This window comes from Gavia stellata, chromosome 7, assembly GCF_030936135.1.
Source record: "Gavia stellata isolate bGavSte3 chromosome 7, bGavSte3.hap2, whole genome shotgun sequence".
Lineage (NCBI taxonomy): Eukaryota > Metazoa > Chordata > Aves > Gaviiformes > Gaviidae > Gavia > Gavia stellata.
Genome location: NC_082600.1, coordinates 25,557,821 through 25,611,846, shown reverse-complemented (window position 1 = coordinate 25,611,846; position 54,026 = coordinate 25,557,821). Strand labels below are relative to the sequence as shown.

The 54,026-nt window shown below is 42.2% G+C and overlaps 3 protein-coding genes across 3 annotated transcripts; 1 reads left to right on the top strand and 2 right to left on the bottom strand.

The window, feature by feature from the left end:
• Positions 1-7,777: 7,777 nt before the first annotated feature.
• ALKBH1 (alkB homolog 1, histone H2A dioxygenase) lies at positions 7,778-24,245 on the bottom strand. The gene is made up of 6 exons (XM_059819750.1): positions 24,120-24,245; positions 20,538-20,646; positions 15,774-15,936; positions 10,973-11,063; positions 9,642-9,835; positions 7,778-9,105 (listed from the first exon to the last, which is right to left on the bottom strand). The coding sequence occupies exons 1-6, from the start codon at positions 24,243-24,245 to the stop codon at positions 8,682-8,684; spliced, it is 1,107 nt and encodes a 368-aa protein (XP_059675733.1). The 3' UTR covers positions 7,778-8,681.
• A 90-nt stretch (positions 24,246-24,335) lies between these two features.
• Positions 24,336-28,242, top strand: SLIRP (SRA stem-loop interacting RNA binding protein). The gene is made up of 4 exons (XM_059819338.1): positions 24,336-24,430; positions 24,601-24,659; positions 26,227-26,334; positions 28,118-28,242. The coding sequence occupies exons 1-4, from the start codon at positions 24,337-24,339 to the stop codon at positions 28,175-28,177; spliced, it is 321 nt and encodes a 106-aa protein (XP_059675321.1). The 5' UTR covers position 24,336; the 3' UTR covers positions 28,178-28,242.
• Positions 28,243-28,277: 35 nt separating this feature from the next.
• On the bottom strand, positions 28,278-46,932 carry SNW1 (SNW domain containing 1). The gene is made up of 14 exons (XM_059819337.1): positions 46,875-46,932; positions 45,888-46,041; positions 43,224-43,385; positions 36,840-36,935; positions 36,641-36,747; positions 35,693-35,797; positions 35,533-35,602; positions 34,810-34,875; positions 33,405-33,521; positions 32,925-33,066; positions 31,129-31,225; positions 30,203-30,320; positions 29,006-29,169; positions 28,278-28,928 (listed from the first exon to the last, which is right to left on the bottom strand). The coding sequence occupies exons 1-14, from the start codon at positions 46,886-46,888 to the stop codon at positions 28,724-28,726; spliced, it is 1,617 nt and encodes a 538-aa protein (XP_059675320.1). The 5' UTR covers positions 46,889-46,932; the 3' UTR covers positions 28,278-28,723.
• Between the last annotated feature and the right edge of the window lie 7,094 nt (positions 46,933-54,026).

Sequence of the window (54,026 nt, the reverse complement as noted above, 5' to 3'; positions counted from 1 at the left end):
ATAGATTTGAGCATATTCCAGGAAATAGTTAAATTTTTCATAGTGAAAACCGATAATAGATCAGTCTGTGTGCTATGAACATCTCATCACAAAAATACATCACGGGAGGCTTCTGCTATCTATTCTTGGCTGAGCACTGACCTTGGCTATTAGATCTCAATTAAGCAGGTATATGACAAATGTTTCTCTCTCCCACTTTTCTGCTGCAGAAAATAATATTCAATGAATCAAACACTGAGTACCTGCATAGTTACTCTCCAGATGGGACCCATGGTTTTTCAGTAGGTTCCATGTCACCTGAAAAAACAGCATTTCTTGTGTGAATTCCAGGGAAAGGAAGTATTAAAGATCTGTTAAGCCAGGGATTGCAGCCTTCAGCATTGAGCAGCCTCTGCTGTTCCAAAACAGTGTGCAGTGATGCCTGTAGCTACAGGGTGAGTAGGCCACAGGGATCAGAAAGAGCATGCCATATCTTCACTTCTTTATGCTTGCTCACCTGGGATCCTTCTTTCCTTTAATTTTTCCCTTATCATTTTGTCCTAGGAGACGGGAAGAAGTGCTAGTAGATTAGACAAGGGTAGTAATAAGACTATGCAAGACTTGCCTTGCTGCATGAGATCCCTGTGCAAGCCAGGAGATGTCTGCAGACTGGTTCCACTTTCAGCCCAGGTAAATGCTGAAGCATCAGAACAGTGTGCCAAACTCAGATCTCTCCTGGAGCGTAATCACAGCACTAGGCCAGGAAGGGCTTGGAGGAGATCATATCCCTACACTCACGTGTGACATCCAGGAGCAGCTGTCAATGGCAGGAGCAGCCGCAGAAACAGTTGTTGGAGAGGTGTGCTCCTGCTGTTGACAAGTGAAGATAGGGCATTAGGAGGGGATGAAGAGTTCTCTCTGCCAGCTAATTACATGTGTTGCCTGCAGTTGGGATTTAGGCAGGGAACAGGTGACACAGCAGCATCTGAGCTACAAAGATGGAGGAGGTGGCAGGGAAAGCACAGATTTTTGTTGCACTTGTTATGGCACTGCTTGGAGGCAAGAGGAAGATTGAGGGGAAAAAATGGATTGTGGACAAGGACACACTATCTCCTACAAACTGCCAGTCCTATGGGGAGCAAAAGACATGCCACTTTATCTCCAGCATTGTGATGAGGACTTGATGGAGCAATGTCAGTATGAAGAATAGAAGACAGGTCTTCTCCTTGGTGGAACAAACCCCTTGCTTTAAAATGACCTGTGGCATGTTTTCAGCTGTCTGGGCTGAAAAGGGGCTTATTTGTGTGCAGCATTCAGCTGGGTTTAGAATGGCTGCAGATTATTTGCAGTAGTACAGCTAAAATCTTCCTGACCCCCTGTCATAGACACCTGACAATCAGCACTTTTGCAGAGTCAGGTTTCATCATAGCAATGAGAACAAGCTGACAAACTCAAACCAGTCATTATGAGATTGGTGCTGTTCTCTAACAGTCTTTCCAGGTGCTGGCTATATTGACAAAAGGTCAGACTAACATCTGACTTTAATCTTAGAGAAATGCTGTCTGAAAAGCCAAGGGGGAAAAGGCCAGCGTATATGAAAGTGTCCTGACTGGAGTGGCAGAAAGCTGTACCTAAGTTTGATCTCAACCCCTGGGACAAGGTAAGACAACCCCAGATCAATCCTCTCTGTTCTAGAAAAGATGGGACATGCTATGCAACAGCTGGGAGAGAGGAGGGTGTTAGATCTTGGTGCTTGTCTCATATTCAGTGTATGTTTGTTCCCTTTTCTCTGCCTGCCTTGGCTGTGAGCAGTGACATTTTTTCTTTGTCCTTGGAAGAAATTATTTCCAAACATTTTTTTGTTACCACTACTGCTAAGAATTTCTCGATGTTCCACTCAGGTTTACTTTTGTTCAGCTCCATCTCATGATTCCCAGCTCCACAATCTCAAGATTTATCTAAGGAGCCAACCCCTTATGAACCAGTGAGTCGTTCCAAAATTTAAATTCAGTCTGAAAACAAAGCTAACTCTGAAGCTTCAGCAACATCCAACACCTCTGCCTGGACTGATTGGTTTTAAGCAAGAACAGTGCTTTGAAAGATGAGTCTCCTTTCCAGGCTGTGTGCTCTTCTTTGGCTCCTCCATCATTTCAAAATCAATAGCTGTCTCTGATTGCTCCCCTCCCCTTCAGACCCTGCTCTTTGCTACCTCATTTTGGGTTTAATTTCCACAGCAAAATTGCAATCATTTTTCCCCCATCCTAATTAAGAAACCTATCCATTAAGGAGAAACAAAACAAAACCAAAACCTTCTTATCTAAGCCCTTAGTGCAGAACAGAGACAGAAATGATTGGTGAGATGATCACCTCTAGAAAGCCAAGGCTTTATTGATTCTTCTGGCCTTCCTCAGTAAATACAGAATGCGTTTTAAATTCACCTAGAAGGAAGCTAAAAGCTAATACAAAGTGCTGACTTCCCAACATCAGAGAAGATAGAGGCAGTATGTCTTCTAGGCTGATTCACTTTTTAATCTCTATACATAGTTTCAACAAGAATATTTGCAGAATGTTTTGTTGTACCTCATAGAATCGTTTAGGTTGGAAAAGACTTTTAAGATCACCGAGTCCAACTATAAACCTAACACAGCCAAGTCCACCACTAAATCATGTCCCTAAGTGCCACATCTACACTTAAGTGTGAGTGCCACCTCACCTTACTCGTATTTCAGTTTCCCCACGTTTTGGTATAAATTGGCCTTGCTCCTGACCTTGCAGGGGGTAATGGTCCTGACCTACCTTTTAGATGAGCTTTGAGATCATGAAACAGATTAGAAAAGCTGTGTTGTGGGCAAGTGACCTCCTTCAGCCCAGCCAGCAGCACTGAGCACTTGAGTTAAGGAAATAAGCATTGAGTGATGGTGAAGGAGGGCACAACCTCAGTGTTAAGATGTGTGATTACAGACACAAAAAGGGAAAGGTTACACAGAGGAACTCAGGGGAGAGTCCACTATGCATGGGGGTTTTGGTGAAGAGGACATTCAACAGCAGCATAGGAAAAGGTCAGAGGTAGAATAGTCCTTACTGACTTGGGAAAAAACAGATGGGAAGTGCCTCCACAAGGTTAAAACTTTCACTGTCCAGAGGAATAAACATCTCCTCTGTTCTGCAGAGAGGGAAAACTACTGCAGGCTTTTCCAGACTTTGTCCCCTCCTTCCTTCTCCCCTGGTGTAGTAGAAGTGATAGATACCTTCTGTGATGCCTATCTGAATACAAGGCCTAGCCGCAACTAAAAATCAGATCTGGCTCCCTGCTGTACTCCAGACGCTTATTTACCAACTTGGAGAGATAAGCATTTAGCTGATTAACCTGTTCAGAGTCTCTGTGCATAGTCAGCTCCTCTTAAGAGGGGTCATACACTTAGAATAGCAGGAACTGGATGGGGATGATGCTCACTGGGCTAAAATTACTCTGATATTCCAGATTGTTCCTGTCTTGACCGGGACCGCAAGAGCAAAACCCCTCAAAGCAGGACCTGCTATAAAAGTCCCAACAAGTCTGCATTAGGAGCATAAAAGCAGGCTTTTGAGCCTGGCTTCCTAAGGCTTATGTTCTCATGGTTTGTGCATGTGTTAAACTCTTGTGTGTCCTCACGTTCCTGTCCAGTAACTTTGAACCCTGTTGGTCTGTTTCAATTAGATTTGATAGATGGCATAAATTTCACAGCTAATTAAGTTCCTGCAGGTTTAGTAGGTAGCCAGTTAGAGGAGAGGGACCCTATAAATACCCTGATTCAGAAAAAAGGTGCACCGTGCATGTATTAAACAAACACTGGAGAGATCACATGGGAAAAATCACTTATGAATGCTCAGCTGGAAGAAAAGCTTCAGTGACAGCTCACAATTTTTCAGGAACATAAACCCATAGGGAACCATGGTACACTCATTCTGCACTTCACAAAACTACTGCTTTTGTTTTATTGTGATGTAGATGGGAGGAAAAAATTATTTCATTTAGGAAACATTGTAAAAAAACCCCCACAGCCAAAGATCTAGTGGATTTAGGTGGATCTGGTGGATCTAGCAGATTTAGGAACTAGGATTCAGTAGTCCACTTGTTATTGGCATCCTGTTTGTAACAGAAACCAGCACTAGCAGAGAGAGTGTATCACCTGAAATAGGAAAAGGTGCTGAACAGGACTACTGAGGAAAGTCAGGGGCCCAGGGCACATGATCTATGGGGAAATGTTGTGGGTCCTGGATCCTTTTATGTGGCACAGAGAAGGCTAAGGGGGGGTGGGTGTCTAACTTTAGACTTCAGTTATTTGAAGGAGAGTTACAAAGACAGTGGAACCAAACTCTTGGTAGTAATAGATGGTAAGAAAAGGCAGAGGGAATAGTTACAAGTTGTATTTTGGGAAACTCAGGCAGGACATAAGGAGAAATTTCTTCATAAGGTGAGTAGGGCAGCACTGGCACAGATTACTGAAAGAAATGGTAGAGTCTCCATCATGAAAGTTTTCTGAGTCAGTCTCACGTGGGTAGCCCATTGGCAACAGCACTATTCCTAGGAGGAGGTTGGACTAGACACCTCCAGAGGTCCCTTCAGCCACCATTTCTATGGTCCTTTGACTACCAGAAGATGATGCAAGGAAACAGCTTGTATGAGCTAAGCTGTAACTTGCACAGTGCCAACTTTTATCTTACCTCAACTTTACCAGACCATGTGTGAACATATTCTTAGTCAGTGTTCAATTCTTTGTATAGAAAAATGATTTTATTAAGGTATTTGTGATTATGATTTGCTAAATATAAATAGCGAAACTTATTTTGTACTGTGCTAAACTTGTGTCAGCCATGTCTTGTGCCTCTTGTACCATATCTATAGCGTTATGCTACAGATTGTTTTCAACCATCTTTGGTTATTAGATTTTACAGCAGGCTGTGGGTGACTGTCAGTGGTTTTCTCTCGAAGTCTCTTCTTGCATAGAGATTATCCAAAAAAAGGCCTTTTATATATGGATCTTTTGAGGCCTCCAGCAACTTATTTTTCTGGATCATTAAATTCTGCAGTCCATGTACTTCTGTTAGCTTTTTGAGGTAATGTGTCCAGACCCAGGCAAGTTTTATGATTTCATCAGAACTAAAGTATGCTCAGAGCACACTGGATTATAGCTCAATTAATTTTGCATCCCAATTAAGTGGAAGACAATCTTGTCACTGACAAGTCTCTTCTCCGTGTTAAATCTATCCTGCTTCAGGTGTGATGCAGAGAATGAGAATGACTTACACGAATAGATGAAGACAGATCCAAGCTCTTGTCTGTGCTCTGGCTTCAACCTGGACCTGTAGCCGTTCCAGTGAGATACTGTGCTCTATCTAGGTATTCCCTACCTACTAGCTTCTCCCTACCTACTAGCTCAGCAGAGCACATAACATAAATAAAGGAGCTTAGGTGCACCTTTCTACTATCTGTAGAAATATCTGATGTGGAACAGTGAGGAAAAATGTCAAGTTCTCAAAGAAAGGAAAAATACCTAACATCAGAATCATTCCGGCAGCAGGCATAGCTCTAGGGACTGCTTTGTCCGTAAGTTACTGCCTGGTTGGCATGCAGAGGGCATGCAGTAAATCTGTCTTGGGCACTAGCCAGCAGTCTGGTTTGTAACACTGAACTTTAGCACAGTACTCTCAAGAGAACTGAAAATTACAGTTTGTACAGGCAGTTTCCTCTTCTGCTTCCAATATTCATCCCACTGTGCTTTGATTCTGATTTAACTGGAGATTTTATTTTCCCTTTACTCTTGATTATAAAAAAATCAGTAATTGTTTGAACTCTGTTGGACAGTTAACTTTACCTATAAATCACATAATGAACAGAGTACATGTGGTAAACAACATGCTTCATTTCCAGGTGGCCTTGAATTAAACACATGATTATCTTCCTGTAATCAATTCCTTACATTAATTTTCTTGCAGAATTCGTCAGGATGACCTCTTCTTTCCCTCTCCTCAGCTGTGCATGGCAGGACATCCTAGAAGACTGTTGCTTATGCCACTGATGCAATTTTGTGCTTGTAGCCCTTGGACAGCACTTCTCCTTCAGAAGAATTAAAAGCTAGAGATTATCTCAGTGTGCACCTATATGAACACAAGCAAATATCTGTGGTACCTATAGATACAAAAATTTGATCAGTGCTATGAAAAATGCTGTTGTGTCATCACAAACCTAAACAAAGGAGGCACAATGTCACAGCCTGAGAGCTGTGCAGAGTAGGTCAATGGTTCCCAATCATTCTGTCCTAAAAGGAAAATCAGCAGAATGTATCACTGGATGCAGCCCTATTCCCTGCCCTCTTCCCAGGGCTGGTGCTGCCTCTTTGAAATCGTGTTCTAGAAGCCCAGTTTGCAAAGCCCACTGAAGTCCTGTGGTTTGCTCATTCGTACTCCGCTCTTCTGTGGTCACAGAACCAATGCTCCTGCTAGGCTGACCATTCAGGAGTTTCTCCCTTATAGTTGTTTCTCTTTGTACACGGATGACTTTTTTTTTTTTCTGGATCATTTACCATATGCCCATTTCTGGGTCATAGACTTTTCATTTTCTGGGTGTCTGATACAGAATTAAATCAGGGCTGTCTCTCACTCACAATGGCATTAGATAACAAGCTTGACTGCAAGTCAGTAACTCAGCAAATTCTCAACTCAGTCACATCTAAACATAACGCTTCAATGGACTGGATACTTCCCATGACCAATTGCTATCAGTGGTTTGCAGCATTTACTAAAATTTCAAACTGCAGAGGATAAACAGTACAGGTTCTTGTCCTTGAATCACAGGAACAATTGAATCCTGGAGTAAATGATTGCTTGTCATTTGTTACGTATTTGTAGGAAACTGAAAACATAATGAGAACCATGGACTTAAACCTCAGCCTGCGACATGAAGAAACCAGCCCCACTTCATGACCATCTAGTTCCATGACTCTGTCTTCTCTCATCTTCAGTGCTGAGCGAGTTGGCAGATTTTTGTTTTCCTCTCAAGAGTGAAGAACTGCCTTCTCACTGTCAGGAAAACAAGTATTCGTCTCCCTTTCCCCACCTACAGGTGCTACTAAAGGACCTTTGCTGTTTTCTGAGACTTACTCAGCCAACTTTCCTTTCTGGTCATGTTGTAGCCTCTCTGCATAATACTACTCTCCCAGGGCTCAGCTGTAAATACACCAGGCCTAGGATACACAATAGACACATTTCTGGCATAGAATAAGATGTTAAAACCCACATCTGATTATTTTAGACATTAAATTACTGGAGCTCTTTGCAGCATTGTATAAGGAATTAATTGCACACAAACACACATCCACCTGCTATGAAACAAGCAGACTAGACATGCTTTCCCCATGAGGAAAAGCTGCCACATACATATTAAACTGGACTTTGATACTGCAGGCAACACCTCTCTGAAACTGCCCAACAAACCCTGAACTGCCCATAAGCAAAGTAGCTCTGCAGACATATGCAGGGGTCCTCCACCGGAGATGGCAGAGGCAGCAGATCCAAAAGAAGCCTGGAGGGAACAGCACAAGGGATGTGGCAGCATTAACAATACACTGAAATAACTAACAGGGAGAAAAAGAAAAGAAGAAAAAAAGCCAGCCCAAAACTGATAGAGATCTTTAATTTAAAAACCGAGTAAGTTTATTTATTGGGAATACCCCAGGGATAGTGCATTCCACTCCAACAATTAAAATTGCATTAAAAAGCAGATAGGAAGGTTTGAGTCTTAAAGAGAACTGGCACAAAAGCTAGTGCTTTTCTTTGTTTCAATATATTTATCTTTGGGTGACAGAGATAGTCACTGATTAATTTTTTAGGTACTTAATTTAAAATGTCATTGCTTCTACTTGCAAGTCATTGTGTTTCTTAAAGATGCTGGCTTGGGACTGGAGGACCATAATCTGCAGGCACTTAAGAGGGGGCGGTTTTGAAAGAATGGGAATGTAGGGCTCAGTCACATACTTACTGTTGGGAGGAGACCCAGCTGGGAGCTACTAGATATTCAAAGTAGATATTGCGCCAATTGTTTCACTCTAAAATCTGAAGTATGCAAAAAAAGTACAGTTCTGCTCGTAAGAGCAGTTTCTGCTGCAGCTGAGGGGGTGCAAGCAGGCAAAAGGAGAGCACAGGACTACAGCAAGCTTACAGCAGTTGTTGCTTGAGGGAGCTGCTAGTTTCTGATCACTGAACCAATTTTTGCTGTAGAGGTAATTGTCTTAGAAATGGGGCAGGTAGGTCTCACACCCATAGCAGTCTATTCTCACTCATACTTGCTACTGCACTTCAGCTGAGCTTTACAAGCCCAATAGGATTCTTTAACACATAGTAATTACATATCTTTATGAGCATCACTGAACCAAGCTTAAAATTCTCTGACATACAGGTATTTTAAAGGGAACTAAATACCATAAACGTCTGCAACAGAACGGCAATAGAGTTCATGTCCTGAGTCCCAGTCCTGAACCTACCCTTCTTTTCCTTTTAACTTCTTTTTCTCCCCCAACCTATTTCTTACAGCAAGAAGGACTACATTTATTCTGCAGAAGTTTATTAATCCCAACACAGACAAGTGACTTCTAGTATGATTACATTAGTTCCCAATTCCATATGGAGGTTGCCTGTGCAGTCCATGTCGGCATGATCTCCTGGTCTCAGCTGTCTGTATTTGGTTTATGTCTCTTAGCTCTGCTGTTCTCCTGATGGTGACTGTCTTCAGAGGGTGCTTGGCCCTTTCCGTTTGTCCCAGATTCCTCTGGAAATTTCTGACCCTCAGCCAACACCTGCCGAATAGTCATATTAATGCGGGAAGACTTCAAGTACTTGGCACAGACCTGCCAATCCTCATCAGAGCTGTGCTCAACGACTGAGCCAACAGGAAGGTCTGAAGAAAGTGCTTGGTCCAGGCACGAAGGCAAAGCTGTCCCTTCAGGGTTGGGGAGGACCCGGGGGACAGCATGGTACAGCAGACGGCTGAAGCCAGACATCACCATTATATCTCCACTGTGCATGAACATTGCTGTTGGAGCCTCCTCCCGCTTCAGGCCCCCAAGCAAAAATATCGAGGATTGCCCAAAACTAGAGATGGTATGAGGATGGAGAGAGAAAAGAAAACCAATTCAGGTAGAGAACAATTATATGTACAGTAAAAAAATATTAGCAGCTAAATCCCTTTATAAAAAGAAAAAACCCAAACAAGAAAACCAGATGGACTCCTAGTAACAACTTTACAATGAGAACATGGAAAACAGACTAAGAGGCCTGGTTCAAGGCAGGCATAGTGTGAGCAGTTACCCTGCCAGGTTTGAAGCTCTGCTGAGGTATTTCATCCTTGCCTGCTAATTACCCGATTGCCACTCTGCTGCTTTAGAACAGAACTGTGCTCTCTGCAAAGAGCTCTTCCACTCCAGGTGCCACATCCATGCTATTCAAGCAGTCTTCAAAGAAAAACCTATGCCCTTGAGCTACATCTTCCTACTATTCAAATCTTCAGAGAGTGAAGACTGTATACCCGCTTCGCAAACTACATCATACCGACTTCCTATAACTATATGCAACCATAGAAAAAAAACGACCAATCCTTTCACAACACTCAAGGGCTTTCCTTGACTCACCTGAATGATAAAAGGGGCCGAGAGTGGTCTAGTTCAGACTCATCCACATGAATTCCCAGTGAAGAGTCAAAATGATAGTAGTTCAAGATCCCTGCTTGGGCTTGGAAACCCCGGAACCCGCAGGCTGCAGCCACTTGTTCTGACAGGAATGCAAGGTCTGAGGGGAAAGGAGTGTGGTGGTTTGCTGAGTACTTCTGGAGGAAGGAGAGCAGAAAAAAACCAAACCACACCCAGAACATCAGAGCAGTAAATACAATTGGGAAGAAACATTGAGAACTCAGAAGTTTGGCTGACAGTCATGGAGAAGGCCATCATATTTGCCTGGAAAATGACTACAACATAGGCAGAACCGCAGCAAGTTTACCTCTTATCATTTAATTCTGGGCCTATGCTGAGACTGCCAGACAGTCAATTAATCGTGCAGTTAATCATTATATCTGGATGGCAAAGTTGAAGTCAGTAAGATTAGTCCCTTATGTTAGTACCAACATCCTGAGGATCTACTTGATCACTACCTAAAGCTGCCAGTGGAAAGACAGTTCTGTATCTCATGAACAGAGCTCTGAAACAAGCATCCTTGTTCCCTCTTTGAAGAGTAAGACAAACAGGAATCCATTGCAAACCTACTTTTTCTCTCTCCCATGAGTGATTCTCAGAGGACTGGAAAGGAATAATCAAGTTTTTATTAAAGCCACCCAATAATAGTCTGACCTGGTAAATATAAGGCTACAAGCAGATTTGATTAATACCTGCAATATACTGATAAAACTGCATATTCACTCTGCCATCCTTTCTCAGCCTCCATCTGACTCAGTCTTACAAAAGAGTTTATTTTGGTCAGGAGCCCCAAAATAGCCGTTAGCTGGTGAGACTGTACTATGCCGGTTCAGACTCCTAAGTTCAAAGTCACATCAGCAGCAGCCCCTTCCTGCTCTCGCTCACCCCTCCATAGAGGAGTAGTTTCTCAGAAGCAGCTGTCTTCAAGCACTCAAGGTCATTCTTACCTTAAGTAGTTAACAATGCTTTTGTGACCATCCCTTTTGGTAGGGTAAAATGCTCACTTACCCTGAAATAGTGTCACAGGTCTAGAGCTGAGTATATGCTACCATGCTACCTTTCAAAGGAAAGAGAGCAGCAATGGACTTTTGCTATTAAATCCTTCACAGTAAACTAATGCAGATTAAGATGTTCTTACAAGCATGGTTTGTTACAGCGTTTTCTCAAGACTGTCTTGTAGGATCATAAACATTTTATTCCACGATACCTTCCTCTGTCTGCCATTCTGAGTGCTTACAGATAAGAAAAAATGGAGAAGAATTTAATTTCAGTACCTTAGTATCCCAATTATAATGGTAACCAAGGGTCACCCAGCGCAGCTTCTCCAATAAGCTTCTGGGCTCCTGTTTACTGGAACCTCTCCTTCTGCGAAGATAAAATGGAAAGAAATAGGATATGTATTAATTTCTGAGGGGTTTTCTGGTAGTGCAGCATACAGTCATGAGATTCACTCATCCATATGACAGCCTATTAAAACCATCAATGCTAAACTTTTATTTTCAGTGCCATTATTTTTTTCCTCCAAAGACCTTGAAAATTCAGTTCTTGCAATTTGTGCAAGTTATAGGGCCTGCTGCCAACTGCCATCAGTTTGAAAGCTTGTATTTTCAACATGGTACGTAACAGGTTGTTAAATGGAGACAACACAATGAACTGGTGCAGATTTAGAAGTCAAAATTAAGTACGTACTATTTGAGCACCTGAAAGTGGAAGAACAGAATCTGTGAAGATCTAAAAGCTGCCAACACAAGGAAAAAAATATTCTAGGCACTTAATGGAAAATGACAAGAAAGATAAATGCTTCGCCTGGCAGTGAAGCATATCAAACTGCATAATACTACAAAGGACCGTTAGTTCTACTACTTGCTACTTTTACAGTAAGTTCTTAGGACAGACTGACTCAATGTTCAGTAAGAAGCAAGACTGCTCTAGCTATGACCATACATGTCATGTAATGTCAAGAAGTCTAGATTGCAGGTGTCCTATCCAGACTGCTATGCAGGACAAAAAATTGTTCTTCTCAAGTGACAACCCTAACGCAGAGGGACTCAGTGGTCTGAAGCCACATGCCAATTTACCATTCTTACTTGAAGGTGGTGAAAGCAGGAAGACACCTCAGGGATGGGCTTTTACTATGGCGTACGGAAAAGTCCTTAAAAAGTTACCGAGTATTACTATAGTAAATCAGTTACAGGGTATTACTATAGTAAATCAGTGTATTGGGTTTGCGTGGCAAGGTTTTGGTAGCAGGGGGGCTACAGGGGTGGCTTCTGTGAGAAGCTGCTAGAAGCTTCCCCTACATCCGATAGAGCCAATGCCAGCTGGCTGCAAGATGTTCCTGCCACTGGCCAAGGCCGAGCCAATCAGTGACAGTGGTAGCGCCTCTGGGATAACAAATTTAAGAAGGGGGTAAAAAAACCACCCTGCACAATTGCAGCCAGAGAGAGGAGTGAGAATATGTGAGAGAAACAACTCTGCAGACACCAAGGTCAGTGAAGAAGGAGGGGGAGGAGATGCTCCAGGCACCGGAGCAGAGATTCTCCTGCAGCCCATGGTGAAGACCATGGTGAGGCAGGCTGTCCCCCTGCAGCCCATGGAGGTTAACAGTGGAACAGATACCCACCTGCAGCCCTTGAAGGACTCTATGCCAGAGCAGATGGGTGCCCAAAGGAGGCTGTGACCCCGTGGGAAGCCTGTGCTGAAGCAGCCTCCTGGCAGGACCTGTGGCCCCATGAATAGAAGAGCCCACGCTGGAGCAGGTTTGCTGGCAGGACTTGTGACCCCGTGGGGGACCCATGCTGGAGCAGCCTGTTCCTGAAGGACTGCACCCCATGGAAGGGACCCATGCTGGAGCAGTTCGTGAAGAACTGCAGCCTGTGGGAAGGACTCATGTTGGAGAAGTTCATGGAGGACTGTCTCCTGTGGAAGGGACCCCACGCTGGAGCAGGGGAAGAGTGTGAGGAGGAAGGAGTGGCAGAAATGTGTGACGAACTGACCGCAACCTGCATTCCCTGTCCCCCTGCACTGCCTGGGGGGAGGAGGCAGAGAAAATCAAGAGTGAAGTTGAGCCCGGAAAGAAGGGAGGGGTGGGGGGGGGAAGGTGTTTTAAGATTTGGTTTTATTTCTCATTATCCTATTCTGATTTGATTGGTGATAAATTAAACTAATTTCCCCAAGTCGAGTCTGTTTTGTCCGTGACAGTAATTGATGAGTGATCTCCCTGTCCTTATCTCGAGCCATGAGCCTTTCGTTATATTTTCTCTCCCCTGTCCAGCTGAGAAGGGGAGCGATAGAGCAGCTTTGGTGGGCACCTGGCATCCAGCCAGGGTCAACCCACCACAATCAGATAGAAACATGCTAGTGACATATACAAAAAGGAAGGTACATCTCTATCTTCTAGTCCACTTTTTCCAGCAATTTCAGCTTTTTTCCTCACGCTAAGTCATGTGTTACAGTAAAGAAAGAAAAGAAAAGGGAAATGTACTCAGAACATCATGATAAAACAGTAGCACCAGATGGTTGGCTCTCATTTATAGCCTCATTAGTTCAGTAAGACATGCTCTCTTTTACAAACAGGATTCAGATTTGCGCTGCCATGGTCAAGTCTCAGCCAAGCATCTGCATTTAATGTGCATTTCTACCTGGATACACAGCTTGTTTCTGCCCTTCACCTATACTGTACTGACAGCTCTTAAGCTAAACCAGGAACAGGAGTAAAAGGCCAGTTTCTTTATACTTAGTAATTTTTTCATAGCTCTCTGATTATTGAAAGAAAGTAATCTTTCCAGTTTCCATCTTTGTCACAGGGTAATAACAACTGCAATTACCATAATGCAGCAACACAGTAACTGTCAAATACATACTGCTTGGGACAATTTAGGTGTGTTAGGTAGCAATGTGTTAGGTAACACCGCATGTAGAAAAGGGAGAGCCCACAACTCATTTCCTCTACGTCTTTCAATCGACAAACTTAATGTTCATTAATTAAACATTTTTAGCACGTGCCTTTTGAAAGTGCCCTTCTTTCGCTACAGTGCTAGAGTGTTTGCACAACAGCAGGAACTCTAACATGTTCAGTAGGTCCTTATTCCCAGCACTTAGTATTTTGCATGTGATTTCACAGGTGACTGCTAAGGAGAGGAAATTCTGAGTGTTATGTATCTGGAAACAATGAGTTCCTAGAGCTGTAGCAGCAGGTGCTCCTACAAGAAAGCACAGAGAAAATCTGGTATAACTATGTTAGAAAGAGAACAAGACTGAACAGCAGGGGGGCTTGGGTCTCAAGCTCCCTTTTTTCTTTACTCACTGGTAAATGACTGCATCTATAAAATCCCCCTAGCCTTCTCCTTATACACAGGGATCCCTGGTAGAGATACTCTACACCCTTTTATGCTTTTAATTGTCTTCAGCACTAAAGAAAATACCCAAAAAGCACTCTGCAAAGAGAGCATAGCATACATTTCTAGGAACTGTATGGACTCTTCCTACCTTATGATTCCTGTATTCTGAAAAGAGATAAGCCATGACCCAAACACATTCATGCATCTTCCTGATAGCTTTAAAAAGCATTAAAGTTGTGTGCAATCTTAGAAGCAGACCTCTTTTTAGTTAAGCACTCTGTTTCTCCCCTCCTTGAAAGGCCCTCACTCCAGATACTAGACAAGTTGACCAGTTTGATCCGCTGTCCCCTAGGTAAAAGCACAAATACAGCAGCTTGCTCACTTGAAGACTCAGGCAAGTGCTTAATAAAACTGCCAGTGTTTCTGCCAGCTATCACTCTTCCAAACACTGTTTTCAACTGGACTGGATTCAGCTGCAAATTAACCTCTGTTCTGATCATTCTCTGTGCATGCAGGAGGTGCTGCTGGGAAAGGCCTGTCAAGCTGGAACGGTACCCCACTTTTTTCAGCTGTAGGGCACAATGCACAATACTTTCAAAGAACAATTTTTCATCCTTGATGGAACACAAAAAAGGTGAATGAATTTCTGTAACTAATTCTGACTGAGCCTAGAAAACACAAGTGGGGGCATAACTTCTCCCCTAGGTGCAAATATTTAGAAGTCCAAATTTTGCTTTTGCCATTCCGTACCTTGTAGATGTTAAAGAGTATTTTTGAAGAAAAATCTCAGCACGTCAATTTTCCTACGAGACTGAGGTGGAAGGTGAGAGTTGTAGGGATTTCTGGTCGTTCCATCACATGAAACACTTGTAATGAAAAATGAGCAGTGAAATCAACAAGGTAATGATAAATACCCAAATAACTAAAAGATTGTGTACTGTAAACAGCATCTGTCTTGTATGTATTTTTAGAGGTGACTCTAATAAAAAAAAAAAAAAGGTCTTTAAAACTTGGGCTTTAAAACTTTCTACTTGACTTCAAAACTTGGAGAAATTCTCCATTAACTTCCAAATCATGTAGAGGAAAGGCAGCTGTGTCAGCCACGGAACTCTGAACCTGTGGGAATCTTTCAGAGTAAACAGAATTGCCATTAAAATGATACATTTAATCACCATCTCAGATCAAATGAAAAAAAAAAAACAAACCTCAAACCAAAACAAAGAAATACTTTGGAAAATAAAAACACAGAAACTAGCTGACTTGAGATGTTAAAAAAAGTGCAGGTAACAGCCTTTCAATTACAGTATAGTAGGTCTGACAGCTGACTGGGAAGAAGAGCTAGCAAGTTTTGGGTGTTTGGAAAGGATCCCTTTTGCCTCAGGAAGACTGAGGCCTAAAGGGACCTTATGGTTCCACTTGTAGGTGAGCTTAGCCAGCTTCCAAGCACCATGATATCAGTCAGGGCCACTATTTTACATTTGACTGATGGCTTTGGAATAATTTGCTACTGGAAAATCCCATTCTGAGCGTGAAAGCAGAGAATTAACAGAAGAAGTTTCACCAAGCCACGAAAAATCCATCTTTAACTTGGCATGTCTTGACACTATCTGTATACTGCCAGCATGTACACAATCTTTTTCAGCTTCCCTTCCCTGCTCATTTTTCTTAGACCTTCTCAGAGGTGAGACCTTCTGGCTCCACTAGTTTTGACCATCAAAGGTTATCGTGGGCTTACCTCAGCTGCTCCTTGCTCTGTCCCCACAGGTCAATGGTCTTCTCAGGAGCCATATGCAGGTCCAGGTTGCAGACATTAGGTTTCTGGGGGTATAGCTTGAGACACTGTTTCACCCAGTGACGCTGGCAGCCCGGAAGGAAAGGGTTTGGTATGAAAATAAACCCTGACCACAGAGAAAAAGGGAGGGTGTGGGAAGAAAGTATGATTATTCATTTCCCTGTTTTTTCTAAAACCAGAGCAAAGGAGAAGGGTCGGAGGTACTGAAAAAACACCTCAGACATACAACCACTGACTTTGCATGTAAGCTGATCAAATCTATTAACAGGTCTGAATAGTTAAGTTAAAACCTATTGATTTTTTCAGTACAAACAAATGGTGGCCATAAGGTAGAATGCAGGGAGGGCAGCCAACACTGGTCCAAAATGACAATAAAGGACGTATCTGTGTGAGCCATATTGATTACAGGTAGATAAAGGAGTAAGAACTTGGAAAGCCAATTGCTTTGGAGTAAATTTGATTCTGAAATGATTCAGCAAGATTTTCCTCTTGAACCCTGCAAAGTTAAAAGTAATTCTGGCCTAGTTTTTCTAGACTTCAAACTAACCCTGTCACTGCCTCCGAACTCATACTGTCTTCTTACTGCTACTTCAGTGTCATGAACTGCAGAGAGAAGTCCACGGGCTGAGCAAGTCTCTAGTAATGTAAACTGTCCTCTCCTTTGCTTCACGCTTATTTCCAGGAAAGCCTGGTTGTATCCATCTTTGTATTTTGGTATGGTAATACTCATCAAAGGGGATGAAAGTCAAATTGCATCCCAAACAGCTTGTTGCTGACTGCAAATACTTTGCAGTCATTGTTGATTAACAAAACAAAATAAACATGTAGCTAGTCTGCACATTCATTTAGCCAGGCACCTCAGGCAGAGTTCAAGCAGCAGCCCAAATAAGAGGGTTAGCAGAGATGTAATGGATTGATTTGGTCTATATCTTAACAGACAAGAGTCCTTGATATAAGATCTGCCATCACCAGGAGCGCTAACAGGATTCTTCACTGGAATTTTCTCCCCAGCACCCCAGGGGTGTTTCCTTCCAGGCCAGGGTCGACAGTACTGATGAATGAGTGTCTGACGGGAAGATGCTATTAATCTGTATTGTACCTCCTCTGAGAATCAAGGCACTCTCTCAAAGACTGTCAATTCAGTAAGACTCACCAACGCAAAATTCACATACAAAGAGAGATAAGGGTGTAGGAGGAAGAAAGGAAAAGGAGGTTTCAAGGTTTTGCCCTACTGTGTCTTTTTGAACCTCTCAGTCATATCAAGTTAAACAGAGACAAAAATAGATGAAAAAGGAAGAAGCAAGGCTAGGAGTCTCAGTAGGATACAAACTTGCCTTGTGGCCTTATGAAAGTGGTAATAAAAGCACAGAAAAAGCTTCCTGCCAGCGTATCTCACAAGATTAAATTAACTGGTTAGAAAAAGAGCCTTCAGTGTATTAATAATATACTGTCATTCATTTCACTCCATTCCCTGCACCTTCTGACTACAGCAGCCTTCTGATAGGCCTGGTTACAAGAAGTTTCTTTGCCAGAAGCATTAAATTTACTTTCTGTTGGCCTCTGCATAGAACAGAATAATAATATTGCCCTTCCTGTCTACAGCTTTTGATGTGGGGTTCTCAAAGCACTTTACTACATTCATGAAACTACGCTCTACTATGCATGTATTATCTCCAGGTATTAATGAAGGAATTGAAGCCTGGAGGGCTAGTTACACACAGAGCTGAGAACAAGAATCCAAATTTTATGACTCTTACAGCAGAAGCTTAGAACATGCTCATGTCTCTCCAAACCTTTCATTGCTTACTCCTAAAAAAACACATTAGTCTAGGTTTACAAAAGTGAGAACAACTAAAAAGTCGGTTACTACTATGCTTCTGATGTCAAGAAAGGCAGAAAAGCCTGAATTTCTAACAGTTGCAGAGTTTACTATAAAATTCTACACTAATGTTCAAGACTAATAGTTCCTGGGAGGGCCAATAATGCTAGAAATCAGTGACTTACCACGCATGGGAGGGAGAAGAGTAAGAAACATCTTTCTGATCTGACTAAAGAACACCACAAACAAGTTTTGAAGGCAACACAATTGAACCTCTTGGCCTCGAAAGAGTTGGTCTGAGCGGAATGGGCAAAAGATGAATTCTTTGGGGATCTGTACTCTCAAGGAATCTGTCTTGAGGAAGCAGATGCAATTCTCCTACTGCAGCAAAATCTTGCGGCACACTAGGAATTAATTTACATCTAGTGAAAGTGGTTTCCAGCCTCAGCCAAAGAAAGGATAAGGCACTCAGATGTCTAGCAACAAGAACAACCCCTCATACAGCCAATTTGTGTCAGTTACAAAGACCCAAAGACAACATCACCCACATCTCTCAGAACTCAGGACACCGCAACAGAAATTCACCCAGCTTCCTTAGTCTTATATTTCATTGCTTACTGTGGGGACAGAACCAAATTACTTCCCTTCCATTCGCCCATAGACAAAGTAAAGAAATTCTGACTTATTTTAGAGGGCTATTGGGGCAGTTGGTTAAATACCTTATAGTGCTTTAGGATGTCTAGATAAAGGTAGCTAGAAAAGCATAAAATATTATTCTGGTCCACACGTGACTTGATTCTAAACAGGACTGAGAATTTGTTAATGTATTTGAATTTCATTTTAGTGAAAGGTTTTCTTTGTCAAAGAAGAAGAAAAATGCAGTTAAGTGGAACACCTGTGATCCCTTCCCCCTCTGTAGTTGCTAGGGAAGATGTTTAGACAGACCTAAAATGACAAGTGAGACCAAGCAAGGGCAGCTATAATATGACAGGTAAGTGGAACAAAAAAATTATAGAGGCAAGAATAGGTAGAAGCCTTTCTCCTGAAGTTATTCAATTCCTTGAGTATTAACAATGCCAGATGGCTAGCGTGGCTGTCTCAGTTTCAGAAATGGTAGGCTGGCATCATAGCAACCCACACAGACACTGACTGCAGTCCTAATGAACCAAAAGGAACATGAGAAAAAACAACATCAAACAAACAAAAATCCCAGAAATAAGGAGGATCTGGTGAACTACAAGCTCATCAGCCTTACCAAAACCCCCGTTAAGATTATGGAACAAACTTTCATGACAGTCATTTCCAGACACAAGGTGGTAGGGAACAGCCAGCATGGATTTACCGAAGGCAAATTATGTCTAACCAGCCTTATGGCCTGCTCCAGTGAGATGCCCAAACAAGGGGAGAGCAGGGGATGTTGTTTACCTTGGCTTTAGCAAGGCTTTCCAGTCGGTCTCCTGCAGCACCACGGGAGCCAAACTGGGGGCTCATGGATTTTATGGGTAAACTAAAAGGGTGAGCAAAAGCTGGCTGGGCCACCAGGCTTAAAGAACAGTGATTTGATGGTTCAAAGTCTTAACCAGTGGCTGTTATGAGCTGTGTTCCTCAGGTTGATACTGGGGCCAAGACTAATAACTGTATCTACATCAATAACCTGGACGATGGGATGTTCATCCTCATCACACTTACAGATAACACTAAATTGGGGCCACAGTGGATATGCTGGAGGCTACTGCTGACACTGAAAGGGACCTTGACAAACCGAAAGAACGCATCAACAAGAACCTCAGGAAGTTCAACAGTGATAATCCTGCACCTGGGGTAGAGTAATCCCATGTATAAGTAGTAATCTCATGTATTAGTAGTAATCCCATGTATTAGCAGAATAATCCCATGCAACAGTATGACCTGAGGACCAGGGAACAGCTCTAAATCAAAGGACCAGGGGGTCTTAGAGGACAAATTGAGCACGTCAGTAGTGTACCCTTGCAGCAAAAAACACTGATTACACGTTGCTCTATATTGGTAAGAGCAACCCAAAGGGGCATTATAGAGAAGGTGGAGCCAGATTCTTCTCAGAGGTGCATAGCAAGATTATGAGAGGCAACAGTCATAAATTATAGCATGCAAATTTTAATTAGACATAAGGGAAAAAAATCACAACAGGAGTGGCCAAACACTGGAATGAGTGCTCAGAGAGGATGTGTAATCTTTATCCCTGGAGATTTCCAAAATTCACCCATACAAAGCTCTGAGTGACCTGATCTAACTTTCAACTTGACCCTGCTTTAAGCAGGGAGTTGGACTAGACCTCTGGAGGTCCCTTCCAACCTAACACCTTTCTGTGATTCTACCAGGTGACCTGCAAACCTAAGATCCATTTCAGTTTTTGAAATAACCTAATGAAATTACTCTGTACCTTGAATAGGAAAAGAGGTTCTTATTCACTTATTGTACTCAGTGATCTACACCAGCAAGTAGATGCCACACTTCAACCCTGAAATGCCTGTATTCCAGTCACTTATCCCATTTTCATAATATACACTGAGGAAAAATAGATGCTACAGAAATATAAAATCTCTATCAAAGGCAACAGGAATCCATTCTCACGAGGGATGTTCTGGTTGATCAGAAACTGTGAAACAACTGGCCCTTCTGTTCTCACCTTCATATTTATTGCCCCATCCCACCCTTTAGCTGACTCATTTGTCCTCCTGCACTTAAAATAACATTAAATTACACTTAGGTGAACCAAAATAGCTTTTTCAGGCAGGACAAGGAGGATAAGATGGAAGATGCCTGAATGCAAAGCAATTGTGTTTAATTTTTTTAATTTAAAATTTAAATTTAAATTGTGTTTAATTTTTCTTGAAATCAGAAGTACCTACCCGGATACCCATTGAGGCCATAGGCTTTCCACTGGCTAACTGGCTGTAATCCTGCTCTGTACGCATCTTGATCACTGACTGAAGAAATACTGAGCTGTGATCTGAACACCTGGCAAAATAAAACAGATCTGATTAAAAAAAAAAAGAAATATAAAACTTACCCAAAAATAGCACCTATAAGAAAGAGTGCTACCATATTCCAAGGTAAGTCTCATGAAAATGCCAACTGTACCACATAACTATTGTCTAAGCAACTGTGACCAGAACAGGGCATGCTCTTAACAGAGCTAGTGTGTACTCAACGCAAGAATCAAAAGGTACCAACAGTTTTTACAGTACTTAGGGATCAGGAGAAATGTCCTCCATTCATAAAAAACCCCAAAACTTCATACCAATGAGAAAAAATTCAGCGCTATTTGACCATTTCCACAGTACAGCCTTATCATTATAAAACATTCTGGTAATTATCAAGCTCCATTAGAGAGCAATATTTAGTACCCATAACACTTTATACCTTCAAAGAATGTTCCAAATACAAGTGCACATGATCCCATAGGGTAGATGACTATTCTCATCTGTAATTTACAGAAGTAGTACAGTGATGAAGTGGCCAAAGTTGTCTGATATGAAGGACTGCAGAAACCCTGTAAATTCTGAATACCACATTGCCTCTTCTGTTTCCAACACTAGGGTCAACAGCTTATGGTTTAGCAAGATGTGTTTGCTTGATGTACTCTATTGGGTCGCAATAACACATGCATTTAGGCTGCAATAAGCCAACACTTGCCAAAAAAACCAAACTCATCCACTGTGTTCCTACTCCCTTCTTCCCTTAGGACTGGGAACTGTCTTAGGGAGGGCAGGGTAGAGGCAGATTGGTTTTCTTCCAGCTTAGTTCCCCAGTCCAGCTCTCCATGTGGCTGTGCAAAAGCAGGCTTGTACAAGGAAAGAGCTGGTCAGGCATAGTGGGCATAAGCAGGCAGAGACAGGCAAGACTTTGTTTATTATAATTTAAAGTGCATATGAAATTAAGGCCTTTGCACACAGACTCTGCAGTGGTGCATGTGTAAATCAGTCTCTCTGCAGGCTGACAGCTCTGGTTAACGTCTTCTGAGTGACAGGTCTAGATTATGTACATAGAATTTGTAAGAAGACTCTAAACCAGTGCTGGGCAGCAGCTTCTGGCAATGTGCTCAGTTTTACCAATTTCTCAGCTCTCTGCCAAAAGCAGCTTTGTGACTGCCAGCCTTGAAGAGCTTAGTTCAGAGTCCTGTCTGCAGAACGTTCCCAGGAAGGTTCTTCCTTTGACTAAGACTCTGCCACCTCTCTGCCTTCTCAAACTGCTTACAGACCGGCTGCTGCCAGGGGCTTCTGGTGAACAGGAGCTGTTTCTATGCTGAAGAACTACATGTGCTGAATCAGTTAAATAAGCCTAGTAGCAGGGCAGCTGGGGTATGTCACACTTCACTGAAGAGCTCAATCACTTGAAGCAGTTTTCTGAGATACAATAGTATCTGGGGCAATCTGCCTGGTCTGTAGCTCTTCTTAAAGAGAAAAGCCAGATGTTTTTAACCTGGGGGAAAGAGGAATAAAGGATGCTTTCACTACTAAGCTATCAAATGATCTTGGAAGGTAACAGGCACAATAAGTATGATATGGAGAGAGCACAGATACTTGTGACGCTTTCAAGTACTTTGAATTTCCCCAAAGGGCTGTAACGCTGGAATACTTACTTGATAAAGGATTGCTGCAAGCTCAAGAAAGGCTGAAATGTTAACTCCCTGTTTAATGCTAATGCCTTTAACAATTTCATATGGGTCAGGTTTTGTGTCCCATTAACAATATCAAAATTATAGTCTGAAAAGATAAAAAAATATAAATTCTAATAGAACAGTAAAAAGAAAAGGCTAAGCATTGGAACTATGAATAATTAGGCAAAGTTTCATTCTAACTATATGTGTTGGTTTTGGCTGGGATAGAGTTAATTTTCTTCATAGCAGCTAGTATGGGGCTATGTTTGGGATTTGTGCTGGAAACAGTGTTGATAAAGCAGGGATGTTTTAGTTACTGCTGAGCAGTGCTGACACAGAGTGAAGGCCTCTTCTGCTCCTCACACCACACCACCAGCGAGTGGGCTGGGGGTGCGCAAGAAGTTGGGAGGGGACACAGCTGGGGCAGCTGACCCCAACCGACCAAAGGGATATTCCATACCATATGATGTCACGCTCAGCATATAAAGCTGGGAAAAGAAGGAAAGGGGGGACATTCGGAATAATAGCATTTGTCTTCCCAAGTAACCGTTATGTGTGATGGAGCCCTGCTTTCCTGGAGATGGCTGAACACCTGCCTGCCCATGAGAAGTAGTGAATGAATTCCTTGTTTTGCTTTGCTTGCCTGCATGGCTTTTGCTTTACCTATTAAACTGTCTTTATCTCAACCCACGAATTTTCTCACTTTTACTCTTCTGATTCTCTCCCCCATCCCACCTGGGAGGAGTGAGCGAGCAGCTGTGTGGTGCTTAGTTGCCAGCTGGGACTAAACCACACCACTATATTCCCTACTCCCTTTTTCACATAGGCTTATGTGTAGACAATCCCTGGTTAACAATACTTCAGCAGATATCCGTTATCCTTTTGAGAGATGACAAAACAGAAGGCGAGTTTGAAGGATCACTTCTCCATCACTTAAGACATGGTAAACTACTAACCATGATAGCTACTGCTTTCAGATGTGCTCCTGACTGCATGTCCCTAATCCCCTGCAACGGCTGGACTTGCCCTGATGGCTAAGCCAAATGTTTATTATACAGGAGTAAGAAAGGAGAAGAAACTTTACCAAGGGGAAGACAGCAAGAACCCTGGGCACACACTGTGCAGCAGGGGGAAGCCAATCCCAGCTCCCTCTCCAGCTCACCCAGGTATTTCAGGGCCAAGACAAGGACCAGGGGGCCCAGGAAATAGCGTCAGCTCCAATAGTGAGACTTGCTTTTTTCCATCCACATGTGCCTTTGCTCCCCTAAAGTAACACGTGGTTCCACTAGAGGCGTTGGAGATCCCTTACTGCAGCGCAGAGAGCTCATGAAATATTATGGGAGTAAATAAACATAAGCAAAAGTGGTAAATCCGTGAACAGGCGGCGTGCTGGCCAGGGATGGCTGGTACGACACGCTGTGCCCTCGGGCTGGGCCCTGTAACCCAGCGGGCAACCGGCCCAAGGGGCCCCTGGGCGAGCCTGCCTCGGGGACTGGCGGGCAGAGGGGCCCTGGGCCCTCAGAGCTGCACGCCCTTCCCTAGCTGCTCGTCTCTAGTCATGCAACTAGTTTTTAAACGTTATAGCAACCCGTAAGAGGCTCAGCGCTGGAGGGTAGCGTCTTCTAGCCAGTAACGGGACGGCATTAGAGACCTGGTGTCGAGCACGAAGGGAAGCAGCAGGTGAAGGGTAGCAGCAGGTGGAGAGCAGCAACACCGCCACAGCCCCGCGCCGGAACACCGCGACACCGCTCAGAAGGCGGGACGAGCTCGGAGCGCGCCGCGCCGCGCGGCCCCTTGCCGCAGGGCAAGGGCAGGAGGAGCCCAGCATTACCTGCCCCCCCGGCACGGTGAAGTCCACCACGCCCCGCAAATCCGACGCGTCACGTTGCCGGTAGAAGCGAAAAAGCCGGCGGAAGGCGTCCTCCCCTCCCTCCCGGGTCAGGGCCGCTGCCGCCATTTTGGCCAGGCCGCGGGGGGCGGCGGGTGGCGCTGCGCACTGCCGGGGCGGGGCGGGGCCGGCCGCCCCCCTTCCCGCCGCAGCTCCCAAGATGGCGGCGGCCAGCGCGGTGCGGGCCGCGGGGCGCCGGTCCAGGAGGCTCTTCGATATCTTCGTGGCTGAGGTTCCCTGGACGGTGTCGAGCAGTGAGTCTGCGCCACCCCCCTCATCCCCCACCGGTGCTGGGGCTGGCGCGGGCCGGGCGGCGCGGAAGAGGCGGCCCTGCCGCGTGTGCTGCCTCAGGGGCTGGGCCAGGGCGGTTGCGGCTGCGCGGGGATGCCGGGCCCGTGTAACCAGGTGTGTGTTTCCCCCACAGAGGAGTTGAAGGAGTATTTCTCCCAGTTCGGGTCAGTACAGAGGTGCCAGCTACCGTTTGTGAGTACCTGCTCATTCTCCGGACCGCTGTTCGTGTCTTCTCGGTAAAACGGGGAAGAGCCGCTGGCTGGTGCTCGCCGGGCCCCGGCAGGGTTGGTCCTGCTGCCTGGGCCCTGCCCCGAAGCCAGCTTCCCCGCTCCTTTGGAGCTGCTTTCTGGAAGCCTTTTATTGTACTCTAGTCAGATTTTTGGTGCTCTCCAGCCTTAGTTCCTTCTCCCAAGGAGTGCTGCCGCTTGTCCGCGAGCTGTAGGCCTCATTGAAGCTTAGTGGTTTCCATTGGCTTTGAAAGAGCTTTAGAAAGCACATCCCTCAGATCCTGTTGATGCTGCCATTTCTGAATAATTAACCTAAAAGTGCTTTTCTATCATCGTGGTATCATTTTTCTGACAAAGAATAAAGTGTTTATGTGCCTGGTCTCACTGGTCTAAAAAGTCTGATACTGTTAAGTTGCAGGTCATTGCTGAAGGAGTAGAGGTTTTGCCTGCTCATGTTTCTCCCTGTGAAGTAATGGTCTGTTAAATTAAGCTCAATGTATAGCAAACTTCAGTTAGTGAGGATGGGTTCACTATCAGTTGAGGACTAGTTTGGAAATGGAGAAAGATAGTTTGAAACAGTCTGGTTCTTTCTGAACATTGAAGCTTAGGTGTCTGCCTGCCACACTCTTCCTCAGGCCCAGAACAGAATGTGTTACTTCATTACAAAGGCTGGCAGCTTACCGTAAACCTGCCTCCATCACTGATTAAAGCTGAACTGATGCATGTGCATATGTTTTGATTTGGTGATTACTTTAGGAGCATTCATGAATGCTTGAAACTGCCAGAGGTACAAAAATCTGCTAGCAGCATAAGACACCATAATTAAGACATCACTGGGATACTGAAACTGGGCAAGTGTGACTACAGTACTTTGTGGGTGAAAACTTCACCCGTGTTTGGAAGTGCTGCCAGTTATGCCTGATGATCAGTGACTTCAGCTGCTGTGAACTCATGGGGATCAGAGTTGGGATAAAAGGCACTTTGGTAAACCTGGCTTTTCTGCATTATCTCCTCTTTATTGATAACTGTCTTTTCCAACTAGCAAATTATTCTTAAAAATAACTTCTTCTTTTCAGTGCAGTTAGTACTTGTCTCAAATTGCAGCCTGCTTTGTTAGTATCTTAAGCAGCTGCTTCATCTTGCTGAAGGCTTTTCAACTACTGTGGCAGGCACATTTTCAAATCAGGCAGCCATTTAAATGTCAGTTCTGTTGTGACTAGCTTAATAGTAGATAACTACTGCAGTTTGAAACAACTGGCTATGCATTATTGCAGTCTTCAACTATATCTTAAAATCTTAATTTTTTTATGATTGCTGGACTCAAATTGAGAGAAAGGGATGCAGAACAGCCTCTGCTAGGGCCCTGCATGCTGACAAGGAGAGTAAATGTCTTGAAGTGTGAAAAAGGCTTTGAAACAGCAAGTGTGCTGATTTCTCTGATAAAGAGAATTGAATATTCGTAGAAAGTTTTTAACAGCCTATGTGAGTATTTTCTACAGTAATTGGATTTTTTTTTTTAAACTGGTAACTAGGACAAAGATACAGGCTTTCACAGACGTTACTGCTGGATTAAATTCTCGACTCTACAAGATGTTCAGAATGTGTTTCAGAAGGACTCCCACATACTTGAGGGTGCCAAGGTAATGTGCTAATTCCTTTAATGAAGTAATGTAATGAGTTGAACTCTTTAATTCTGCCTTTAGTTGGACATAGTCACATCAAAGCATTGCCATACTTGTTCCAAGTGTGATGAAGCGTTTTGTCACTTAGTGTGCTTTTAATGTTTTTTAAATCATTAACACTTTTGTTTATTCACCCTCTCAACTTGTTAGGGTCTGTGATCATATAGATACCACAGAGATCACATACCAGAGATCAAAACCTCCTGCTGTGCTAAGCTAAAGGAATGAGTGCAGTAGAACTGGTCAGGAACTGCCATGCAACTAGTTGTTTGTAACACAATTTCTGCAGGTGGATTCCAATATCTAACTTGGATATTGGGTGGCAGAGGGAAGATGACAAAGAATGTACAGCTAAGCTTTGAACTTTAGTGAAAATTTTTTTCTTCAGCTGTCATCTTGTACAGGAGAAATCAGCTGCCTGCTTTCATGTGTTCAAGATAACACACTAAAGCTAATTTAAAGTTATTTTACTTGCTGTCTCTAACATTTAAAATGTTAGTAAAGGAAAAAATATGACACTTTGGCAATCTCAGTGCATTAGTGTACACTATCAAGAGGCAGTGTACACCATTAGTTAAAAATGCTATAGTACCCATACGAAGGTGTCTGTCATTGACTGGTCATTTAGAGCCAGACAACTGTATCATCTAGCTTCACTACAGCAAATAAATAGAGCAAGGAAATTAACAGGTCTCATGTCAAAATCATTAGAAACTTGCATTTAGTATGTTCACATTTAGGGCAAATTACTAAGGGGATTTTCTTGTAGACTTAATGTGCTTCAGCTGACCTAGCTCTTCAGACCTAGTAGTACAGAGTGAAACTATGAGCAACAAGCAGGCTGGTGTAACAAGATGTGATCAATTCATGTCCCTTGAATAATTAGAATTCTTCAATATCCTGACAACTAGTTTCTCATTTTGTTTTAAGACTTTCAATGCTAGGATATGGTAAGAGTAAAATGAATTGGCAAGAGACTTCAGCGATGCAGTATGTTGATTGTGATAAAGTATTTTGCTTGACATGGTTCATACTACTGCAGAAGTCTTCATTGGTTGTGGTTACTTCAGTACCTATTCCTAAGAAGAGCTGACCTGTGAGTTACAACTGTGGTGCAAAAATGGAAGCAGAAATTGAACTGTTTGCCAACTTCAGTCTTAAGCTGTGATAAGCCGGGCAGTAGGCCCACCCCTCCTAAATCGGGCTGAAAAATAACTAGGATGTTATCAAAATAAGGACTAGCATAGATGAGTATTTAGCAGCAAAATAATTTCCAAGAATTTGACACATTTACAGCTTGAAGCTGTAAGATAGTCCTCAAAGCCTAGGCAGTTAAGTGAAGGTGGCTATGCTCTCAACAGAGCTGCAAGAGCTAAGAGACTTCTTTATAGTGAAATAAAAAGCAGATGGCAGGCAGAAGTTAGCTTTTTTCAAAAAAGCACAATTCTCTAGAAGCAAAATACATGAGCACACCTCCTACTTTGTTTTAGGCTAAGTTTAGACGGTTACCTTCTGTTAGTTCCACTTGAAAGATCAAGATGCATTTTGCTGATACAACTAGCAATTGCTGTGCAAATTATATTCAACTTTCCCCTCAGGAGCTTAGCATTTGCAGTTATGGTTCATGAAGCTGAACTGGTTTTAAACCCATCTTCTGCTTTCCATATGAATGCTTAAGATCAGAAATGAAAAATATCAAACCTCTTGCCTAACTAATTTTATTAATTTCCATTGTTTTCAGCTTGCTCTCAAACAGCAGCCCCGTAGAAGACGCAGTCAAAGAAAGAATCAAAGTGAGTGAGCGGTGGAAGGAGGCTTTATTTCACTAAATGTAAAGAAACTAAAATAAAGATTACTGATAAGCTATGAACGAGTATTTGTTTTAAAACAGAATCCGTTTCCCCTCCTTGCTCAAATAAACTGTATAGTCACACTGAAGAAACACTGAATCATAAATGCCCTAGTATCCATTACAGCAGTCATTATATACAGCAGAAAAGCTTTTAACAGATGAAGTAAAAACTTTAGCTACCTACAAAAACTGAAGCTGTAGGAAGGGGCTACATTCTTACCCTGAGATGCTGGGCAACAGGGAATCGGCAGTCAGAGCACTTGCTAAAGAGTAATTCCCTTGTGAAATGTTTCCAAGTGGTCTCCATTCCTCTACTCTCCAGGGGTAACTGTCCTATGTAGAAGAATTAGCGTGTGTATATGTATCCACACAACAAGAGTTGTGAACTGCTGTGTTACAATGCCATCCCCCTATACATATCTGATATTAAAAATGCCTTTTGCATGAAGTCCAAGGTTGTAGTCCATTCCTGTACCTCCCAAGAAGCAGGGGCATTCAGTCCTTCCTCCTCTTTTTGCTCTCATGCTCATGTTCTTTAGGGCGGCTGCTATCTGATGGCCGTTTAGAACCACCGTGTTGCTTAGCTTCTTCCAGAAACTTGTCCAAACCAAATGGATCCTCCTCAAATTGAACTGGTCCATCCCTGCCCCTCCCTCTGCTGTTACGATCTGAGTTTGAAAACTCTTTGTCAGGAACAAACCTGCAGAAGAGGTGATACTCAGTTGATTGTAACTTCAGAGTACTAATTAAGAGTACTTCTTAACTTTATTTTCTTACCTATTGGTCTTTATTCGAGCCTCTAGATCATCTCCATACATGTCCTTATCCACATTTTTACTTGGCCTGTAGATGTTTTGGGCCATATCCTTGCCACTTCTCCAAGGCTGGTCATAAACATTGTAAATTTCATCCTCTCCTCCAGCAAAGCCACTGTCCATACCCTGTGAGAAAAGAACAGCAGTGTAACACCAATGAGTCTGCAAAACTTCAGCTGATTTATTTTAACATCAAGATACACTGATAGTGTCACACAGACAAACAGAGATGGTATTGTGTGATTTACTGTTGATTTCAAATGAGTTCAAGCACTTCATTAGGATTTGAGTGTTTCTGGTTCAGGGATTAAGTCCCAAGAACACGACACAATCATTACAAGCCTCTGTCAGGGCCACTTCTACTCTTCCAGAAAGCAACAGGAAGGATTACAGGCCATTCATATTTCAGAACAACTGATCATTTCAGTCTGCCCTGCAAGTACAGCTGTCTATAACAGCTAAGTACAACCATACTGAAATGTGTATTACTCAGTATTTCTGGAAAACATTATTTAAGCTGACTGATCCAAATCACACAGAGGCTTATGTAAACTGTGAAAGCAGAAGGGCCTGCTGCTTTGCTTTTGATTCATCAGCTTTCTCTTCTGCTTGCAAGTCTTTCATTGGAGATGTGAAAAAGAGTGATTGACAAACTGAGGTCTATTCATGGACTTTCTGAAGCCTAATCTACTTTTTCATCCCTGAATAGTAGAAAGTTCAGGGAAAATAAATGTTGCTGTTAACTATTTATATCTTCAGAAGCATTTTTAACATAAGCAATAATGGGAATAGAAAGTATTTACTTGCTTCTCTCTCAGAAGAATTTCCCTTATTCAGTCAGTACATTTGTACAAAAGAAGAAAATAAGATCACTGCAGCTTGACAGCAAAATAGCTTCTTTTTCCCCACACCCCAGTGAGAAAAAACCACAACAAAAACACTTTAATCCAGTTATACATTCAGAATATTCCATTTTTGTTTCATCAGATGTGGATAAAGGAGATCAATAGTTTCCTAACCAGTTATGTAGAGACTTCTTTCAGAGTGCATCCACAACATCCATGAGAACAGGGTCCCTTTAATATTCTAGCCATACCCATTAAGGAAGGATGAGCATTCTCTTATAGAAAGCTACACAGCTGTGAAAAGGTGGTTTTACCTTGCTCTGGTTGAATAGCCTCTGGTCATACTGGATTTCATTGGATGGCCTGGGGTTGGGTACCCCTAGGGCAATAACTTCACTGATATCTCTGTTCTCATTTCTCTGCAGCTTTGACCTGAATTAAAAATTTTCAGTTTTATTAGGTCAGTAAATCATATTTGTTGACATGCTCAACTGCAACCTGATCCTGTATTAGTTGCTAACAATTTGCCTGAGGAGCCAGATTTTGACTGTTGCCCTTCCTTACTAGGTAACATTTAAAATTTGTCTCCTGGCCAAAGAAACATTTGGGAAAGTTATGTTCAGCTGGCCATGACATTTAAATTTGCTTTCTACTATCTGCAATTCACATCAAGCTGACTTGGTCTAAAGTGTAATAATTTTTTTTTTTGCAAGAACCAGTGTAATTATATTCTGGGAAGGCCAAGCAATCTAATTTTAAGATATTAAGAGATTTTTAAGCATCCAGAAACTATTTGTGCTCAGAAATCTCACTGGCTTGGGCAAAACAAGATACTTCAGCCTACACTCATAGATCTAAGCTTACTTCAAATGAACAGCTTTAAGAAACAAAGTCACTAATGATACCCTGGTCTCACTGAAGTTTAGGATCTATGTTTCAACCTTTGCTGTCAACATGTGAATTAAATCTGAATATACTGAAGTTCTGCTAAAGAAAAACCCACCCAAAACCAACCCCCCCCATCTGGAAAATTCTAAATTTAGAAAGAGTGTACTACAGCATGCTAACACAGTAATACCATTTCATACAATGAATGAACAGTGCTTCATACCAGTGAGTATCTCCACAAGGTAAAAATTCAGGCACTCACATTAAGCAAAAAGAAGCCCAGTGTAATAGTTTCCCTAGTGGGGAAGCCAGTGCCAGTACAGGAATAAAGCAGCTTTCTTTTGTGACTCACCTTTTGTCAGGGGCTGCCCTGGAAAGATTTCTGTCATGCTGTCTCTCTTTGCGCCGATCATGTCTGATTTCATCTCTTTCTCTAGCTTCTCCATCCTCTGAACAAATGCAAGATTGCTCATTATAGACAAATTTTGGAAGTTTGAATTAACTATGCCACAGACATTGGCACAGTGATTCAATTCAGTATTTTACAGAAGAGAAGCAACTGTTAGCACTATTTAAAATGTTACACTTTAAACAAATTGAACACATGAAAAACCACAGCTTTCTTATGCCACAAGCAATTAACTGTCCTTGACAGGAGAGTTAAAGCAGACATATCCAACAACTAAGTTTAGTCAATTTTCAAGAGCTTAGAATACTTGTCCTTCTAGGAATTAATATCCAAGAACACCTACAGATCATACTTTAGTCTCTTAGAGTGTAAAAATATCGTTCAAACACGCAGGCATTTAAGTGCTTTGAAGAACATTCTGTGACTCAGTATCAGAGAATCACTCAGGCTGGAAGGGAGTCTCTAGTTCAACCTCCTGCTGAAAGCAGGATCAATGCTGAATTCAAACCAGGTTGCTCAGGGCTTTGCCCACTCAGTTGGGGAAAGCCTCCAAGGATAGAGATTGCTAGCCTCCCTGGGCAACCTGTTCCATTGCTGCTTGTCCTCATGGTGAAAGTTTTTCTCCTCACATGTAACTGGAACCTCCTGCTTCAGCTTTTGACCACTGTCTAATTCTTCCACTGTGCAGCTTATTGAAGAGCTCTGAGGATCTCCTTGTAGATACAGGAAAGCTCTCATTAGGTCCCTCCAAAGCCACATCTTCTCCTGGCAGAAGCAGCTTCATTCTCTCAGCATCTCCTGACTAGGCAGATACTCCAGCCCCTTGACCATTTTGATGGCCCTCCACTGAACTCACTCCAGTTTATCAATGTCTGTCTTGTACCCGGGGGCCCGTAACTGCACACAGTATTCCAGATGCAGTCTAACACGTCACCAGTAAAAGGAAATGATTCCTTCCCTTGACCTACTGGTTACACTCCTGCAGCTGCAGCTTAGTATGCCCTTAGCATTACTGCTGCCAGGGCACACTGCTGGCTTACGTTTAGCATATTGTCCACTAGGACTCTCAGGTCCTTTTCAACAAAGTGGCTCTCCAGCCAGACAGTCCCCAGCCTGTTGGGAAGAGGTTAGTACATCCCAGCTGCAGGACTTGGCATTATATGACCATATCCTCCACCTTTTACAGAGCAGTTATGATCTCTAAGTTCAGCATCTTGACCTTTGAAGTGTCATTTCAATCAAAACGTAAGACTTATCACAATAGTTACGATTTAGTTCGGTTAGCAGGTTTTGGGCCTAGTGGCCAACAGAACTGCAGTTCTGCAAGATCAGTTGTAACAGTGCAAGAGACACAACATTAAGTTTTCAAAGATGGTAAATGCAAAGATAGTTTAGTACTCGTAAACAAAGTTGCACTTCACCTACAACAAACCTTTCCTAAAAAAAATAGTTTAGAACAGTCCCTGAATGCCATTATTTGCACTGGTCCATTAACTCTGAAATTCTCAACAATATCCTAAATCTGTATACACTGACATGCTGCTGTGAGGTTCAAATCCAGATCCCATCAAACCAGCCAGTGAATTTACTTATCAGCCAGTAAATTTGGTTGACATGAATAACAGATGCCATGCTTAGAAATTACAGTTGTTATTTAAGTTCTCAGGTTATTTCTCCAAACCCACACTTCAGAGAGTGCTAAAAAAGCCCCATAGTATCTTAATAACAAAGAACTGTACCTTTTTCAACATGGGTTTTGATCCCTGCTCTTCTCTCCCTGGCTTTCTGAGCCATTTCTCGGAGCTTTTCCTCATGTTTCTCCTTTTCTTTCTGAGCCATCTTCCTCTCCACCTGCGCACGCATCTCTACTGCCTCACGAGCCTGCAGACATAAGACATAGTTAAAATGACAAAGCTATCACCTGGGATGCAAGCAGATCTTCTGTCATGGAGTTACCCAGTAAACAGGGCAGGAATCAAGCCACAAAGATGAAGTTCAAAGCCAGCCAACCACAGCAGTTAGAACTGAGAAACGACCCATGACCCACACGGAGCCACTGATTCAAAAGATATTGGCGGTAAGACCTTGTATCTTATGTTAGCCAAGAAGCAGGACAAATCAAAAAGCTATAGCCTATCCACAGTTGATTTTCCCCAGGAAATAAACATACAAAGAAGGTAAAACCACATGGAACAAGACAGTTCAAGCAACCCCCTGACCTTTCTGTCAGCTATATAGAGAGCCTCAGCAAGCTTGGCAAAGTTTTCATTAATATGAACAGTCTGCAGTCCTCTACCATCTGCAGCCAGACGCTTGTCTAATGGAATGGTGTAACCCTATAGTGGAAACAGAGAGGCAGTTAATCACAGAAACTGACATTATTTGTAATAACAAACGTTATTACAATTATTGTGTAAGAAAACAAAAACACACACAAAACTCACAGCCCATCATTAATACACCTCAATGGACCTCCTTTATACATACTTCAAATTCATACCAGGTAATACTAAGCTTTGCTCCAATTCCACAGTCCCCCCAAATCCAAATCACAATTTGCCTTCAAGTTACATCTTAGTAAGAATGACAGTTTTTGATTGATGAGGTCCACTCTTCGCTTTGTGTTAAGAACTACAGATAATAGCTTTCCCAGTCTCTAAGCTGTTTTACCATTTGTGCTTAAAAATTTTTTTCCTCTAAACTGTTTTTATACCTGTTAAGAGGTTAGATGATTCAAAATGAGAAAGGGGGAAGGCTGCCAGCAAAAGCAAGACACATTAAATGCCAATTTTGCCTTCAAAAGCTGAAACCTAAAAGTATTTATAGATGATATTTTAAGATTTTTTTAGAGAGCTCAACAAAATTTTTACTTTGGTTTTAGCATCTGTAACCTAAATTTGATCTAATAATTAGTGTCAGTCCCAGTTACACAGCTGTGTTTGGGTAGAAAAAAAACAACATGCAAACATGCAGCTTTTCCTTCCTCCATCTGAAGAGGCTGCCTCACAACAGCTTGGTAAGTTTGAGAATGATTAGGCCAGTTACTGCAGCAAATTATAAATCCTCCCTTCTCTCCAAACATAAACTTACCAGCTGATAAAAATCAGAGGGACAGGACATATCTACTCAAAAAAGAAATAAAAACAGCTAAGCTAACCAGTGAGGAAAATTAATTAGTGAAAGAATGCAACACAGAGAGCTTTCCAGAAATTCAGACTGCAGTATTAAAAAAGAAACATGCTTGGTTCTCTATGAATTACCCTTCCTTTTTTCAGTTTAGATGGCTTTACTTTGTGGGCTTCAGAGACTTTGGTTTCAGACTCCACATACTGCACTATTAAGGGGATTTTAACTAATGCCATTTTTTCCCCTCTCAAAATGCATAATCATTGCCATAAAGTAATATACTCTCTCTCAGTTCCATACTCCTGTCAATTTGACAACCCAGATATGCCAAAGAGAGAAAAAACCTGAGCTGTACAATTGTGTGTTCTCAATGCTGGAAGCAGCCAGTTTACCTAACTCTAGTGGTTTAAAACCAGTATTATTCAAGCTTAAATGATTCATAGAAGTCTCCCAGCAGGGTGCAACATTAGAAAGGTGAATTTATGACAATTCAATTACCTTTGCATTTTTCCAGTTTGAAATGCATGGAGGAATTTTCCACTCTTGCTGCTCTTTCACAGTCATCTGATTTAAGAGAGGAAGCAAAGTCATCTTTAGATTTATGGCAAAAGGAAATACTGTTTTCTTTCTCAAAGGCAGCTATGAAACCATTGAAATAAATAAGAGTACAAAGTTCAGGACACTGCTACAAAGAACTCAATCCTTCTTAGCAGCAATAAGATGTTCATTTCTGCACTGTACCTTTGTCAACACTGAAAAAAGTGACGGCTTTTCAGCCACCCTCTTAAACTTTCATCACACAGATCGGAACTCACAGCCAGCTTGTTAAGATTTGCATATTTAATGGTAGTTCAAGTTGTAGTAAACTGATGAACCACCACACTCATCTCTCAGAAGGAACACTAACTTGTGTTATTAAGGATTAGCTTAACACTATTGTCTAAAAGCAGCATCAGTACACCAAGGCTAAAGTCTCAGTCAACTCATCCATGCCATGGACAACTCCAGCAATGCAGCCCTGCATAAAATACATGAGAAGTCTACGCAACCTCTGACAAGGTACACAGGAAGAGAGCTACTTTCAGAACAGCCCAATAAAACCCAAAAAGGTTGCACATCAAAAGAACAATAAAGAGAAGGTGCACAGAAATGAACTGAAGAAAGTAGAATTTGTGAACCCATCCAGAATTCAAAACTGAGAACAGCTATGCCATTTCATACCTTTCTACTAGGAGAGTGCATTACAGGTGCTGGAGGAGAAGGTGGTCCACGTGGAATCTTCTTGTTAATTCTGAACAATTAAAAAGATAAATACAATCAGCATGTTGTATATGGAAACACACTAAGGAATCTTCTATTTGAAGAAGTTTTGAATAGTTACTTAAATCTTGGAGGCTCCATAGGGTCCTTCTGCATTTCCACCATCCGTATAACTCTCTGTTTTGCTCCAGAGTTGAAGGCAACGCCTTGCTGGGATGGTGTGTACCTGAATAAAAGAACCAAAGTGCTCAGTTCTCTGCACACTAGCTAGATATTCCTTTCCCACCTCCATTTTCACTCAGTTCACTGCTCTAGCTGCGTTTTCATTTTATCCACACCACTTTAAGACTCTTCCACTGTGAACGTCAGGAGCAGGTAACTGCACAGAGGATACTGGACTGAATGCAGAGAATCAACTACACCAGACAGAAATGTGTATCTTCCCAGGTCTATATTCTCCTGTTTCAACTTCGATTCTGAAGTAGAAGAAACAAACTAATAGAGTACACAGAGCATGTCACAATACTCTTTACTTATGTCCGTGAATCCCTGGTGACTACTTACTGGTTATTAAGAACCTCTTTACATACTTTTTTTTCAGAATTCACCTCAGGCCAAGTCTAACCCTGCCATGGAATTTTTCTGTGTTTGCAGCAGAAAATCATCATAAATGAGTATCAGCCTCCTAGCAATTCCAATTCTTTTCAGTTGCTTATTTTATATAAGGGAAGAATCTTGTTATATACTTTGTCTTGGACTGAAACTCCCAGTAACGACTCTGTTTCCAGGGCAGCATCATTCATAGTGCTCCCTGACAAATCTACATTTTGTTGCTAAAACAATAACCCCTCCATAATGTGCCACAACTCAGGACATGTTAAGACATATTTGAACACACTGCAAACTAGGTTATCATTAGTGGGTTAATTCAATACATAAGCCAGTTTCATAATACTTCCAGAAGAACAGAATTCAAGAGGAGCTTCTGTTCTCAGAAATTCAGGGAATATCCTAATTTTGATCAATTTTATATATATCACCATCTCACACACACACCAGCACTACATACCGAATGTACTGTGCAGGAGCTAGTTTGTCAGCTGCTCGAACTGGCATGGCTGCTGCAACTTTTTGGGAGACTGATTTCTCCAAGGCTGCTCTTGTCTTCTCTGTTATCTGAAGACAAAAGTACCACAGAATGCATCTCATCATGTATGCAAGACATACAATATACCTCTGATAACTAGGCACATCAGTGCATATAATACCTCTCTAATTGCCTCCTCGTCTGGTCTTTGCAGTTCAGGATCGTCCACATTCATGACCTCTTTTGGTACAAGATCTGTGTATTTGCTGTAAATAACCTGAAAGACATTATATTTTATTATTGTATTAGTGCTAGCAAATAGGAAATGTACCTATTTCAAAGGAGATGTTTTAGGCCTAGATTACACTTCAGGTATTAATTAAAACTTGTATACAACTCTAAACGCATTACAATTACATATTCTTCAATGACTCCCATAGAACAAGAATATACTCTAGACCCCATTTTACAGGTGGAATAACTGAAGAAAAGCAGCAATCTGATTAAACATAATTATGTAAATCACTCTCAGAGCTGGGATTAGACATCAGTTTCGTGCTTCCCTTTCCTACTCTTTTCCTTTTCCAGGCTCCCCAAGACAGACAGAAAAATCCACATTTGTACTTCTGTTTTCAAGGATTACTTAAAAATTTGTTACAAGCCTTTTTTAGCATCTAGAGTTTTTCCATGTCATTATGTTTGCTATGTTCTTGAAAAAAATAAATGCTTGAGAAATCTGCTCTTTACACTTTCCCTCATATGGGTACTTCAGTCTTTGTACAACATGCAGCTAGCTGTCAGTAGCTTTAAGCCCCAATTTTAAATATAGGGAAAGAACACTATTAGATGGCTACAGGGAAAAAATTACTGTATTGCATTAATGTTTCACATTTGTCCAAAAAATAACACCAGAAAGTCTTAGTTCAAAGGGTTAAAAGCCATTACAACTATTATTATAAAGTGCATGTCCAACTATGAAACTGACCTTTAGCCTCAGCATTGATTTGTCACACAAGAGCCATTCACTGCTTCTCACCCTTCACTCTAAAATTTTAATCCTTTGAATTAGTATCAATAATATCCTAGCTTCTCAGATGATGAATGAAGGATATCTGAAGACCAGTGTTCCTCTAAGGTAATTAACTCTTAAGCCCAAGTGTCTTGCTGCATAAAGAACAAAGTATGCTGAAAGACCTCAGATTATCCCAGAAGACAAAGAAGAAAACAAAACAAAAAAAAATTCTAAGAGGTGCTCTAAAAACTAAAGTACACTGAGGTACAAATGAACTATATGAACTAGTTAAACCTTAAAATATTGCATGCAAGTGGCAAGCTGCATTAACATGGAAGAAATCCATAATATCATAGAATGGTTTAGGTTGGAAGGCACCTTAAAGATCGTCTAGTTCCAACCCCCCTGCCACAGGCAGGGATACCTTCCAGTAGACCAGATTGCTCAAAGCCTTGTCCAACCTGGCCTTGAACACTGCCAGGGTTGGGGCATCCACAACTTCTCTGGGCAACCTGTTCCAGTGCCTCACCACCCTCATGGAGAAGCATTTCTGCCTTGTATCTAATCTAAATCTACCCTCTTTCAGCTTAAAACCATTACCCATTGTCCTATCACTACGTGCCCTGGCAAAAAGTCCCTTGCCAGCTTTCTTGTTGACCCGCCCCTTCAGGTACTGGAAGGCTGCTACAAGGTCTCACCAGAGAATTCTCTTCTCCAGGCTGAACAACCCCAACTCTCTCAGCCTGTCTTCATAGGAGAGGTGCTCCAGCCCTCTGATCATCTCTGTGGCCCTCCTCTGGACCCGCTCCAACAGGTCCATGTCCTTCTTATGCTGGGGGTCCCAGAGCTGAACGCAGTACTCCAGGTGGGGTCTCAGGAGAGCGGAGTAGAGGGGCAGAATCACGTCCCTCGACCTGCTGGTCACGCTTCTTTTGATGCAGCCCAGGATACGGCTGGCTTTCTGGGCTGCAGGCACACATTGCCAGTTCACGTCCAATTTTTCATCTACCAAAACCCTCAAGTCCTTCTCCTCAGGGCTGCTCTCAATCCATTCTCTGCCCAGCCTGTATTGGTGTTTGGGATTGTCCTGACCCATGTGCAGGACCTTGCGCTTGGCCTTGTTGAACTTCATGACATTTGCACGGGCCCACCTCTCAAGCCTGTCAAAGGCCCTCTGGATGGCATCCCTTCCCTCCAGTGTGTTAACTGCAGCACACAGCTTGGTGTTGTTGGGAAACTTCCTGAGGGTGCACTCAATCCTACTGTCCATATCGCTGACAAAGATGTTAAACAGCATGGGTCCCAATATCGACCCCTGAGGAACACCACTCGTCACTGGTCTCCACTTGGACATGGAGCCGTTGACCACAACCCTTTGAGTGCGACCATCCAGCCAATTCCTTATTCACCTAACTAGCCTGAAAATACCAACATTTTTATCTCCAACAAAAACTTGATAGGCTTGCGTGTTCTAATTGGAGTCCTTTTTTGAGGTGATTAGACAGGCAGATAAAGATGTTGCACTATGTTGTTTTTCTAGATATTTACCTTATTTTAACAGTAACATTGAGAGATTTCATTAATCTAAGACAAAGAGAAGACTGATATTGTAGTATGCCCATTCACTATGATTTTTCATCTATGAAAATCAAAAGGAAGTATTAGCCTGTGTTTCAGACATTTCATTTTGATTGCTACTGAAAAGCAGAACCTCCTTCCAAGCAGAAGGAAAATGCTCAATTTTTGGTACAGCTAGATGATTCCTTCTCTGGCTGGGGCAGCCTTAACAGGCAGCAATTAGATATCCGCATGTCACTGCCATCAGAAAGAGAACAATCTTACCTAACGAGTTATGTACAATACTGTATCTTAGGGTAGGATTTAGACATCAACCACATTCAGAGTTTCACAAGACAACTGATAGACACAAGCACCTTGACAGAAATTTCTTTATTTGTAACACACAGATCCCTCCCCTCAACATATTTTATTCTATAAATCCAGAGCAGCCCTGTACAGTACTCATCAGTCCTATGGGTAAATTGAGAAGCTACCATCCAGCACTGCAGATCGAATTCCTCCCTTGTAAAAGAATGGTTTCTCCATATGAAGTGCATAACATTTTGGAAGTCATCACAATTACCTGGTTGGAAGCCTGGCACACCCCAGAGAAAAGAATTGGCAATAAGCTCTCAAACCAAGCTCTACCACAAAGGTAAATACATTATGAGTAATGAATACTTCTGATTATTTTAGTTATATTCATGTTCTCTTGTCCTGTTCCATCACTGTGACAGGAGTTCCTTCAACAGTGGAACTACTCTCTCTTGTGAATGTTTCAATTGAATTCACAGTCTTGAGGAAAAAGTGTAGGTATGATTTGCAGTTCTTTTTTTCCTCCTTTAACAGCTAAGCTGCAGCCTTGGGCCACTAAGAAGTCGTCCAACTCCTGCACAGGAAAATCATCTTTGCGAGAAAAAAAAGTAATGGACCTAATAGTTCCACTCCTTGATTTCACTGTGTCTTCTGTCTTAATAAAAACACAGGAAGCAATTATATGTCCTTATTTTCCTAATACAGGCATCAGTCTCACCAAAATATATCAATTATTGATGTATTATTTTAGCCTGGCTTTTAGTCATGTGAGTAGAGAAAGTCCTGAAAGAATCTATAGCAGCACGAGAGCTAACCACACAGCAAATGCTGGAAATCCTTCATCTGGACAACCAGACAGAACTCCATCCTCGGATCCATAAGGTCAGGCATCCAGGTTCATCAACATTATCCAGCATTTCAAGTTCAGCAGACTTTCTGCCAGCCCCAAACAGAGGCTTGTCAGACTATCTCATTTACGTCTGCATTTTTCAAGGAAAATTCTCTGAAGCAGCTATTTTTTAAATATGTAAGAGAACAGACGCAAGAGAGATGAACTACTCCAACAGTAGAAACTGCTGACAAGCCATCTAGATACAGCGTCCAGGTGATGGAACTGCTGCCTCTACAAGAAGGCAGAATACTAAATTCAACTTCAAAAAAATCCATAAGCTGTAGCAAAAGCAAAATTTCCTTCTTAGCTCAGACCAAACAAGTAGCTCATAGAATAAGATCAGAAACTACAACTCATTTCCGGCAGGCTGATAAGTATCTGTTTCTCTTAGCTCGAAGTATTAAGATTGAAGAAATATTTGAATTATGACTGCAGGTCTCAGGTTAATGAAACTTCTGTATGTAATACTACTGACACTGTGCTCTCTTACAGAAAATATTCCACGTTATTCAACTCAATACAGATCACTGAAGAACTGCTCCCTATGACATCTCTGCCAATACTTTCTCTCTCCTGCAGAACAAATCAAGCAATAGTGGTTCTGCTACTTCCAATGAAATTGTTTCAAATACCTAATCTTCCCCAAGTTTTACTCCCCCTTGAATCACAATACTTAATCTTTAGTCTCAGCATTTACATCCAGCTGGATGGAATCAGAATCAAGCTGATCCAGAAGGCAGAGCTTAGGCTTAGGAAACCCTAATTTCAGTTCTACAGAGCTCAGTTGAGAGAGTCCTGTTTTGGAAAAGCCACTTATCTCCTCCATCTTGGTAGTATGGCCACGAAATAAGAATATTACTGCTTCTTTATAGATACCACATGGAAAGTTAATGAAGCCTGGTACAGGTGTTCATGAATCAAATATGACAAATGTTAACAACTTAAATTTAACTTTACCTGTTCTAAGTATTTTCCTAACTCTGAACCAAATAAGGCACAGTGAAAGATCAGTAACTTTTGCCCAAACGCTACTATCATTTCTAGTTCTTTTTCAAATATACTTAGATCCCAGTCTGAACAGTTCTATTATATGAAAGTTAAATCTGATCCTACAGGTAGGTAAAGATGTATTTGACAAGTTGTAAAAATCAAGGTCTAACTATACTAATTTTTTTTCACTCCTTATTTGCCCTACAGCTTCCTCCAAATCAGCACGATTATTGCTTCTTGTCTACTTTTCTGATGCAAATTTTTTTTTATGCTTTTGGATAAGTCAAATTCCTATTTAGTATCAAGTGCTGAGTATCAAGTATCAAATATTTAATATCACAAAATTCTGTAAGCATAATTAATGATTTAGCACCTTCCTCTTGACAAATAATTCAAGACACTACATAAAGTCTGACTGAACCCAAATGAAAGTCCCCTCAATAAAAATATTGCCATTGCTGTTTCTTCTGTTTAGTCTGACTACTTTCTACCACATGACAGCATAGAGTCCGGTTGATTTGAACTCATTTTTTTCAAAGGTACTGCAGTAACTTAAGATGCACAGGATGAGGACATACAAGATGTGACACTTTTTTGACACTCGAACAAGTATTAGTTAAATATAAAATCCTACTGGCATTAACTTTCTGCAACTTTGGCAACTGTAGGATCAATTTAAAACAACAAAAAACGTAATCTGTTAAAAAATTTTCCCCTGATATTCTTAGAATGCTCACACTTTTGTTTGAGATGTAAAGTTCACCTTTTGTTTTTCCGTTTAGATAGGTTTTTCCCCTTCCCAATTTGCAGTAACACATGGTGCATATTACATACCCATATGCTTTTCAAAGCATCCTAAATTAAAGTAGGAGAAGTCAAATTCTTTTGAAAACAATTATTCATATCTATGAACTAAAACACCCTCTGTAATTAACCCTCTTTTTAGATTTTCTTTGAGTTACCCTATTCTTTACAGAAGATGCTTGCTATAACAAGCAGCTGGTCAAACATTTGGTCATGCCTCAGCTGTTTTCCAGCCCCCAACACCTGCTTAAGAGAATTAAGGTTTTAATGTAGTCCACTTTGTTACATTTGAAAAGGCAGACGTAGATACTCCTCAAAGTGGACTTTGGAGACTCAAGTAAGTCGTCTCCTCAATACTAGTTAGGACTTCAATATAAAGTGTCATCCCTTGGTTTTTAGAAAGGCTACTGTATACAGGAAATTGAAGCTGGTTCCCATTAGACTCAATGAAAATCTTGCCATCAATGAACATAACACAAAAATTTTGGGAGTATAACCAATGGCAATACTTTCTGCTGCAATTAAAAAAGCACTTAACAATATTGAAAACAGCCAGAAGCTTCAAATGTTAAATTAGTAAGACGCAAAGTGTAGTACACAAGGTGTAGTATTCTGAAACCTGAACGGTGTTTTCTGCTGTTTTTTTGCCCCCCCTGTTCTACACACTGAAATGAGGCTGCCTGTGATCAGGCCGGTTTTCAGTTTCTTACTGTCACTGGAAAGCTCTCTAATGAAAGCTGCTAAGCTAAGAAGTAAGTTCTGTGTACAGACTCTCACCATTTTTCGCCTTACCTTTTAATTACATAACAGAAAAGATCACACAGCGATCCCAGTCTAAAAGCTCATGTCTGTCTGACATTATTTCAGTTCTTAAAGAAAACAGGATGCAATCCATTTGCATAATGCCAGACCAATGAGTTTAAGTACATGCAATGTGTACATACAACTTTTCCAGGCATACACACCAGTCTACATATTTGAAGAATTATTACCTTGTCCTTTGATTGTCCTTGTCGAGCAATTGCATCGTATTTTATTTTTCCTTCTGCATCCACCTGAACAGCCAAAGCATTGGACATTTTCTTCTTTCGGCCCATATCCAATGGATATTGGGCCACATGAATTTCTGGGAAAGCACCCCCATCTCCAAAATCCTACACAAAAGAAAAGTAGTGAATGACTGAAAGACAAAAACATGGCATAACATTTGCACGGGTGGGAAATGGAATGAAAGAGGGGATTGAGTTTAACAAAAAGAAACATTGCCAGAATGCTCTAGTAACTTTACTATTTTAGCTGTTAAGATAGCAACGAACTATAGAAATTACACTTACTAATAAAAAGAACACTGAATGCGTAGACATCTTGCAGTAGTTATTCCCTGCACAAAGCAGGAGCCCATATCACTGACTAGAATGTGCAGGTGCTACCATGCTACAGACAATAAATGACTAAGCATTTAATTCATAGAGAAGTTATTAATTAGAATTTCAAAATTTACCTTCTGCAACAAAGTAACTGAAATACTGAAATTACAAAAGCAGCAATTTTTTGATTAAAATTTCTACTGATTATTTGTTGCTTTTCACACTATAATGAAATGGAGAATTTAAAAAAGCTTGGCTTTCCTCTCAAAGCCTGTAGATCATAGCTTTACAACTGTGTGAATGCCAAGCTATCCCATTTTCTTACTTTGACATGTGAATACCTTGAAAACTGGGCCAGCACCCAATAGCCCAATGTTCTTAAAGTTTACTTTGTCTCTCGTTCAACACGTTGCTGTAAAAGCATTTCATGAACAGATAACCAAAAGACCTCTTAAAGCAGACCATCCTGACTCAGTCACACCAAGGATGCACACAGAATTGGTACTATTCATAAAATAACTTCAGGCTACAGTTTCAAATGCAATGCTTCAGAAGAAGCATTTGCTTACAGCAGCATGAGCGTCTCCCCCTCCCTCTGTTGCAATGGCACTGCTTGTGGGGAGTCTGATAAAGAACCAGATCAAAGAAGAACGGGTGTCTTAGGTAGACTGATCTCCCTCTATGTTCACCATGTGACCAAATAGTTAACACCACTGCAACACAGAGCATGGACTGATGCTGGAATAAATGAACAGAACACTTCCTTCCAAACAAGAACATGCTTACGCCATCTTAAAGTGCTCACTGAAATACAGCTTCAGTTATTTAAGGTCTTCCACTGAATGTTCCACATTCAACAATTAGTTACATAATCAATGTTAAACTATTAGCGAGAACAGAAGTCAGTCATTCCTCAGAATTTTTTGCCTAACTTTTGATCTATTAAGAACAAATTTTGTTTTTTCCAATGACGGCATTCCAGGACGACTGGACAAAGGTTATGCTTTGGAAACATTTATCACTCTTGAAGAATGTGCATTTGTTTATGAGGCAGAAAGGAGTACTTAACAGTCTTTTTGAGATGTACATCGCTTTGTGGCCCAGTGATGCTGGAAACACTCTGAAAACCTTTATTACCTGACTGAAGAAGTTCTTTTGCATTTAGAACATTTAGAACTAATAAGCACTGAAATACTACCTTTAATAATCAACAGTGTAGGGAGGGAACTCTACGCTGGGTATAATGAAGGTACAATTTTTAACATCATATGCTTTATTAAATGCTGAACATACATAAAAATGTTTTATTTTAAAGAAACATTGGAACTACTTTTTGAAGTCACCTTATCTAGCACTAATAGATCACCATGGTACAATGTTGCATCCATCTTTATGAAAATGGGACTCAAACATAAATGAGAGTAAGGCTGTTACTAGCTCATGAAAAGATGGCATTTGGGGATAATGCAGGATCACACATGAAATACTGTATCAAAACCTCAACAGCATTCCTTGTCCCAAGAGCACTGGCTTCTGACTCATCAGAGCAGGTCTCAGGTGTTGACACGTCAAGTACCATTTCAAAATCTGCAAGGTTTTGCGGCTCACAGTGAGAAACCATACTAAAACAGTTCTGTAATCAGAGCTATACAGCTATATTTTCCCTTCTGCCTTTCAACATTTCCAGTTGAAATTATGTTAAACTGGCAAGGATTACAGCTAAACATGCACAATGTTGTCCAAAGCCCTTTTGCCAGTAACAGACTTAAAACAACTAATATCTCACAAATTTTTAAGTTTTCTTCCAACTCCAACAATTTTCTCCCCCACCAGCATCTATCTTTTATTACATTAAGAACAGAATACACATGACCATTCTGTTCTGATATACATACGTTCACTTACTCCAGCTATAATCTGGAATGTGTATTTAACAAATAATGACAAAGGAACAATACAGATGTCTTTCTCAGAGGATCCTTGCCTTCACATATTGTAAGCTGAGACGACCATAGACGTATTTCCATATTACAATATAACAATCTCTGAAGGGAAAAATCCTTATAACATCCTGTTTACCATTAAACATTTTAAGTAATCTGGTGAATAGAACAATTTCCCCCAACCCAGGAATACACCCATCAGTCTGGGTGGAAATTCTGTGTGTGGTAAGGCTTTGCACAATTCTGTGTTACACTCAAGATGCCCAGAGTTTATTTCTACTCCAGAAAATGTACTTTTTTTCCCCATTACCAAACACACTACTACAGTGTGAATTTAAATATCTACCTCTAGCACTCGTGGTATCCATCCTTTCCGGTAACCATATGGGGGAGGTTCCCGTCGTGATGAAACTAGAGCAGTCTGCCTAGATCTTTGAGCTCTTGCTCTTTCTTCTAGTTCTAGTTGGTCTTGAGACAGCTGAGTTGGAGCTGGTAAAAAACTGCACATCCACAGACAGCCACCAAAAAAAGAGAGACATAAAAAGTTAATTCCGATAATTTCACTCAGTGACACTCAACTATGCTCGCGTCTAATGGCAACGTGTAACAATGCCCATGCTCCAACACGAACGTCATACACCACTGTGTATTCTTTCCATCACTACGGAGCAGAAAGTATGTCCTTAGTCCCAACGACTCGCCCTTCCTTTCTCCAAAGGCAAATGCCCACAAAAAGATCTGTCAACAAGCTCCCAGACACCTCCTGGCCAAAGACAAGTAATCGAAACGCAATTTCTTGACTCCCCATTTTCCAGCTCGCCTAGACTACATGGCCCTTTTACGCTTTTTTTAAAGAAGCGTCCACCTCCGAGAAAGTCGGCATTCCAGGGCAGACCGCTGAAGCTACGCTCCCGAGCTTTGCGAGAAACGCAGCAGCTTGTAACAAAGACCTCTCACCTTCGCTCACGGTAAACACACTCCAGCAAAATCCAAGGATCCTATCAGCTCCAGCCGACGCGGAGAAGCTCCTTCTTCCCGCAGAAAACACGCGAGGAAGGCAGAGCTCTGAACCACAGACAGTGCTAAACGCTTCCTCCCACCAGGGCAGGACAAAGCAGAGCGGGGCAGCTCCCCCAGACCCAACGCAGCCCTCACCGCCCTCCCTCCTCACCGGCTGGCGGGCCCACCCCCAGAAGAGGCCGCGGCCCTGCAGCGCGCTCCCCAAGCGCGGCCTCTATCGTCGGCCGGAACCTGGCACAGCGGCTGGGAAGCCGCAGGCAGGCCGGGGCGAGCAGTCACCCGAACCGGGCCGGACGGAGCCAGCCAGACCCACCTGGTGAGCGCCATCTTGCCGCCTCCGTCCTCTTCTCGGGAGCCAGGCCGCGGGGACGGGGAGGGCGGCAGCAGCTCTGTCTGCGCCACGGGTCTCGGGGCCTCGCTGGGACCTGTAGTCTGGGTGACGTCACAGTGAACGTGGTCGCGCGCATGCGCACAGACCGCAACGCCTGTTGGGACTTGTCGGTGTTCTACGCCGGCGGCGCTGAGGGGCGTTGCGGTGGCGCCGCCGCCAGGGCCGGGCCGCGGGCCGCGGCGGTGGGGGAGTGGCTGCAGCTTCGGGCTGAACAGTCTTTTCGGTGGACGGGTCACTTGTTTCCTTGAGGGCCGACTCAGGACGCCCAGGATTGTGGAGGACAGATCCGTCCGTCCGTGCGGGCTGGCCTCAAGGCCGCTGCGAGGTGTGGGTTGCAGCAGGCCACAGTCACCCCTGGGCCTGGCAGCCACCCCTGGGCTGCGCGGTGCCCGGGACGCCGGGCCCATGTGTGCCACCTGACGGCCACAGTCTGGTGAAGCCCCCAAACAATGTGCACGGTGTTTCTCGTATCGCGTGGCTGTCCCGCTTGGATAGTTCCCCAGGCATTGCTGGCCTCACCAAACTTGGGCAGAGGAGATTGACCCAAGGGAAGTGGCACTATACCAACAAGGCTGCACCAGAAATGCAAGAGCAATACAGATCCCTGAGGCAGAATTGGAAGGAAAGAAAAAGGGGGGAGCTCAGTGCAATATCTTGTCTATTCAGATGGTTTCCAACAAACTCAATAACTTCATGGTTCATCCCGCTGAAGGTGTCCAAGTAAAAAGCAGAAAATACAGGGCAAGTGGTTGAGAATAAAATTTCTTCTAGTATCTGCTGCTTGGGTATCACTGAATTGGGACATGAAAGAGAAGGGAAGAAGAGAAGTTGAAAGTGCTGTAAAGATACATTGATTTAAAATAAAAACATGTATTAAATGCCAAGCAAGAGTTGTACTGTATATGAGTAATGGGCGTTCATACGTTACATTGAAGTTGTTTTAAAACAAGCCAAGAGATGCACTCTAGAGTATAGTTAAAATGTGGAATAGGGAAAAATAACTTCCCACATAATTGTGATGGGAACTAAGTCGAGCTTTACATGGATAAGTTGCTATTCGTTTTGAAGTGGTGGTATATGGCACCACATATAAAAAAAGAAATTCAGTTATTAAACAGTAACTGCTATCATTATGTTAGCATCTAGTGAATCAAAGGGAGAAGAGTCCTATTGTGCTAGGCATGGTTCATCTAGAAGAGAAACAAGCTGGCTGGAGAAGAAAAGGGTAGAATGTGTAAGTTTTTATTAGAAATAAAAAAATCATACCATATGAGGCAGGAAGACTATAAGGCAGACTAAATGTCTGTCTTGCAGTCTTCTAGTAATTTTGTCTGTCTTACCATCTTCTAATCTGCCGGACAACCTGGTCCTGCAGACTAAATTCATCTGCTACATTTTCTAGGATGGGGGAGATTTGGAGGAGGGTAAGGACAGGCCTATTGCAGTCCTTCTATGCCAAAAGTCTTGTCATCTCCAGTGGAATCAGACTTCGGCTTTGTATTGTGGTGACAGCAGCTCTGTCATCACCTCTATGAATGACAGATACTTCCCCTTCTCTCTGAGAGATCTGGCCTCTTATGAGCACTTTAGACAAAGCTAAAGATAGGAGAATTTGACATGCATCGTTTATCAATAATTTTCCTGAGCAAAACTCATCCGTCATCTCTCCTACCCATTTCTGTCAGTCATTTAGCAACAGAATTGCTCTTGTCACATCTGGTAATAGTGCCTTCTGATCCAGGAGCCTCCTCTCACTGTCAGAAGTTGCCATGGTCTCTGTCTCCAGCTGTTATACTAGCCTCAGCAGAAAAACTATCTTTTCTCCCTCCTACTTCGACGTTTCTCCTTCTTCCTTTGCTGTGATGCATTATTTAATGCTGTATGGTAAATACACAAGTTTGTGAGCTATTTCACAACACAGTTTACATGACAGACACAATACAAAATTGTCGTTTAGAAGTTAAAATTGTAGGTGAGCAATATGCTTCAGTTCTTGCACTAGGGAGATGCTCCTTTGGTTTCCTCAGTCTCACGGCTTGTTCTTAGAACTGTGAAGTCGCTTTCTCTTTGCAGACAGTGAGCTGTTCGTGCTTGTAGATGTTTATAGCTGGCTGGCTATAAGCAACACTGGTTCTTTTTAACCCTTCATTTTCATCCCCTTGAACCTCTTCAATTTCTTTTTGGTTTAATTTCGATATCTGAGTTGGCTAATTTTGACTTTGTGAATATGTAAGGCTCTTAGCACTGGATAGTGGGGACCATATGGTACAAAGGGGCTATACAAGCTTATTCAAAACCATATGGCTCTGTAAACATATCACAGTCTTCTATGTGCGTGCTGCTAATCCAGCTGTGAATAACTTCTTGTCCCTGCCCTGCATTACCTATCACATATCAAACCTAGAAAATGCTTCCATACATGCTTTAACTGGTCAAAAATGTTTGCTGGGATAAAAAAAAATGTTTAGAAGTTCTAAACTCAAAAACTATGGAAAGTTTGGAAAGTTTGAATCTTTTCAACATTTTCGAAATGGACCATTCAAACTTTGGTGTAAAGAAATGTTTGTTAGCCAAGTATAGGCTGAATGTGCTTACTTTTTGGAAGTGGGAAAATTCTTTAAACCAGAATGTGTTTAATTTCTGATCTAATACTTTTTTTTTCCCATGTAGAATGGTGTTTTGGTTTGTTTGTGGGTTTTTTTTTTTTTCCAATTTTCTTCTTGAAGTGAGAAAACAATTTAATTTTTGTGTTAGGTTAGCCACCAAACCAAAGAAATAAATTATTCACGTAGTTGTCCTTGAACCTGACCTGGTACACCTCTCATTACTTCTGTCTTCTGCTTCTCATGATGTTTTAATTAAAGAATGAGCACTGTGCAACACCTGAAGATGTATGCTACATGGGTGGAGATCTAGAAGGGTTATGAGAGAGGAGCACCTTAGCATGAATTTCTTGTGCTATGAAGTAGCAAAAAGCCTCGTGCAGCCCGTGGATGTAGAGGTAGGGACATGGTGAACTGTAGAGGGACTCTGTGTTGTCCTGGTGCTCAAGTTTTTCAAACAATGCTGGAAGACTGAAGAGGGTTAGAAGACTACAAAGATAATATAAAGCTAGTGTTAATTGGAAGTGTAGGGGAAATAAAATAAGTAAGCTTGTTTTACGGTGAACTTTTAAGAGGTAAATGTTATATTGCCAGATTAGAATGAGGTAAAGTCCATATATCTGTACTCACTGTCAGTTATATTACAAGGACAAATGATCTTGGGGGAGTGCTTGCTTTTCCATCCCTTGTTATCTTCTAATCAAAGCTGAAGTCTCTTGGGAAGAGATGCTTTCATTAGTACAGGCCTGAGCAACCAGGGCCCATACAGGAATAGCCAGGTGAAACTTAATCTCCCACGATATATACAGCATCAGACAAGAAAAGTTAGTATTCTCTGCTGGCTCTGTGAATTGATGATCTCTGTGCATCTTCATGTACCTCCTAGATCTGGACTTTTTCTGAACGAGACCTGGTAATGGTTCAAAGATGCCAGCTGTGGCAGAGCTTTGATAAGAGGAAACATTAAGCAGGGAATGGTTCTGAGATCCTTAAACACATTTTCCCCAAATATAAATCTGTCTCTAAGAATGAACGATGAGTTTTTTATTTTTACCGTGATCTTTTTTGCTTAACATTTCTCGACAGTAATGCTATTAGGTCTCCACATACATCACTTTTCACAAGTACACCAAAATGATCCTTTGTTTGGTGAGTAAGGAGTTCGGGCTCTGCAGAGGAGTTAATCCTTGGCATGGCTGCCAGCAGGGACATTTTTAGTTTGCTGCAAATACCACAACTGGTTTTGAGAACATATTTCTGTTGCATTCCAAGGAGCCTTTTGGGGTAGATTTAGGCTGTTAAATCCTCTGCACCCTTTTTATCTACTTCAGCACTTTTCACATTTGCAAATGCAGAATTAAATGGTTCATGAAATACCTTGTAACAAATGAAGATAACAATACAAAGTAATGGAATAAGCTATTGTTAATATAAGATATCTGTATGCCTAACAGTCACTGCACATTGTGGGATAAAAATGATCAAAATAAATGACCTTTCCTAACTCAAGGGATAAATTATGCGACAAGTAAGATGCTAAACAGTGAAAAAGAAGAGATTTACCTAGATGGAAAGGTTCAGCCATATCAGCAATCCCTGCATTTCACATTCCCTTAGGGGTTGCAGGCAGCATTCAGAAGGAATAATTACAGCTGGGGGGAAAAGATCAGAAGGTCTATTAGATTTTGTAAAAATCTTTAAATTCTTCAAGGCATGTCTGTATTACCTGGAATGACTGAAAGGGAGGCTGGTTTAATTTCTATTGTTTGTTATACTTTGCAGAAAAGTAAACTTTCTCAGATAGGCAAAAATCATCTCATGTACTTCTGTAACACCTTCCAGACTCCACGGTGTTTTCCAAACGTTGTTCTGGAAGCATTCCACTCCTGGCTGATAAACACCTTCTTCTAACACAGGACATGGTGGTCCACTGACACTACCCAACGACCTTCAAGAAGAAGTGGAGTATCCTTTAGCCACCAACAGCTTTAGCAAACAAAGTGAAGGGGAATTTTTTTGCCAACAGAAATTATAAGAGAGAGGTATGGAGGTGGCGAGTGGTTGTCTAAACTGATATTGGGCAAAAAGGTTGAGTAAAGGCCTTGAAGGAACAAAATACTAGCAGAAGTGGATTTTGCAGCTCACCTAAAGCACAGCTCTCCAAGCAGCACATCACTTTCTGTTGTCACATTCAGACTTTGGTCACTACTGACTCGAAGGCACTGACTGACCTGGGGCAATGGGCATGTTTCTTTCGAGTCCTGTCTTATCCAAATTTTGGCTTTGTACAATATGATTGGTAAGAAGATCCTGTTCTAAAATTGGATGGCTCCCAGAGTCAGCTCTGAGCTTTCCATTGCTGATAGAAAGACAAAATTTGCCAATCTTCATTTTAAGTTGGATCAAGAATTTGGGTGGGTTTGGCCTAGCAGGAGACCTGTGGAGTATGTTAAGCTATCTTTTGGAATTAGCTCCAGGTAGGTTGGTTTGCTTCCTGTCTTCCGTGTTGATTTGCCCATCTGTCAACCCTTATAGAGGGTTATTTGTAGTATTTCTTCTGGTGACCTGAATTAACCAGAAAAGAATCAGAAAGTATTTCATAAATACAGATCTCTAGCAGCAGAGATCCCATAGCCAGATCTTCAACTTGTATAAATTGGCATTGCTATAGTGACTTTCAGAGCTGAACTTCTTTATAGCTGCAGAAGATAGATCTGCCTCAGTATTTCTGTTGCTGAGCACCCACAGAATGGCAGGACAGATCAGAAGACTGAAGAAGGATCTGCTGGGTCAAGCTGTTCTTCCCACTGCACTGATAGCAATTTCTCCCCATACCTTTTCAAATCTCCTTGTTAAGCTAGTTCTCTGGGTCCACAAAATCAAAGGATCACCTGCTTTCTAGGACTGTTTTGATCTCTTTTCCCATGCCTCCTCCTGTACGTGAGGAATGTCTGGTATCAGCGAGACTTTCCAGATATCTTTCCATGGTTTTCATCAAAGTGAATCTAAAACAGAGGTTGATTCCCAGTAGGAAGAGCTGGTATTGACCTTCTATTCAGGCAGTCTGACTGCTCTTCCCACTCTGGTGCTTGGGACAGGGAGGCCTGAGCCTTTGGGTTTGTTTCTGCGTCTGATGAGATGCACACCTGGGATGCAAATGTCTTTGACAAGAATGAAAAGGAAACGCTTGTCGCTTTTTGTCTTTCACAGCAATTTGGGGTAATCTGAGATTTAATTTATTCACCAGTTGAAAGGGAAAGGGAAATCAAGCCAGCATCTGTCTTTTGAGCCAAGCTTTCTTGCGTACCCCCGGTGCAGACTCACACAAAAGAGCTCTGATCACTCTAACTAGGTGCTTGTTCTAATTATAGAAAGATTTAGCATTGGTTACATAATTGCCCACTGCATATTGGCACACGGCATTGTTATACTACAAAAGCCTCTTTTTTTTCTCCCCTCTCTGCAGCAGACCCAGCGTCAGCGTGTTTAACTGAGAGCTGCAAGGGACAGAATTAATCTGAAGCAACCTCCCACAGCTTTTCCAGGAGAGGCCAGCAAAAATCAGATACTGACCAGCTCCCTTTGCTGGGAGCTTTGCCAACGTGTGTGATCTAGCAGTTAAAGCAAGGGATTAATAGCCTGCGCCACAGTCTTAAGCATCCCTCATAGAAGCAGCAAGCTGTGATCAGGAATCAGTGGTTGTGCTGAGGTTACATTCCCTATTTTGGATTTTTATCATAGAATGGTTTAGGTTGGAAGGCACCTTAAAGATCGTCTAGTTCCAACCCCCCTGCCACGGGCAGGGATACCTTCCAGTAGACCAGATTGCTCAAAGCCCTGTCCAACCTGGCCTTGAACACTGCCAGGGTTGGGGCATCCACAACTTCTCTGGGCAACCTGTTCCAGTGCCTCACCACCCTCATGGAGAAGCATTTCTGCCTTGTATCTAATCTAAATCTACCCTCTTTCAGCTTAAAACCATTACCCATTGTCCTATCACTACGTGCCCTGGCAAAAAGTCCCTTGCCAGCTTTCTTGTAGACCCGCCCCTTCAGGTACTGGAAGGCTGCTACAAGGTCTCACCAGAGAATTCTCTTCTCCAGGCTGAACAACCCCAACTCTCTCAGCCTGTCTTCATAGGAGAGGTGCTCCAGCCCTCTGATCATCTCTGTGGCCCTCCTCTGGACCCGCTCCAACAGGTCCATGTCCTTCTTATGTTGGGGGTCCCAGAGCTGAATGCAGTACTCCAGGTGGGGTCTCAGGAGAGCGGAGTAGAGGGGCAGAATCACGTCCCTCGACCTGCTGGTCACGCTTCTTTTGATGCAGCCCAGGATACGGCTGGCTTTCTGGGCTGCAGGCACACATTGCCAGCTCATGTCCAATTTTTCATCTACCAAAAGCCTCAAGTCCTTCTCCTCAGGGCTGCTCTCAATCCATTCTCTGCCCAGCCTGTATTGGTGTTTGGGATTGT

What these genes read in the sequence shown, in the direction of transcription:
- SNW1 (XM_059819337.1), bottom strand. An exon ending in ACGAGGAGGCAATTAGAGAG is followed by an intron (nt 36,748 to 36,839) that starts GTATTATATGCA and finishes TTTTGTCTTCAG; the next exon opens with ATAACAGAGAAGACAAGAGC. An exon ending in GCTCGAATAAAGACCAATAG is followed by an intron (nt 28,929 to 29,005) that starts GTAAGAAAATAA and finishes CCTCTTCTGCAG; the next exon opens with GTTTGTTCCTGACAAAGAGT.
- SLIRP (XM_059819338.1), top strand. Translation starts at nt 24,337, where the DNA reads ATGGCGGCGGCCAGCGCGGTGCGGGCCGCGGGGCGCCGGTCCAGGAGG. An exon ending in TCCCTGGACGGTGTCGAGCA is followed by an intron (nt 24,431 to 24,600) that starts GTGAGTCTGCGC and finishes TTTCCCCCACAG; the next exon opens with AGGAGTTGAAGGAGTATTTC. An exon ending in ACATACTTGAGGGTGCCAAG is followed by an intron (nt 26,335 to 28,117) that starts GTAATGTGCTAA and finishes CATTGTTTTCAG; the next exon opens with CTTGCTCTCAAACAGCAGCC.
- ALKBH1 (XM_059819750.1), bottom strand. Translation starts at nt 24,245, where the DNA reads ATGGCGGCAGCGGCCCTGACCCGGGAGGGAGGGGAGGACGCCTTCCGC. An exon ending in TCACCGTGCCGGGGGGGCAG is followed by an intron (nt 20,647 to 24,119) that starts GTAATGCTGGGC and finishes TTATTTTGCCAG; the next exon opens with GTGTTCAGATCACAGCTCAG. An exon ending in ATTATAATTGGGATACTAAG is followed by an intron (nt 9,836 to 10,972) that starts GTACTGAAATTA and finishes TCCTTCCTCCAG; the next exon opens with AAGTACTCAGCAAACCACCA.